At 46.2% G+C, this 54,931-nt stretch overlaps 14 protein-coding genes across 14 annotated transcripts; 6 read left to right on the forward strand and 8 right to left on the reverse strand.

Annotated features, from left to right (window-relative positions):
- Window positions 1-4,081: 4,081 nt before the first annotated feature.
- LOC134601335 (histone H2B-like) lies at window positions 4,082-4,513 on the reverse strand. The gene has a single exon (XM_063445808.1). The coding sequence runs from the start codon at window positions 4,511-4,513 to the stop codon at window positions 4,133-4,135; it is 381 nt and encodes a 126-aa protein (XP_063301878.1). The 3' UTR covers window positions 4,082-4,132.
- A 278-nt stretch (window positions 4,514-4,791) lies between these two features.
- On the forward strand, window positions 4,792-5,202 carry LOC134601336 (histone H2A type 2-C). The gene has a single exon (XM_063445809.1). The coding sequence runs from the start codon at window positions 4,798-4,800 to the stop codon at window positions 5,185-5,187; it is 390 nt and encodes a 129-aa protein (XP_063301879.1). The 5' UTR covers window positions 4,792-4,797; the 3' UTR covers window positions 5,188-5,202.
- Window positions 5,203-6,173: 971 nt separating this feature from the next.
- LOC134601337 (histone H3) lies at window positions 6,174-6,584 on the forward strand. Its single transcript, XM_063445810.1, has one exon. The coding sequence runs from the start codon at window positions 6,174-6,176 to the stop codon at window positions 6,582-6,584; it is 411 nt and encodes a 136-aa protein (XP_063301880.1).
- A 1,825-nt stretch (window positions 6,585-8,409) lies between these two features.
- On the reverse strand, window positions 8,410-9,094 carry LOC134601338 (histone H1B-like). Its single transcript, XM_063445812.1, has one exon. It carries the CDS (start codon window positions 9,092-9,094, stop codon window positions 8,453-8,455), a length of 642 nt encoding a protein of 213 aa, XP_063301882.1. The 3' UTR covers window positions 8,410-8,452.
- A 12,011-nt stretch (window positions 9,095-21,105) lies between these two features.
- Window positions 21,106-21,537, reverse strand: LOC134601339 (histone H2B-like). The gene has a single exon (XM_063445813.1). The coding sequence runs from the start codon at window positions 21,535-21,537 to the stop codon at window positions 21,157-21,159; it is 381 nt and encodes a 126-aa protein (XP_063301883.1). The 3' UTR covers window positions 21,106-21,156.
- A 278-nt stretch (window positions 21,538-21,815) lies between these two features.
- LOC134601340 (histone H2A type 2-C) lies at window positions 21,816-22,226 on the forward strand. Its single transcript, XM_063445814.1, has one exon. It carries the CDS (start codon window positions 21,822-21,824, stop codon window positions 22,209-22,211), a length of 390 nt encoding a protein of 129 aa, XP_063301884.1. The 5' UTR covers window positions 21,816-21,821; the 3' UTR covers window positions 22,212-22,226.
- A 969-nt stretch (window positions 22,227-23,195) lies between these two features.
- On the forward strand, window positions 23,196-23,606 carry LOC134601341 (histone H3). Its single transcript, XM_063445815.1, has one exon. The coding sequence runs from the start codon at window positions 23,196-23,198 to the stop codon at window positions 23,604-23,606; it is 411 nt and encodes a 136-aa protein (XP_063301885.1).
- Window positions 23,607-24,308: 702 nt separating this feature from the next.
- LOC134601343 (histone H4) lies at window positions 24,309-24,693 on the reverse strand. The gene has a single exon (XM_063445817.1). The coding sequence runs from the start codon at window positions 24,679-24,681 to the stop codon at window positions 24,370-24,372; it is 312 nt and encodes a 103-aa protein (XP_063301887.1). The 5' UTR covers window positions 24,682-24,693; the 3' UTR covers window positions 24,309-24,369.
- A 714-nt stretch (window positions 24,694-25,407) lies between these two features.
- On the reverse strand, window positions 25,408-26,092 carry LOC134601342 (histone H1B-like). The gene has a single exon (XM_063445816.1). It carries the CDS (start codon window positions 26,090-26,092, stop codon window positions 25,451-25,453), a length of 642 nt encoding a protein of 213 aa, XP_063301886.1. The 3' UTR covers window positions 25,408-25,450.
- Window positions 26,093-46,114: 20,022 nt separating this feature from the next.
- LOC134601344 (histone H2B-like) lies at window positions 46,115-46,546 on the reverse strand. The gene has a single exon (XM_063445818.1). The coding sequence runs from the start codon at window positions 46,544-46,546 to the stop codon at window positions 46,166-46,168; it is 381 nt and encodes a 126-aa protein (XP_063301888.1). The 3' UTR covers window positions 46,115-46,165.
- Window positions 46,547-46,822: 276 nt separating this feature from the next.
- LOC134601346 (histone H2A type 2-C) lies at window positions 46,823-47,235 on the forward strand. The gene has a single exon (XM_063445819.1). It carries the CDS (start codon window positions 46,831-46,833, stop codon window positions 47,218-47,220), a length of 390 nt encoding a protein of 129 aa, XP_063301889.1. The 5' UTR covers window positions 46,823-46,830; the 3' UTR covers window positions 47,221-47,235.
- Window positions 47,236-48,232: 997 nt separating this feature from the next.
- LOC134601347 (histone H3) lies at window positions 48,233-48,643 on the forward strand. Its single transcript, XM_063445820.1, has one exon. It carries the CDS (start codon window positions 48,233-48,235, stop codon window positions 48,641-48,643), a length of 411 nt encoding a protein of 136 aa, XP_063301890.1.
- Window positions 48,644-49,343: 700 nt separating this feature from the next.
- On the reverse strand, window positions 49,344-49,728 carry LOC134601348 (histone H4). The gene has a single exon (XM_063445821.1). It carries the CDS (start codon window positions 49,714-49,716, stop codon window positions 49,405-49,407), a length of 312 nt encoding a protein of 103 aa, XP_063301891.1. The 5' UTR covers window positions 49,717-49,728; the 3' UTR covers window positions 49,344-49,404.
- Window positions 49,729-50,409: 681 nt separating this feature from the next.
- LOC134601833 (histone H1B-like) lies at window positions 50,410-51,165 on the reverse strand. Its single transcript, XM_063446334.1, has one exon. It carries the CDS (start codon window positions 51,163-51,165, stop codon window positions 50,410-50,412), a length of 756 nt encoding a protein of 251 aa, XP_063302404.1.
- Window positions 51,166-54,931: the final 3,766 nt, after the last annotated feature.

Raw genomic sequence — 54,931 nt, forward strand, 5'->3', positions numbered from 1 at the left:
AAATCCATACGAATTGGAACCAGGGGCTGGAGGTTCAGTGGCGCCTGCACGTAAAAGTGTCTGATTTTTTGAGGGGGCGGGTCCTGACATCCGATGTGAACGGTCGCAAATACTGAGAGCTCCCGGCCGGCGGCAGTAAAACTGGCATAAACAACTGAAAATACCTACTTAATGGGCAACAAAAGGAAACAGACTCAGCCCTCATACACCCAAGAATCAGGCACGCCAAGAAACTCGAACGGTCTCGACAAATATTTCCGAGATACAGTGAAAGTGCTCGGAGGAGGCCTAACTGACAACATGGCGACGCCATCTTGCCCGCGCAAAACGCCCGACCCCAGCACGACAGGAGAAGAGATCTCCCCAACTACCAGCATTGCAGATGGGCTAGCAAACATAAGGGAAACCCTTGCACATTTACCTTCCAGGGACGAGCTGGCTAGCATGATAGCGAAGCTAGAATCCTCAGTACAAGACCAAGTCTCCGCCATTTCTGCAGACATCAGGCAAGTAAACACGAGGGTGGGAGACCTGGAAGAGGACAGAGACCAAATTTTTTTTTTTCAATTTAAGATTTTTATTTTTTTTTGAAATTGAAATATAGAACAATAAGATGTGTCACAGAATGCAATACCAAATATCGCATACATTACAGTAGAATACACAAAAATTGAGTTTCACAGTAAATACTTTCATGGAATGTATACAAAACAGTAGATAACACAATAATTAAGGTTCAAAACAGAGTAAGTGAGTAAGCCAACTGATAAACTGTCATGGCAAGGTAGTTACTCAACATATATTCAAGTTGGTCAACCAAAGAAAAAGAAAAAAAAAAAAAAAAAAAAAAAAAAAACAACAAATGAAACAATATTTAAAATTCAACCAGGTAGAATTAATAGGAAATAGCTTGACGGAGAGGGTAGGCGCAGTTGTTGCAGTGTTGCTAGTTATGGCAGGGAATAATTAAGTAATTCAATGAGACCGTTTGTACGAAATCACAGGTTAGATTCGAGCATTGCATTAAATGTGTGTGTAGTTTAACTGAGATAGTAGATTGACGTGAGGTTGTGTTTAAGGTGGGCATTCGAATGTTGAACGACATGAGTTACGTGGTGGGGAGGTTGTAGGGGGGGGGAGAGGATTGGGAGGTGAAAGATTCAAGCGGATTTAGGCTTAGAGTATTCGATGCCTTTAGTTGCCAGGAAGTGCAGCCAAGGCTTCCAGATTTTGGTAAAGGTTTGAAAATTTTTTGTTTGTGCATAGGTTATTTCTTCCATTTGTCTGACCTCGTCTACTTTACTAATCCACTCTCTGATAGAAGGGATTTGCGCTTGCTTCCAGTATATAGGAATGAGTTGTGACGCCGCCATTACTAAGTAATTGAACAGTGAGGCTTTGTTTTTTCCGATATCTGGAGGGGCTAAGGAGAATAAGTAATGTTGCGGTGTAAGCGGAATGGTAGCAGCAAGTATCAGCTGTGTTATGACCTGAATCCTCTTCCAGAATGTTGCAATCCGTGGACAAAGCCACCAAATGTGGGCATGATGTGCTAGGTCGTGATTGCATCTCCAGCATGTCTGTTGTGTCAGATTATGTATTTTTTTAAGTTTAGCTGGGGTGAAATGCCAACGGGTGATGCGTTTATAATTACTTTCTTGAGCAGCGGTGGATGAGGTGGATTTGTGTGCGATCATGAAATTTTTTTTCCAGTCAGAGTGAGGTATGTCTATTTGCAGTTCCTCCATCCAATGTTTTGTGCTAGCAGGTAAAGATATATCTCTAGATTTCCTTATTAGTCTATACATGATAGAAAGTGATTTCTTTGTGATTGTGTGTTCTGAACAAAGTTGTTCAAAGTCTGTCAGTGGTCTTTTCTCTGCAAGAAAGAGATTGGCACTTTTAAGGAAATGGATCAGTTGGGCATAGTGTAATCGTTGGTTGCCCGTTGGGGTGGTGTTGGGAATTAGATGAGTCAAGGATTTTATGTTATCGTTGGTGTCGGTGATATCTTTTAGTTGTAAGGCCTCGCCAGAATGGTAGAGGTCATACGTGCTCCCTGATTGCCCTCTTTGAAAATCTGGATTGTGCGTGAGAGGATATAGCGGGGAGGGGTGAGGGGCAATTGATGATGTTTTGGTTAGCTTCTGCCATATTTGAAGGGTAGGTCTAATCGTGGGATGGTTATCAATTGTGAGTTGACGCTGAGCTGGGTTTGTGAATAGCCATGGTCTTAAATGTAAAGGTATGGGCGAAGATACATTTTCAATCTGCACCCAGTGGAGGTTTGGGTTGGGTCGCGACCATTCGTAAATTCGGGCCAGGTGGGTTGCTTTGTGATATGTTTCAAGATCCGGGAGGTTAATTCCTCCCTGATCCCTAAGAGACCAAATTTTAGACAGACTCCTCACCCTAGAACATCAACAAAAAAACAGAGACAACAGAACCCACTACATTATGAGAAACACTGAAGACCTCGATAATAGAGGCAGACGAAACAACATTAGGATAAGAGGGATCCCAGAATCACAGGAAAACCCTGAAAATCTCCATAATACTCTACAATCTTTGTTTAACAAGATCCTACAGAGGCCAGAAGACACCCCAATTCTATTAGATAGAGCACACAGGGCTTTAAGACCCAAAGGCCTCCCACAAGACTCCCCCAGAGACATTATATGCAGAGTTCACTACTATACTGTAAAAGAAGACATTATGAGAAACGCCAGGGACTCTTCTGACATACTGGAGGGAAGGGTTGGGTGTGGGTGGCGGGGGGGGAGGAGGGGGGCGCCTGAGTTTTGTCCTGCCTAGGGCAGCACAAAACCAGGATACACCACTGCCTGGGAGTGAGAGCACTCTGTTCAAAGTTTTATCGGATCACGGTGGTTGCCCGATCCGATTAGGAGTTGCAGACAAGTTTTGTTGTAGCTCCCTGTCAAGTCACACCTCCCTGCATGTGACTTACACAGCCTTCCATAAACACTTCCTGTAAAGAGAGCCCTATTTAGGCTTTCTTTATTGCAAGTTCCGTTTAATTAAGATTTTCGTATCCCCTGCTATGTTAATAGCTTGCTAGACCCTGTGAGAGCCTCCTGTATGTGATTGAAGTTCAATTTAGAGATTGAGATACAATTATTTAAGGTAAATTACATCTGTTTGAAAGTGAAAACAGTTTTTTTTTTTGTTTTTTTGTTCCTTTCATGCAGGCTCTGTCAATCATAGCCAGTGGAGGCATGGCTAGGGCTGCATAAACAGAAACAAAGTGATTTAACTCCTAGATGACAGAGAATTGAGCAGTGAGACTGCAGGGGAATGATCTATACACTAAAACTGCTTTATTTAGCTAAAGTAATTTAGGCGACTATAGTGTTCCTTTAAGGGCTAATCGTAAAGCCAGAGCAATCTACATACAATCTATTTATCTGATATAGAATTGCCACACATAGAATCTCAACCCATAAAAATAAATAAAAAACAATATAGCAAGAAATGGATTGTCTTCTAAATATTGCTAGTAAATGGAAATTTCACTGGGTAATCACTATAAATGTATGTCACAAGACCGTACTAGCTGGTAGGATAACGTAATCCAAAATAGCTATCCAGAATGTATGAGCCCAAACTTAGATACTTTGTTATATTCATAAACAGAATTGAAGATTCATTCCAGATACGATCTGCTGTGTAACTCACTAGCCTGTTCAACAGTTAGTATTGTCATAGCGCTTAAGGTTTGATTGTTTTCAGGAGCAGTCCTTACATTTATCACTTATTTGGCACATAGTCTATGGAAAGCCAGTTTTAACTATTGTAGTGTATATATATATATTTTATATTGCTACCCGACGATCTAGGAATATTAAGTAAGGGGTCTATTTGGGCAGGTTTCCATGAATGGAGCAGGTTTTCTAAAGACGGATTTCAGTTTAAGATCCATCTAGCAGGGGAAGGCAATTCAGACCTAGTGGTACAAGACAATCTGAGCAATATGCGAGATTCACTAAACAGTGAATACCGAGAGCAGCAGAGATGATACTAGTGGGTTTATCACGAGGATTAGAGCTCTGACAGACAGTGTGGGTGGCTCTTATAAGAGCCTTTGGGTTTATAGTAAAGTAGAAGAATGCCATTACTTGGCGCTGGTGTACTTGGTGACAGCCTTGGTGCCCTCGGACACGGCGTGCTTTGCCAGCTCTCCGGGTAGCAGCAGGCGCACGGCGGTCTGGATCTCCCGGGAAGTGATGGTGGAGCGCTTGTTGTAGTGAGCCAGGCGAGAGGCTTCTCCTGCGATGCGCTCAAAGATATCATTGACAAAGGAGTTCATGATCCCCATGGCCTTGGAGGAGATACCGGTGTCGGGGTGGACCTGTTTCAGCACCTTGTACACGTAGATGGCATAGCTCTCCTTCCTGGTCTTCCTACGCTTCTTGCCATCTTTCTTCTGAGTCTTGGTCACGGCTTTCTTAGAGCCTTTCTTGGCGGCTGGTGCGGACTTGGCTGGATCAGGCATGATCTACGCTGTTTGCTGGAAATACAATGACTGTCTGCGCGCTCCGGCGGCTCTATTTATAGGCAGGCCATGCAAATTAAGCCCTTCCACTTTCTGTGATGGGATTGGTCAACACAGACAGGTGACGAAACGATGTCATAGTTTCAGCAATTGATTGGTATCCTATACAGCGCGTGTCTAATTGGCTGCTTGCAAAGCCATCCAATCACAGAGCAGAGTGTGTCTATAAATAGCCCGTGTAAAGGGGGGTGAGGTTTTATTATCAGCGAAATTCTAGAACCAACATGTCAGGCCGTGGAAAGCAAGGAGGAAAGACCCGTGCAAAGGCGAAGACTCGCTCATCCCGCGCTGGTCTTCAGTTCCCAGTCGGCAGAGTCCACCGTCTGCTGAGGAAGGGGAATTATGCAGAGCGTGTTGGAGCCGGTGCCCCCGTTTATCTGGCTGCAGTGCTGGAGTACCTGACTGCTGAGATCCTGGAGCTGGCAGGGAATGCCGCCAGAGATAACAAGAAAACCCGCATCATTCCCCGCCATCTCCAGCTCGCTGTCCGTAACGACGAAGAGCTCAACAAACTGCTGGGAGGAGTGACTATCGCCCAGGGAGGTGTCTTGCCCAACATCCAGGCTGTGCTGCTGCCCAAGAAAACCGAAAGTCATAAATCAAAGAGCAAGTAAAGCGGACAGCTGCTCCACCGGTCTAGACTAAAAACACAAAGGCTCTTCTAAGAGCCGCCCACAGTCTCCACAAAGAGCGCAACCATCTTCCTGTATCTACTCTCTCACACACACACACACACCCCATGAACGTGTAACAAGTCAAATAGGAAGCGTTCTCGTCCTGCACTCAGTCCCATTCTGTATACAACATTTCAACTCTAGAACGCGAGCTAGAATCAATGTATACCCATGATACGTGCAGCAGCATCGAGTTAAACATTGGGTCAAGTGTATATAGTGTGCCTGAGCCTCTATTGCTAAGGGGGGAGGGGGGGGGGAGAATCTCGCTTACTTACGGTTGTCCCCCTCCCTGTCTGAACATGCTGCGTGAAACTTTGGATAAGATTCAGCTCTACAGATCCGATCTCTGGCTGCTGGATGCGTTAGCTCTGCCTCAACAGCATGGACTCACGGCCGCACAAGGGGATTATTGTTTCAATGAGTGGCTGCCTGGTAACATTCCCTGCTCTGTCTCATGTAGCTCGGTTATAAGGCGGCTGGGCGTACTGTGAGTCCTTTATCAGACGTGATCACACTAAGAATCCCATGTAAAGAAGCGGGCTCTCTGCATGTGTTAGAGGTGTATGTCCCATCTCCCCTCGGTAAAGCCTACACACTAGTTAATAATTCTATTGGGAGTAATACGGCCATTACTGCCCACTGCCAATCCTATCAACTAGTAGCGTCTATAATAAATGCTGTCAGGACAGGAGGACTCACTGAAGGACTAGATCCCTTCTTTGAAGCAGATGATTTGAGCGGGTATTTTGAATGAGGGGGAGGGGATAAGCAGTTGATTTGAGCGGGTATTTTAAAATGAGTAACTATTTGTGTTCAGCCAATCAGAATACTCCACCCACCTGATGAACCAATGGAAACGCCGTGCCTGGCTATAAAAGCTCGGTCTTGTAAGCGCAGACTTCATTCGCGCTCGTTTTGTTACGATGGCCAGAACTAAGCAGACCGCCCGTAAATCCACCGGAGGCAAGGCTCCCCGCAAGCAGCTAGCCACCAAAGCTGCCAGGAAGAGCGCTCCAGCTACCGGGGGAGTGAAGAAGCCTCACCGTTACCGGCCGGGAACTGTGGCTCTCCGGGAAATCCGCCGTTATCAGAAATCCACCGAGCTGCTCATCCGCAAGCTGCCTTTCCAGCGCCTTGTCCGTGAGATCGCTCAGGATTTCAAGACTGATCTGCGCTTCCAGAGCTCTGCCGTCATGGCTCTGCAAGAGGCTAGCGAGGCTTACCTGGTGGGTCTCTTTGAGGATACAAACTTGTGTGCCATCCACGCCAAGAGGGTCACCATCATGCCCAAAGACATCCAGCTGGCCCGTAGGATCCGAGGAGAGAGAGCTTAAACTCTTGACTTGTTCACACAAACACCACAAAGGCTCTTTTAAGAGCCCCCAAATCTGCACTGGAATGAGTTTAAACACTTTTATATGCACGGTCTTTGTATCCTCTGCACATCACTAAATATCTAGACGTATTCAGTTTCTTTCTTTTCTAATTTATAAACAATGCCCCCCGGGTAGCTATAGTAGCTGCTTGGCTATTTTACCTTCACAGATTTTCAGTGAATAAACTCATCTAGTAGACAGTAGAAGCGGATTACTCTATTTACAAGCGATCATGTGAATTGGCAGCAGGTAAAGGAGTACTTTATATTTGCTACGGCTTGCTTAGAGGAAAAGAATACATGTGTATTTATATACAGCTAGTCATAATGTTTCTAATGAAATGGCTTTAAACTGCAAGCATGTTATAAAATGTAAGCAACAGTAACTATATTCAATACTTCTAAAATCTTGGTAGTCTGTCTAATCTAAATGCACTGCACTAGATCGCAATGTTGAGTGATATAGCGCTACAATTACTAGAAATCGAGTGCTAACTGTGCAGACAAATCGATGTGTAACTAGAGAATGACACGATCTCAATAACCATTGACTCTACATAGGAGAATGTTATAAACTCAGAACTCGATGTGTTTGAGCAGTAGAAGGCAGTTTGTCAGATATAGGGTTGAAGTGATTAGATTGACTCTTTCAGTGAAAAGGTGGGTGGCCCTAAAAAGGGCCTTTGGGTTAGTGGGGTATGCGGTAAGGCCGAGTCAGGGTTTTAACCTCCGAAGCCATAGAGAGTGCGGCCCTGGCGTTTAAGGGCATAGACTACGTCCATGGCGGTCACAGTCTTCCTCTTGGCATGCTCGGTGTAGGTGACGGCGTCCCGGATAACATTCTCCAGGAAGACCTTCAGCACCCCGCGAGTCTCTTCGTAGATGAGGCCGGAGATACGCTTCACTCCTCCTCTGCGAGCCAGGCGGCGGATTGCAGGCTTGGTAATGCCCTGGATGTTGTCACGCAGGACCTTTCTGTGCCGCTTAGCGCCGCCTTTCCCCCTTTACCTCTGCCAGACATGGTTCTGTTTTACTATCTGCCGCAATGATACGGGATACACTGCAACGCTCTCCTTATATACACCACGGGTGGACCGAATGGAGAACTGCAGCACATGGGGCGGAGTTAAGTCCCGCCCTCATTCACATTTTTTTTTTTTCCCCCTCTTTCCTGAAATGGTTCTGTCTCTTGAACATAAAGTTGTGTAAACACGAAGGATGAAACAAGATCGTGATTTTTTTTTAAATCATGTATTTAGTGTTGCTTTGAAAGTCGGCTTATTCACAGCACACGGTATCACTTATTTCATACGGTTTGATCATCTAAATAAGCGCCCGGTTCCCAAGTGAGAGAGGGCGATGGCAGTCCCTTTATTATCACCATGTAAATATTCAGCTCGACAACAGCCTTAATTAGTCTCTGCTTTATCATCTTACTGAACAGGAAATAAAGCCAGTATGGCTACTTTGGATGGTGATATTCTATAGATTATATGCGTTTCTCACTCAATTCTGACTAAAGTTGGCCTTTTGCAGTTTAATGAATCTCCCACAATATCTTGGCAAGGAGGGAATTTCAACTTCCCACAAAAAAAATAATAAAAACATTTTATAAAGAGTAGCACTGACAAGGTACTTTCTATTTACATCCCAACGAGGTATTTTCTAGCACTAGATCCTGCTTTACGAATGAGAAATGGTGTGTGTGACATTCTATAAAATAAACACGTGCCTATCACAAATATAGCTCTTAAAGGACAAGGTGGTGGCTCTTAGAAGAGCCGTTTGGACTTTTAAATATAAATTAAAACAAGATACGAGCAGGGCTTATTTTTTCTTGGGAGCTGCCTTTTTAGCCTTTGCTGGACTCTTAGCGGCTTTGGGCTTGGCTGCCTTTTTAGCCGGGCTCTTTGTTGCTTTTTTAGCCGGACTCTTCACTGCCTTCTTGGGCTTGGCGGCTTTGACTTTCTTGGGGCTCTTGGTGACTTTTTTAGCGGAGGCTGCCGGCTTCTTGGCCTTCTTCGGGCTCTTCGCGGCTACCTTCTTCACTTTAGCCGGAGACTTGGAGGCTTTCTTTGGGGCGGGCTTCTTGACTTTAGCCGGTGCCTTCTTGGGCTTTGCAGCCTTGTCTTTGCTCTCCGCCTGCTTCTTGTTGAGCTTGAAGGAGCCGGAGGCTCCGCTACCTTTGACCTGGACGAGAGTCTCTTTAGTCACCAAGCCCTTGAGAGCCAGCTTGAGGCGGCTGTTATTCTTCTCCACATCGTAACCAGCGGCGGTCAAAGCCTTCTTCAGGGCTGCCAGGGACACCCCGCTGCGCTCTTTAGAGGCGGACACAGCTTTAACAAGGAGCTCGGACACGCTGGGACCGGACGGCTTGGCAGCTTTCTTGGCGCTGGATGCCTTCTTCGGCTGCTTCTTCTTAGAATCGATTTCAACCGCAGGAGCGGCAGCAGGAGCAGTTTCAGCCATGATCACTATTCACTATACCGATCAGTCAATAATTCCGTTCACAGCCGGCTCTCATTTATAGATCTCAAGCTGGCATCCTATAGGCTGATCTAAGCGCGCTCTGATTGGATACAGTCTTATGACACACCCTTCACTTTCCCTTCTCCTGCTTTTCACACACTGCTCTCACTCTGTGTTTCCGAGTGGATACAACTAATAGATTTTACTGAAATAAGAGAACGGATGTCGATGTCATCCATCGTGAAATGTACTAAACTATCTTATCTAGAGTTTATTAGCAGTCTCATGGCTCCCGAGGGCTGTCACAATGTAGTAGAGCTGGGGAAAGCAGACACAACTCGTTTGTGATCAGCTTGATGTTCTCCAGAAACATTATTTCCAGAACTATTTAAATGATATATTTGAAGGCTTTCTTTCTCACTCTTATTCAGGGAAGGGAAGGGACCTGTGTTATCAAGGTGTGTTGTAGCTCATGTCATAAAGAAACAGAGAAGAGGGATGTTGCACCTCGTTTGTTCAGACAGTAAACTCAGGCAGTATGTAGTAAGATCATAGCATATAGTTGATATTTAATTTGCATAATCTTTATTCTATCTATTTATTCATTATCCTCTGAGTCTAACAGCAACTAAAACCAGTTATATATACTCTGGAAGGAAACTCTGCTCTGAGAATTTGCGTCCCTTGGTCATCTTGAGGTAGTGTGATGACCCCCTTGCCGACCTGCCAGTAGAGCGCTTTTTGGAGGGAAGGTTCAGACTTATTGGAGCAATTGCTTCCTGAGAGCCAGGGGGAGCTCCCTTCCATTTGACTGCAGGAACTCCCACTCTTTGATTGGCCCAAGACACAATTATGCTGGAACTATTTTGGGCTTGGCCCTCGTGTGCGGCCAGTCAAAATGTAACCCGGTGGCGATTCAACATTTTTTCATGGATCCTGGCACTATTTTACCAATTCGGATGAGAGCTATCCAGGGTTGTATGATATGTGGGGTGCCTGTGTGGTTTTATTGTATTATGGGGGTGTTTTTGTCTTAAGTACTTTGTATTTGGGAGATAATCAGTTTAGCGGTCAGGTGCTTGGATGGGCACTGTATGCACATGTGACGAAACCAATCTCGCCACATTGTATTGGAGGAGCCTGGTTGCCCGTGTTCTATCAAAAAACCCTACCCCGTGAAAATTCCCTACCCTCGTCACTTCCGGTGACGCAGCCGCACCGGAAGTGACCCTCATCCAATGGAGGAGGAGGGTGTGCGCCGCCGCGCAAGCGCACACCAAATAGGTAGGGATTTTTCACGGGGTAGGGGAAATGAATGCAACAGTGCGCACGCGCGACAAAGTACTCCTGTCGGGGGTACAGCGCGCGTGCGCACGAGTTGCAAGGGAGCGCTTCACAAACCGCGCATGCGCAGTATAGGGGTAGGGAAATTTGATGGCTATTAGCCCTGTGAAATCTCCCTACCCCTATACTGCGCATGCGCGGACTCATCATCAGATTAAAGCCTCTCCCTGCTCCCAACACTCTCAGCCATCCAAGATTGAGGGTGAATTATGGTGGGACGGTGGGTGTTTATGTGCATTATATTGGGGGGTCTGTGCAGACCCCCAATTCTGCACAGACCCCCCAATTCTGCGCAGACCCCCCCAATATAATGCACATAAACACCCACCGTCCCACCATAATTCACCCTCAATCTTGGATGGCTGAGAGTGTTGGGAGCAGGGAGAGGCTTTAATCCGACGATCAGAGTTCGCGCATGCGCAGTATAGGGGTAGGGAGATCTCACAGGGCTAATAGCCATCAAAATTCCCTACCCCTATACTGCGCACGCGCGAACTCTGATCGTCGGATTAAAGCCTCTCTCCCTTGCCACTAGTGCGCACGCGCGCTGTACCTCCGACGGGAGTACTTTGCCGCGCGTGCGCACTGTGGCGTTAATTTCCCCTACCCCGTGAAAAATCCCTACCTAGCCTAGTTGTTGTGCGCCTGCGCGGCGGCGCACACCCTCCTCCTCCATTGGATGAGGGTCACTTCCGGTGCGGCCGCGTCACCGGAAGTGACGAGGGTAGGGAATTTTCACGGGGTAGGGTTTTTTGATAGAACACCCGCCTACTGCCTTTGGATTATGGACCGGCAGCTAAAGGGTTAATTTTACTGTGCAGAAGGATTTATTTCTCCCTTTCTGCACAGCAGTTCGGTAGATTTCATATACCGAACAAACAGCCGTTCACCAACCTTCCCAGAGCCGTGGGAAGCCGGCCGGCGTTGTTAATTGGCCACCCAGGAGCTGGAGTGTGCCTCCTATTTACCTCCCTGAAGCTGCGGTTAACCGCAGCTTAATTGCTTGTTAACTTTGTGCCTGCTGTTACACTTTGCGGCCGCTAGGTGGCGGTGTTCTGGATCTCCCCGGGCAGCCAGCGATTTTCTGCCCGGCTTTCATGCACCAAAATCGGACACTTTTACGTGCAGGCACCGCTGAACCTCCAGCCCCTGGTTCTAATTCGTATGGATTTGGTGAATACAGGGAAATTCGGTGTTTTATGTTTTATGTGAATCCTTTAACCCAGATAGCAATGCCATGGAGCCTGTTCGTATAATTAAAGACTTTAGCTCCATGGCACTTAAACTGTATTTGGGTGGTCTGGGTGCCATTCACCTAATAATGTGCACCCAGACCTGAGCTATCTGGGGATATGTTACATGTCTGTGTTTTGTGTATAAAATGTGTCTTTATGTATTTTAAAGTGATAGTCTGTTTCTGTGTCACCACGTGCATAATGGAGTCTTGCCTTTGTCCTGGGAGATAATTTAATTACTTAATTAATTATCTCCAGGACAGAGAGGAGGAAACCAGGATGCATTGTGGGAAAGTATTGTGGCTGAGTGTACGAAAATTATACATGTCTGTCTGCTGTTACAGTCTTCCATCTGGTCCCCTAGGGGAGTGTCCACCAGGTGGGAGACCTGCATAAATACAGGGGCAGGTAGCCCTGAATAAACAGACCACTGCTTGACCCTCAACACGGAGCCTTGTCTCGTTCTTGGGGGGATTCACTGTATGCTGTTGGAGATTGATTGCTAGGAGTGTAAGCTGATATATGCTTTTCCTGTTCGTCTGCTAGCAACTATTCGTGAGGTTCCAGTTTGGAGTGCTACCTTATTCCCTTGTATGTAGTTCGGGAGTTTGATGCATTCACCTATATCCAATTTGTGAGGTTTGGTGATTTTACAGTAGCTGTGCCTGTCTCTCAGAAAGGGGCATATCGCCTAAACAGATTTTAACCCCTTGTCTGCTGAAACGGTCCGTTACAATTGGTGGCAAGCGGCGAGATCGTTTCTACAGCCAGAAGGACAGCTACAGGAGACACCATTGCTCTGGATTTTACAATTTGAGGGCAACGCATGTCTCAGTACAGCGACCCTGACAGCACCAGCATGGAACCAGCAGTGGAGTTCGATGAGGCTGACATGGATGACCGAGATGCAGTACGCAAAGGCATCTGGTACCAGGCACTGGGTATTGTGGAATACCAGCAGGACGGGAGATTCCCCAAGGAAGAGCAGCGGTTGCAGAAGCAAGTAGCCCTGCGGATGCCCTTCCTGGGAGAGCAGCCCCTGGAGGAATGGGTGAGAGAATTGGAACACCTAGTATGGCAGGAGATGTGGCTGGAGGATGCCTACCAGGCGCTTTGGTGGTATGTTGCACAGTACCTGCCCTGGACAGCCTGGAGTCCTGTTCTGGATCTCCCCGGGCAGCCAGCAATTTTCTGCCCGGCTTTCATGCACCAAAATCGGACACTTTTACGTGCAGGCACCGCTGAACCTCCAGCCCCTGGTTCTAATTCGTATGGATTTGGTGAATGCAGGGAAATTTGGTGTTTTATGCTTTATGTGAATCCTTTAACCCAGATAGCAATGCCATGGAGCCTGTTCGTATAATTAAAGACTTTAGCTCCATGGCACTTAAACTGTATTTGGGTGGTCTGGGTGCCATTCACCTAATAATGTGCACCCAGACCTGAGCTATCTGGGGATATGTTACATGTCTGTGTTTTGTGTATAAAATGTGTCTTTATGTATTTTAAAGTGATAGTCTGTTTCTGTGTCACCACGTGCATAATGGAGTCTTGCCTTTGTCCTGGGAGATAATTTAATTACTTAATTAATTATCTCCAGGACAGAGAGGAGGAAACCAGGATGCATTGTGGGAAAGTATTGTGGCTGAGTGTACGAAAATGATACATGTCTGTCTGCTGTTACAGTCTTCCATCTGGTCCCCTAGGGGAGTGTCCACCAAGTGGGAGACCTGCATAAATACAGGGGCAGGTAGCCCTGAATAAACAGACCACTGCTTGACCCTCAACACGGAGCCTTGTCTCGTTCTTTGGGGGATTCACTGTATGCTGTTGGAGATTGATTGCTAGGAGTGTAATCTGATATATGCTTTTCCTGTTCGTCTGCTAGCAACTATTCGTGAGGTTCCAGTTTGGAGTGCTACCTTATTCCCTTGTATGTAGTTCGGGAGTTTGATGCATTCACCTATATCCAATTTGTGAGGTTTGGTGATTTTACAGTAGCTGTGCCTGTCTCTCAGAAAGGGGCATATCGCCTAAACAGATTTTAACCCCTTGTCTGCTGAAACGGTCCGTTACAATTGGTGGCAAGCGGCGAGATCGTTTCTACAGCCAGAAGGACAGCTACAGGAGACACCATTGCTCTGGATTTTACAATTTGAGGGCAACGCATGTCTCAGTACAGCGACCCTGACAGCACCAGCATGGAACCAGCAGTGGAGTTCGATGAGGCTGACATGGATGACCGAGATGCAGTACGCAAAGGCATCTGGTACCAGGCACTGGGTATTGTGGAATACCAGCAGGACGGGAGATTCCCCAAGGAAGAGCAGCGGTTGCAGAAGCGAGTAGCCCTGCGGATGCCCTTCCTGGGAGAGCAGCCCCTGGAGGAATGGGTGAGAGAATTGGAACACCTAGTATGGCAGGAGATGTGGCTGGAGGATGCCTACCAGGCGCTTTGGTGGTATGTTGCACAGTACCTGCCCTGGACAGCCGAGCATGACAAGCCAGAGGGAGAGGAGTTTGATGGTCCTGGCTTGTTATGGGAGACTTTTGCAGAGCCTGAGTTTGGGAGCGCTACACAAGCCCAGTTCCAGGATCTCTTTGAGTGGAGGGAGAGCAGGTATGACTGGGACGACACTCATAAGATTGAGCAAGACCTGGTCCATCTGGTGACCCGGGAGATGGAGCTGGAACAGGGCTACCAAAATCTGTTCCACTCCAGTGAGAAGGCTCAGTAGGGAAGCGCAGACCCAGATCCAGACCCCTTCAGCTGGGAAGATATTGTACAGTTTTACTGTTTTACTATTGGTTGAAAAGGCAGTAACACGCCTTGTATGTTTTTTTTATTTTTATAACACATGCCTTAACTGCTTTGATCCAGATGTTTATTATTTGTTGGTTTAACTACCATAAAAATGCAGAATGTGACACGGCATACCGCCATATCTTGTTCTTAGGGTATAGTTAGTGAAGACCTGGTGTAACGGACCGTTTCGCTCAGAAGGGGATAAAAATTGTTTAGGCGATAATCCCCTTTTTCATAGACCAGCAACTACAGCAATCACCAATCTCCCGAATTCCAAACTGTACAAATTCACCAACTCCCGAACTGCAAAAACACGAACCCTGGAATCAGCCGAACAGGAAAAGCATACAATCTGCTTACACTCCTGGCAGTCAGCATACAATCCAATTCCCCCAAAGAACGAGACGACACATCGCTTTGAGGGTTAAGCAGGAACTGGTTTACTGAGGGCTACCTGCCCAGTATTTATGCGGGTCTCCCACTTGGTGGACACTCCCCTAAGGGACCAAATGGAAGACTGAAACAGCAGACAGGCATGTATCACTTTAGTACATACAGCCACAATACTTTCCCACAATGCATCCTGGCTTCCTCCTCTCTGTCCTGGAGATAATTAGTGAAGTAATTCAATTATCTCCCAGGACAAAGGCAAAACTCCATTATACATGTGGGGACACAAAACAGACTATCACTTTAAAATACATAAAGACACATTTTATACATAAAACACAGACATGTAACATATCCCCAGATAGCTCAGGTCTGAGTGCACATTATTAGGTGAATGGCACCCAGACCACCCAAATACAGTTTAATTGCCATGGAGCCAAAGTCTTTAATTATATGAACAGGCTCCATGGCAATGCTATCCAGGACCGGTGCTAGGATTTTTAGTTACACAGGCGAAGATGCATTTTGTTTAAAATAAGGTTCATACAAACACAGAAATAATCATACAGAGACATACACACACAGACAGAGACATACATGCAAGCATATAGACATACATACAGAGGCATACCATACATACATACATACATACATACATAGACATACAGAAACAAACATACAGAGACATCCAGGCATACAGACACATACATACATACAGGCATACAAAGACATACACGCATACAGAGACATACCGTCATACAGACACATACGTACAAAGACATACAGGCATACAGACACATACATTTGTACATACAGAGACATACAGGCATACGGACACATACATATGTACATACAGAGACATACACAATTACATACTTACATCAGTTAAATCTTGTCCCCTGGATGCATGCTGTCTGGCTCCTTGGAGTCCTGCCCTGCAGCCCAGCCCCATCACAGGGCGCCAGCCGCGCTGTGTGGTACACAGGGAGCAGGGATATGATGTCATCCATATCCTCGCCCCCTCCACACAGCCTGTGGCAGACACCAGGGTAGGTGCAGTGGCGTACACATGACCCATGGGGCCCCAGTGCGCAAATTGATCCGTGCCCCCCCCCCTCGCTCTTACTCTGCGCGGGCCGGGGCCGCAACTCATGGTGGCGGGCACCTGGTCGCAGGGGTTGCAGGGCTATGACCCCTGCGACCGTGGTCTGTACGCCAGTGCATGGAGATGCACACACAATTAAAGGACCACTACAGACACCCAGATCACATCAGCTCAATGAAGTGGTCTGGGTGTCAGGTCCCTCTAGTTTTAACCCTGCAGCTGAAAACATAGCAGTTTCAGAGAAACTGCTATGTTTCACCGAGGGTTAATCCAGCCTATAGTGGATGTCTCACTGACAGCCGCTAGAGGAGCTTCCGCTATTCTAAAACACTGAACGTCCATAGGAAAGCATTGAGTAATGCTTTCCTATGGGCGGTTTGAATGCGTGCGCTGCAAGAGCATTCAGAGCTGAGAGGCGGAGGGATCCCCAGTGCCAAGGGAGTCCGGTGCTAGAGAAAGGTAAGTGCTGAAGACACACACACACTCTCACGAACAGATGCATACACACCAGCTAACAGACACACACATTTACTGACAGACACACTCAGCGACAGACATACATACACACTCACTTACAAAACATACACTCTCACTGACAAACACACACTCACAAATACACACACAAACACACTCAGTAAGAGACACACAGTAACACACTTACTGACACTCACTAGCAGACACACTCACTGACACACTAGCAGACACACTCACTGACACTCACTAGCAGACACACACTTACACTCATTAGCAGACACACACTGACACTCACTAGCAGACACACACTGACACTCACTAGCAGACACACTCACTGAAACTAGCGGACACACTCACTGACATTAGCAGACACACTCACTGACACTAGCAGACACACACACTGACACTAGCAGACACACACACTGACACTCACTAGCAGAAACTCATTGACACTCACTAGCAGACACACACACTGACACTCACTAGCAGACACACTCACTGACACTCACTAGCAGACACACTCACTGACACTCACTGACACTCACTAGCAGACACACTCACTGACACACTAGCAGACACACACTGACACTCACTAGCAGACACACACTGACACTCACTAGCAGACACACACTGACACTCACTAGCACTCACTGACACTAGCATACACACTCACTGAAACTAGCAGACACACTCACTGACATTAGCAGACACACTCACTGACACTAGCAGACACACACACTGATACTAGCAGACACACTCACTGACACTCACTAGCAGACACTCACTGACACTCACTAGCAGAAACTCATTGACACTCACTAGCAGACACACACACTGACACTCACTAGCAGACACACTCACTGACACTCACTAGCAGACACACTCACTGACACTCACTGACACTCACTGACACTCACTAGCAGACACACTCACTGACACACTAGCAGACACACACTGACACTCACTAGCAGACACACACTGACACTCACTAGCAGACACACACTGACACTCACTAGCACTCACTGACACTAGCATACACACTCACTGAAACTAGCAGACACACTCACTGACATTAGCAGACACACTCACTGACACTAGCAGACACACACACTGATACTAGCAGACACACTCACTGACACTCACTAGCAGACACTCACTGACACTCACTAGCAGACACACTCACTGACACTCACTAGCAGACACACACACTGACACTCACTCTGACACTCACTAGCAGACACTCATTGACACTCACTAGCAGACACACTCACTGACACTCACTAGCAGACACACTCACTGACACTCACTAGCAGACACACACACTGACACTCACTCTGACACTCACTAGCAGACACTCATTGACACTCACTGACACTCACTAGCAGACACACACACACACTGACACTCACTAGCAGACACACTCACTGACACTCACTAGCAGACACACGCATTGACACTCACTGACACTCACTAGCAGACACACACATTGACACTCACTGACACTCACTAGCAGACACAAACACACACACTAAAACTCACACTAACACATGTTTTTTTTTATTAATTTAATCCCCCAGTCTCCTTACCTTTTTGGAGTGCTGAAGGGATTCCCTGGGGTCCAGTGGTGCTGCTGGGCTCCTGGGCTCCTTGGCTGGCTCCCTCCCTGGCTGGCTGGCTCCCTGGCTGGCTCCCTGGCTGGCTGGCTGGCTTGCTCCCTGGCTGGCTGGCTGGCTCCCTGGCTGGCTGACTCCCAGGCTGGCTGGCTCCCGGGCTGGCGGGCGGACGCGAGGGAGCACTCTCCCATGTGTGCTTCCTCTTCAGCTCCCTCGCGCACCGTGTAGGGATGCCGGCGCCGTAAGATGACATCATCTTCCGGCTCCGTTATCAGTATGCGGCGCGCGAGGGAGCTGAAGAGGAAGCACACATGGGAGAGTGCTCCCTCGCGCGCCCGCAGAACCGGGCGCTCGGCCACGCTACAATAGGTCGTCGGTTGGAGGGGAGCGCAGTGCGCTTCCCTCCTTCCGGTCAGCCTGATTTTGCGCCCCCAGGGCCGGTGCGCCCTAAGGCGGCCGCCTGGGCCGCCTTATGGTAGCGCCGGCCCTGTTGCTATCTGGGTTAAAACATTCACATAAAACATAAAATACAGAATTTCCCTGCATTCACCAAATCCATACGAATTGGAACCAGGGGCTGGAGGTTCAGTGGCGCCTGCACGTAAAAGTGTCCGATTTTGGTGCATGAAAGCTGGGCAGAAAAGCGTTGACTGCCCGGGGAGCTCCAGAACACCGCCCCCTAGCGGCCGCTAAGTGTAACAGTGGCCGCCCAGTAACATTCAATTAAGCTGCGGTTAACCGCAGCTTCAGGGAGGTAAATTGGAGGCACACTCCAGCTTCTGGGTGGCCCATTAACAACGCCGGCCGGCTTCCCACGGCTCTGGGGAGGTTGGTAAACGGCTGTTTGTTTGGTAGATGGAATCTACCGAACTGCTGTGCAGAAAGGGAGAAATCAATCCTTCTGCACATCAAAATTAACCCTTTAGCTGACGGTCCATAATCTAAAGGCAGCAGGCGAGCAACCAGGCTTCTCCAGTTCACAGTGGCGAAGTTGGTTTCACCACACCTGTTACCTGCTTTAGCATAGCTTAAACCTGACACACTTGGTTACCTATATGTTAACAATTGCATATCTTGCTACCCATACCAAATGTCTATGACGACCTAATCTGTCGAACGAGTCTTTGTTTATGCCTATAACTTACCTTGCACCTTCCTTCTTTGTCACTCCTCTGAATATTCCTACCTGACGTGTGCATCTTGTTAAATCTTGGTAAATCATTTAAACTAAACGAGAACCTAAGCTGTCAAAATATTGATCTCATTAATCTAAAAAAAGTGCCTTGACAAACGAATGCCACGACTTGTACTGCAAATGTCTATCAATTTTTCTTGATGTCGCTGTTGTGGCGCACCAAGGCTTTTTGTTACTTTTGTGCACAACAAAAATAAAGAATTTAAAAAAAAATAAAAATGTGTTAGTATGAGTGAGATGAGTGAGTGTGTGTCTGTCAGTGAGTGTGTATGTGTGTGTATGTCTGTTAGTGTGTGTGTGTGTGTTTGTATGTCTGTTAGTGTGTGTGTGTGTGTGTGTTAGCCTGTGAGTGTGTCTGTTAGTGTGTGTGTCTGACTGTGTGTGTGTCTGTTAGTGAGTGTGTGTGTCTGTTAGTGAGTGTGTGTGTGTGCTAGTTTGTGTCTGTTAGTGACTGTGTGTTTGTCTGTTTGTGAGTGTGTCTGTTAGTGTGTGTGTGTATATTTAGAATGCGGGGTGGAGGGAAGGGTTGGGTGTGGGTGGCGGGGGGGGAGGAGGGGGGCGCCTGAGTTTTGTCCTGCCTAGGGCAGCACAAAACCAGGATACACCACTGCCTGGGAGTGAGAGCACTCTGTTCAAAGTTTTATCGGATCACGGTGGTTGCCCGATTGGATTAGGAGTTGCAGACAAGTTTTGTTGTAGCTCCCTGTCAAGTCACACCTCCCTGCATGTGACTTACACAGCCTTCCATAAACACTTCCTGTAAAGAGAGCCCTATTTAGGCTTTCTTTATTGCAAGTTCCGTTTAATTAAGATTTTCGTATCCCCTGCTATGTTAATAGCTTGCTAGACCCTGTAAGAGCCTCCTGTATGTGATTAAAGTTCAATTTAGAGATTGAGATACAATTATTTAAGGTAAATTACATCTGTTTGAAAGTGAAAACAGTTTTTTTTTTTGTTTTTTTGTTCCTTTCATGCAGGCTCTGTCAATCATAGCCAGTGGAGGTATGGCTAGGGCTGCATAAACAGAAACAAAGTGATTTAACTCCTAGATGACAGAGAATTGAGCAGTGAGACTGCAGGGGAATGATCTATACACTAAAACTGCTTTATTTAGCTAAAGTAATTTAGGCGACTATAGTGTTCCTTTAAGGGCTAATCGTAAAGCCAGAGCAATCTACATACAATCTATTTATCTGATATAGAATTGCCACACATAGAATCTCAACCCATAAAAATAAATAAAAAACAATATAGCAAGAAATGGATTGTCTTCTAAATATTGCTAGTAAATGGAAATTTCACTGGGTAATCACTATAAATGTATGTCACAAGACCGTACTAGCTGGTAGGATAACGTAATCCAAAATAGCTATCCAGAATGTATGAGCCCAAACTTAGATACTTTGTTATATTCATAAACAGAATTGAAGATTCATTCCAGATACGATCTGCTGTGTAACTCACTAGCCTGTTCAACAGTTAGTATTGTCATAGCGCTTAAGGTTTGATTGTTTTCAGGAGCAGTCCTTACATTTATCACTTATTTGGCACATAGTCTATGGAAAGCCAGTTTTAACTATTGTAGTGTATATATATATATTTTATATTGCTACCCGACGATCTAGGAATATTAAGTAATGGGTCTATTTGGGCAGGTTTCCATGAATGGAGCAGGTTTTCTAAAGACGGATTTCAGTTTAAGATCCATCTAGCAGGGGAAGGCAATTCAGACCTAGTAGTACAAGACAATCTGAGCAATATGTGAGATTCACTAAACAGTGAATACCGAGAGCAGCAGAGATGATACTAGTGGGTTTATCACGAGGATTAGAGCTCTGACAGACAGTGTGGGTGGCTCTTATAAGAGCCTTTGGGTTTATAGTAAAGTAGAAGAATGCCATTACTTGGCGCTGGTGTACTTGGTGACAGCCTTGGTGCCCTCGGACACGGCGTGCTTTGCCAGCTCTCCGGGTAGCAGCAGGCGCACGGCGGTCTGGATCTCCCGGGAAGTGATGGTGGAGCGCTTGTTGTAGTGAGCCAGGCGAGAGGCTTCTCCTGCGATGCGCTCAAAGATATCATTGACAAAGGAGTTCATGATCCCCATGGCCTTGGAGGAGATACCGGTGTCGGGGTGGACCTGTTTCAGCACCTTGTACACGTAGATGGCATAGCTCTCCTTCCTGGTCTTCCTACGCTTCTTGCCATCTTTCTTTTGAGTCTTGGTCACGGCTTTCTTAGAGCCTTTCTTGGCGGCTGGTGTGGACTTGGCTGGATCAGGCATGATCTACGCTGTTTGCTGGAAATACAATGACGGTCTGCGCGCTCCGGCGGCTCTATTTATAGGCAGGCCATGCAAATTAAGCCCTTCCACTTTCTGTGATGGGATTGGTCAACACAGACAGGTGACGAAACGATGTCATAGTTTCAGCAATTGATTGGTATCCTATACAGCGCGTGTCTAATTGGCTGCTTGCAAAGCCATCCAATCACAGAGCAGAGTGTGTCTATAAATAGCCCGTGTAAAGGGGGGTGAGGTTTTATTATCAGCGAAATTCTAGAACCAACATGTCAGGCCGTGGAAAGCAAGGAGGAAAGACCCGTGCAAAGGCGAAGACTCGCTCATCCCGCGCTGGTCTTCAGTTCCCAGTCGGCAGAGTCCACCGTCTGCTGAGGAAGGGGAATTATGCAGAGCGTGTTGGAGCCGGTGCCCCCGTTTATCTGGCTGCAGTGCTGGAGTACCTGACTGCTGAGATCCTGGAGCTGGCAGGGAATGCCGCCAGAGATAACAAGAAAACCCGCATCATTCCCCGCCATCTCCAGCTCGCTGTCCGTAACGACGAAGAGCTCAACAAACTGCTGGGAGGAGTGACTATCGCCCAGGGAGGTGTCTTGCCCAACATCCAGGCTGTGCTGCTGCCCAAGAAAACCGAAAGTCATAAATCAAAGAGCAAGTAAAGCGGACAGCTGCTCCACCGGTCTAGACTAAAAACACAAAGGCTCTTCTAAGAGCCGCCCACAGTCTCCACAAAGAGCGCAACCATCTTCCTGTATCTACTCTCACACACACACACACACCCCATGAACGTGTAACAAGTCAAATAGGAAGCGTTCTCGTCCTGCACTCAGTCCCATTCTGTATACAACATTTCAACTCTAGAACGCGAGCTAGAATCAATGTATACCCATGATACGTGCAGCAGCATCGAGTTAAACATTGGGTCAAGTGTATATAGTGTGCCTGAGCCTCTATTGCTAAGGGGGGAGGGGGGGGGGAGAATCTCGCTTACTTACGGTTGTCCCCCTCCCTGTCTGAACATGCTGCGTGAAACTTTGGATAAGATTCAGCTCTACAGATCCGATCTCTGGCTGCTGGATGCGTTAGCTCTGCCTCAACAGCATGGACTCACGGCCGCACAAGGGGATTATTGTTTCAATGAGTGGCTGCCTGGTAACATTCCCTGCTCTGTCTCATGTAGCTCGGTTATAAGGCGGCTGGGCGTACTGTGAGTCCTTTATCAGACGTGATCACACTAAGAATCCCATGTAAAGAAGCGGGCTCTCTGCATGTGTTAGAGGTGTATGTCCCATCTCCCCTCGGTAAAGCCTACACACTAGTTAATAATTCTATTGGGAGTAATACGGCCATTACTGCCCACTGCCAATCCTATCAACTAGTAGCGTCTATAATAAATGCTGTCAGGACAGGAGGACTCACTGAAGGACTAGATCCCTTCTTTGAAGCAGATGATTTGAGCGGGTATTTTGAATGAGGGGGAGGGGATAAGCAGTTGATTTGAGCGGGTATTTTAAAATGAGTAACTATTTGTGTTCAGCCAATCAGAATACTCCACCCACCTGATGAACCAATGGAAACGCCGTGCCTGGCTATAAAAGCTCGGTCTTGTAAGCGCAGACTTCATTCGCGCTCGTTTTGTTACGATGGCCAGAACTAAGCAGACCGCCCGTAAATCCACCGGAGGCAAGGCTCCCCGCAAGCAGCTAGCCACCAAAGCTGCCAGGAAGAGCGCTCCAGCTACCGGGGGAGTGAAGAAGCCTCACCGTTACCGGCCGGGAACTGTGGCTCTCCGGGAAATCCGCCGTTATCAGAAATCCACCGAGCTGCTCATCCGCAAGCTGCCTTTCCAGCGCCTTGTCCGTGAGATCGCTCAGGATTTCAAGACTGATCTGCGCTTCCAGAGCTCTGCCGTCATGGCTCTGCAAGAGGCTAGCGAGGCTTACCTGGTGGGTCTCTTTGAGGATACAAACTTGTGTGCCATCCACGCCAAGAGGGTCACCATCATGCCCAAAGACATCCAGCTGGCCCGTAGGATCCGAGGAGAGAGAGCTTAAACTCTTGACTTGTTCACACAAACACCACAAAGGCTCTTTTAAGAGCCCCCAAATCTGCACTGGAATGAGTTTAAACACTTTTATATGCACGGTCTTTGTATCCTCTGCACATCACTAAATATCTAGACGTATTCAGTTTCTTTCTTTTCTAATTTATAAACAATGCCCCCCGGGTAGCTATAGTAGCTGCTTGGCTATTTTACCTTCACAGATTTTCAGTGAATAAACTCATCTAGTAGACAGTAGAAGCGAATTACTCTATTTACAAGCGATCATGTGAATTGGCAGCAGGTAAAGGAGTACTTTATATTTGCTACGGCTTGCTTAGAGGAAAAGAATACATGTGTATTTATATACAGCTAGTCATAATGTTTCTAATGAAATGGCTTTAAACTGCAAGCATGTTATAAAATGTAAGCAACAGTAACTATATTCAATACTTCTAAAATCTTGGTAGTCTGTCTAATCTAAATGCACTGCACTAGATCGCAATGTTGAGTGGTATAGCGCTACAATTACTAGAAATCGAGTGCTAACTGTGCAGACAAATCGATGTGTAACTAGAGAATGACACGATCTCAATAACCATTGACTCTACATAGGAGAATGTTATAAACTCAGAACTCGATGTGTTTGAGCAGTAGAAGGCAGTTTGTCAGATATAGGGTTGAAGTGATTAGATTGACTCTTTCAGTGAAAAGGTGGGTGGCCCTAAAAAGGGCCTTTGGGTTAGTGGGGTATGCGGTAAGGCCGAGTCAGGGTTTTAACCTCCGAAGCCATAGAGAGTGCGGCCCTGGCGTTTAAGGGCATAGACTACGTCCATGGCGGTCACAGTCTTCCTCTTGGCATGCTCGGTGTAGGTGACGGCGTCCCGGATAACATTCTCCAGGAAGACCTTCAGCACCCCGCGAGTCTCTTCGTAGATGAGGCCGGAGATACGCTTCACTCCTCCTCTGCGAGCCAGGCGGCGGATTGCAGGCTTGGTAATGCCCTGGATGTTGTCACGCAGGACCTTTCTGTGCCGCTTAGCGCCGCCTTTCCCGAGACCCTTTCCGCCTTTACCTCTGCCAGACATGGTTCTGTTTTACTATCTGCCGCAATGATACGGGATACACTGCAACGCTCTCCTTATATACACCACGGGTGGACCGAATGGAGAACTGCAGCACATGGGGCGGAGTTAAGTCCCGCCCTCATTCACATTTTTTTTTTTTCCCCCTCTTTCCTGAAATGGTTCTGTCTCTTGAACATAAAGTTGTGTAAACACGAAGGATGAAACAAGATCGTGATTTTTTTTTAAATCATGTATTTAGTGTTGCTTTGAAAGTCGGCTTATTCACAGCACACGGTATCACTTATTTGATCATCTAAATAAGCGCCCGGTTCCCAAGTGAGAGAGGGCGATGGCAGTCCCTTTATTATCACCATGTAAATATTCAGCTCGACAACAGCCTTAATTAGTCTCTGCTTTATCATCTTACTGAACAGGAAATAAAGCCAGTATGGCTACTTTGGATGGTGATATTCTATAGATTATATGCGTTTCTCACTCAATTCTGACTAAAGTTGGCCTTTTGCAGTTTAATGAATCTCCCACAATATCTTGGCAAGGAGGGAATTTCAACTTCCCACAAAAAAATAATAAAAACATTTTATAAAGAGTAGCACTGACAAGGTACTTTCTAGCACTAGATCCTGCTTTACGAATGAGAAATGGTGTGTGTGACATTCTATAAAATAAACACGTGCCTATCACAAATATAGCTCTTAAAGGACAAGGTGGTGGCTCTTAGAAGAGCCGTTTGGACTTTTAAATATAAATTAAAACAAGATACGAGCAGGGCTTATTTTTTCTTGGGAGCTGCCTTTTTAGCCTTTGCTGGACTCTTAGCGGCTTTGGGCTTGGCTGCCTTTTTAGCCGGGCTCTTTGTTGCTTTTTTAGCCGGACTCTTCACTGCCTTCTTGGGCTTGGCGGCTTTGACTTTCTTGGGGCTCTTGGTGACTTTTTTAGCGGAGGCTGCCGGCTTCTTGGCCTTCTTCGGGCTCTTCGCGGCTACCTTCTTCACTTTAGCCGGAGACTTGGAGGCTTTCTTTGGGGCGGGCTTCTTGACTTTAGCCGGTGCCTTCTTGGGCTTTGCAGCCTTGTCTTTGCTCTCCGCCTGCTTCTTGTTGAGCTTGAAGGAGCCGGAGGCTCCGCTACCTTTGACCTGGACGAGAGTCTCTTTAGTCACCAAGCCCTTGAGAGCCAGCTTGAGGCGGCTGTTATTCTTCTCCACATCGTAACCAGCGGCGGTCAAAGCCTTCTTCAGGGCTGCCAGGGACACCCCGCTGCGCTCTTTAGAGGCGGACACAGCTTTAACAAGGAGCTCGGACACGTTGGGACCGGACGGCTTGGCAGCTTTCTTGGCGCTGGATGCCTTCTTCGGCTGCTTCTTCTTAGAATCGATTTCAACCGCAGGAGCGGCAGCAGGAGCAGTTTCAGCCATGATCACTATTCACTATACCGATCAGTCAATAATTCCGTTCACAGCCGGCTCTCATTTATAGATCTCAAGCTGGCATCCTATAGGCTGATCTAAGCGCGCTCTGATTGGATACAGTCTTATGACACACCCTTCACTTTCCCTTCTCCTGCTTTTCACACACTGCTCTCACTCTGTGTTTCCGAGTGGATACAACTAATAGATTTTACTGAAATAAGAGAACGGATGTCGATGTCATCCATCGTGAAATGTACTAAACTATCTTATCTAGAGTTTATTAGCAGTCTCATGGCTCCCGAGGGCTGTCACAATGTAGTAGAGCTGGGGAAAGCAGACACAACTCGTTTGTGATCAGCTTGATGTTCTCCAGAAACATTATTTCCAGAACTATTTAAATGATATATTTGAAGGCTTTCTTTCTCACTCTTATTCAGGGAAGGGAAGGGACCTGTGTTATCAAGGTGTGTTGTAGCTCATGTCATAAAGAAACAGAGAAGAGGGATGTTGCACCTCGTTTGTTCAGACAGTAAACTCAGGCAGTATGTAGTAAGATCATAGCATATAGTTGATATTTAATTTGCATAATCTTTATTCTATCTATTTATTCATTATCCTCTGAGTCTAACAGCAACTAAAACCAGTTATATATACTCTGGAAGGAAACTCTGCTCTGTGAATTTGCGTCCCTTGGTCATCTTGAGGTAGTGTGATGACCCCCTTGCCGACCTGCCAGTAGAGCGCTTTTTGGAGGGAAGGTTCAGACTTATTGGAGCAATTGCTTCCTGAGAGCCAGGGGGAGCTCCCTTCCATTTGACTGCAGGAACTCCCACTCTTTGATTGGCCCAAGACACAATTATGCTGGAACTATTTTGGGCTTGGCCCTCGTGTGCGGCCAGTCAAAATGTAACCCGGTGGCGATTCAACATTTTTTCATGGATCCTGGCACTATTTTACCAATTCGGATGAGAGCTATCCAGGGTTGTATGATATGTGGGGTGCCTGTGTGGTTTTATTGTATTATGGGGGTGTTTTTGTCTTAAGTACTTTGTATTTGGGAGATAATCAGTTTAGCGGTCAGGTGCTTGGATGGGCACTGTATGCACATGTGACGAAACCAATCTCGCCACATTGTATTGGAGGAGCCTGGTTGCCCGTGTTCTATCAAAAAACCCTACCCCGTGAAAATTCCCTACCCTCGTCACTTCCGGTGACGCAGCCGCACCGGAAGTGACCCTCATCCAATGGAGGAGGAGGGTGTGCGCCGCCGCGCAAGCGCACACCAAATAGGTTGGGATTTTTCACGGGGTAGGGGAAATGAATGCAACAGTGCGCACGCGCGACAAAGTACTCCCGTCGGAGGTACAGCGCGCGTGCGCACAAGTTGCAAGGGAGCGCTTCACAAACCGCGCATGCGCAGTATAGGGGTAGGGAAATTTGATGGCTATTAGCCCTGTGAAATCTCCCTACCCCTATACTGCGCATGCGCGGACTCATCATCAGATTAAAGCCTCTCCCTGCTCCCAACACTCTCAGCCATCCAAGATTGAGGGTGAATTATGGTGGGACGGTGGGTGTTTATGTGCATTATATTGGGGGGTCTGTGCAGACCCCCAATTCTGCACAGACCCCCCAATTCTGCGCAGACCCCCCCAATATAATGCACATAAACACCCACCGTCCCACCATAATTCACCCTCAATCTTGGATGGCTGAGAGTGTTGGGAGCAGGGAGAGGCTTTAATCCGACGATCAGAGTTCGCGCATGCGCAGTATAGGGGTAGGGAGATCTCACAGGGCTAATAGCCATCAAAATTCCCTACCCCTATACTGCGCACGCGCGAACTCTGATCGTCGGATTAAAGCCTCTCTCCCTTGCCACTAGTGCGCACGCGCACTGTACCTCCGACGGGAGTACTTTGCCGCGCGTGCGCACTGTGGCGTTAATTTCCCCTACCCCGTGAAAAATCCCTACCTAGCCTAGTTGTTGTGCGCCTGCGCGGCGGCGCACACCCTCCTCCTCCATTGGATGAGGGTCACTTCCGGTGCGGCCGCGTCACCGGAAGTGACGAGGGTAGGGAATTTTCACGGGGTAGGGTTTTTTGATAGAACACCCGCCTGCTGCCTTTGGATTATGGACAGGCAGCTAAAGGGTTAATTTTACTGTGCAGAAGGATTTATTTCTCCCTTTCTGCACAGCAGTTCGGTAGATTTCATATACCGAACAAACAGCCGTTCACCAACCTTCCCAGAGCCGTGGGAAGCCGGCCGGCGTTGTTAATTGGCCACCCAGGAGCTGGAGTGTGCCTCCTATTTACCTCCCTGAAGCTGCGGTTAACCGCAGCTTAATTGCTTGTTAACTTTGTGCCTGCTGTTACACTTTGCGGCCGCTAGGTGGCGGTGTTCTGGATCTCCCCGGGCAGCCAGCGATTTTCTGCCCGGCTTTCATGCACCAAAATCGGACACTTTTACGTGCAGGCACCGCTGAACCTCCAGCCCCTGGTTCTAATTCGTATGGATTTGGTGAATACAGGGAAATTCGGTGTTTTATGTTTTATGTGAATCCTTTAACCCAGATAGCAATGCCATGGAGCCTGTTCGTATAATTAAAGACTTTAGCTCCATGGCACTTAAACTGTATTTGGGTGGTCTGGGTGCCATTCACCTAATAATGTGCACCCAGACCTGAGCTATCTGGGGAGTTTGATGCATTCACCTATATCCAATTTGTGAGGTTTGGTGATTTTACAGTAGCTGTGCCTGTCTCTCAGAAAGGGGCATATCGCCTAAACAGATTTTAACCCCTTGTCTGCTGAAACGGTCCGTTACAATTGGTGGCAAGCGGCGAGATCGTTTCTACAGCCAGAAGGACAGCTACAGGAGACACCATTGCTCTGGATTTTACAATTTGAGGGCAACGCATGTCTCAGTACAGCGACCCTGACAGCACCAGCATGGAACCAGCAGTGTAGTTCGATGAGGCTGACATGGATGACCGAGATGCAGTATGCAAAGGCATCTGGTACCAGGCACTGGGTATTGTGGAATACCAGCAGGACGGGAGATTCCCCAAGGAAGAGCAGCGGTTGCAGAAGCAAGTAGCCCTGCGGATGCCCTTCCTGGGAGAGCAGCCCCTGGAGGAATGGGTGAGAGAATTGGAACACCTAGTATGGCAGGAGATGTGGCTGGAGGATGCCTACCAGGCGCTTTGGTGGTATGTTGCACAGTACCTGCCCTGGACAGCCTGGAGTCCTGTTCTGGATCTCCCCGGGCAGCCAGCAATTTTCTGCCCGGCTTTCATGCACCAAAATCGGACACTTTTACGTGCACTCACCGCTGAACCTCCAGCCCCTGGTTCTAATTCGTATGGATTTGGTGAATGCAGGGAAATTCGGTGTTTTATGTTTTATGTGAATCCTTTAACCCAGATAGCAATGCCATGGAGCCTGTTCGTATAATTAAAGACTTTAGCTCCATGGCACTTAAACTGTATTTGGGTGGTCTGGGTGCCATTCACCTAATAATGTGCACCCAGACCTGAGCTATCTGGGGATATGTTACATGTCTGTGTTTTGTGTATAAAATGTGTCTTTATGGGGCGTGGCTGACCGGCGAACCTAATGGACGCACACTAAGCCTCCAGCTCCGGACTCAATTACAATCCAAAGCAATCGGAGAAAACTAAGAAGAATGGGTAACCATAAAAAGAATAATAGTAATCTGGGACAACCAGGGAAGACTCCAACCACAAAATCGGGCTCCCTAACCCGTTACTTTAAAGAGAATCCAGACAGATCCCACGAGGCCGCGGCCGCGACCTCGAGTATCATGGAAACTGAATCTCCATCGGATTCACAACCTCGAAGCCCCTGCCTCTCTGACAGCTCCCAAAATGTTGACATACAAGAGGATCTGGATTTAAAACAAATTATTAAAAATTTACCATCGAAAGCCGATATCCAGCAAATGCTTAACAAAATGGAGTCGTCCTTCCAATCCAGAATGGAGAAAATGGACACAGGCATCCAGCAACTGAACCTCCGAATCACGGACCTGGAAGAAGAAAAAGATTTAATGCAAACACAAATAACTAACATCTCGACAACGTTAGACTCACAAATTATAAACTGGTCATCCACTCAACGCCATATAGATGATCTAGACAATAGGAGCCGAAGGAACAATCTGAGGATCAGAGGTATGCCAGAATCTCAAGGGGAAAATATAACAGGGCTGCTCACGGAGCTTTTTAATTTAATTCTGGGGAACGCCATAGATGATCCAATTTTAATGGATAGAGCTCAAAGATCAATACGACCAAGAGGTCTAACTCAAGAATCCCCAAGAGATATAATCTGCAGGCTCCACTACTTTAATATAAAAGACAACATAGTGAAAATACTAAGAGAAACAAGCCAACCTCTCTTATTCCATGGCACACCTATTCAAATATACCCTGATCTCTCCTGGTATACTCTCCAAGCGAGAAGAGCGCTGAAGCCCATTACTGAACTTCTACGCCAAATAAATATTAGATACCGTTGGGGATTCCCCTTTGCTCTAATAGTAGCAGCAAAAACCACAATTTACTCCATCACGACATTCATGGATGTAATTCCTTTTCTTCGTGCTTTGGATCTCCCAAATACACCAGTCGTGGACTGGAACACCCCTCCATCAAACCAGGAACTAATACAACCTTCACATAGGCCTAGATGGCTCACACCTGCGAGGAAAAGACGTCAAGACAGAAGATTCCAATCTCCAGATCAGAGACTAAACAAGCCTCCCATGGAAGTTACTCCACAAAGACAAAATCTGAAAGACAACCTCCCAGCATAAACATCAAACCCGTTACTCCAAGACATCAACTAATCCTCCATACCGGTGAGATCGACTGATACCTGACATCACACAAGTGACTTTTGTTGTCCTCTTAAATTTTCCGGGACTTATGTGCACAATTATCTATTTCTTCTACAAACAGAGACATACGCGTCCTTTCCATTCAGGTCGTATAATTAATTTTTGCAATGTGTTACTTGTGCATATTTAAATATTGTATATCCGGAATTAGTTATCTCATATGCTGTGTTAATATGTGAATTCGCATTTAGAAAAGTTAAATACTTTAGTTCATAAGTGAAAGGCTGCTTAGACAGGGCCAGCGACCGAATCATTTTTCTATCCCTTTTTCTTCTATCTCTTTGCGTGTATCATACCTTTCAAAATTAAGCTGCGCCCACAAACAATATGAGAAATGTAAACGAATATATGACTTTAAGCCTATAATATTATTACATATTTACTTTATCTCTATAGCAATTTACCTCCAAATCGCTAAACTTTCACAGCAACAGTTCACATTCTCAAAGGGGACAATAATTGTTAAACAAATTTCTGTCACCATATAGACATGGCTTTGAAGAATTTAAACGACCCAAAGCAGGCACTCTCTAAAAATCATACCCAAATCTCTTAGAAGGGTAATTACAATATATTCCCGACTAAAAACCTAGTAACTTACATAATTAACAAACAAGCAATAGTTAACTAGGGAATATACACTTTACGAATCTCACCGGACAAAGGAGAAAACTCACAAACTATCTCTTCTCCACTAAAAAACCCCAAAATATAGGATTGTACTTTGAGCTCCCAGCCCAAGTCTGAGCTCACGACCCCAATAATTTTTAGGTTCTAGCTTCAACGTCAAGTTAGAATCAAAAGTTCCCTCAAGGGATTAATTCCTTTCCTTTGCTCCCTTTTAACTCCAACAACACCTCAACCTTAACCTGCCCCACCTCCATCCCTGCTTCCCCTAGACTTCTGTCTTCTCTCCTCATCTTCTCCTTCCACCCCCTCTCCCTCTTCAACTCCCTACCCCCTTCCCACCTTCTATTTCTAAAGTACGGGTTTCCCCGAAACCTAGATTAGCGAGCAATCTAACTATATTCTTAACGCTACTCAAAACATTTAAACTTTGTAACCGGAAGAAACTGTAGTATTGATTCACCAGCAACTAATAGACCCTCTGGTTACGGTTTTCTTTTTTCTATTGCTAATTGTATATCATTAATTATTTATTACTGTTCTGTTCCATTATTGATTACTGCTTAATTTACGTAAATTATCTTAGTACTGACTGTGCTAAACTGTTAGCAACGCTACATCTTACACCTTAGATTCCTAACTTAGGAATTGGAGGATCAGGGACTTTTTTACTTGGCAGCAGGTAAACAAAACCCTATAAAACAAAACGTACCAATTATACCTCACAAAAACACTCCTACCTTAAAGCTTTCCTCAATTATCCTACGGAAGAAACTTAATATTCCACAGGTCGACTTCATAATCTTACCCAGATAAACTCACTGACTTAATACAGGATCTACACTTACCACGGCATTCCCACATCCAAATAGATCATTCACCATACACACGAATTGACAAATATGACTACGATCAATATCCTCACTCAAAACGCAAGGGGATTAAACTCTCCAGAAAAAAGATCTATAGCCCTAAATGACTTTAAAAGGCATAAAGCACACATAATATATATTCAAGAAACACACTTTAGAAAAAATTATGCCCCCAAACTCCGTAATAAAGATTACCCTCTTGGCTACTTCAGTCATTACTCAGAAACAAAATCTAGAGGAGTAGCAATTCTCCTAAGTCAACATATACAATTCACATTCCAGGAACAACTGGTAGACGACTCAGGGAGATTTATATTTGTTAAAGGCAAAATTTGTAATACTCAAGTTACTCTAGCCAATATATACCTGCCAAATAAGAAACAAAATCTCTCTCTCAAAAAAATACTTAGCAAACTTTCCATATTCAGGGAAGGCATCCTCATTGTGGGGGGAGATATGAACATAACTCTAGATGAAACATTAGACTCTACATCTCAATCTAGAGATTATCAGTCCCTAACACGTTCTCAAATTAAAAACTCCCTCTATGAGGCTCAACTATACGACAGTTGGAGATCCATCAACCCTACCAAACGAGACTATTCTTTTTACTCCGCCCCTGCAGGCACTTACTCTCGAATCGATACAATTTTTTTACAACATAGATATCTCTCGCTAATTAAAGGCGCAACATAGGGTCCTATTACCTGGTCAGACCATGCCCCTATGACATTGTCAATCTCACTGCCAGCCTCCCCTAATCCATTCTCACAATGGAAACTTAATGATTTAATTCTAAATGACAAAACTACATTGCACAGGATAAAAGAGGCAACCACTCAATACTTCTCAGAAAACACGAATCCCGACACTTCCTCCATCATGACCTGGGAAGCTCATAAAGCAGTTATAAGAGGGGAACTTATCAAAGCAGCAGCAACACTCAAAAAAAATAGAGAAAAACAAGTAAACCAACTAACCAAAGACATTGTATCCCTAGAAAGTAAACATAAAACCTCTCTATCATGGGATGACCACAAAACGCTATCTAGTAAACGCACAGAATTATCGACCATTTTACATCTACATGCTAGGAAAAAAATATCGCTAACGAAAAACCTATACTACACTCAAAGCGGAAAAGAGGGCAAACTTCTAGCAAAATCGATACAAACAGAAAGACAATCCTCTTTCATATCCGAGATTAAGAAAAAAGATGGAAATCTAACGTGTCGCATGCCGGAAATACTATCTTCCTTCCATGAATTCTACACTCAGCTTTACAACCTCACAAACACGAAACCTACTTCAGAGGAAATAATGGAATTCCTTCAAACTAGAATTAAACGCTCTATCCCCACAAACGAAATTAAATTCTTAGACAATCCCTTAACTACAGAAGAATTCATAAACACAGTCAAATCTTTGCCCATCGGCAAGAGCCCAGGCCCTGATGGCTACACTGGGAAATATTATAAGGAATTAGCTAACATCTTGGCACAACCCTTCATCGAAGCTTACAATATGAAGAAACTTTCATCCTCCATACCTAGTTCAGCTCTTGAGGCAATAATCGCTATTATACCTAAACCAGGTAAAGACGCAACTCAATGCGGGAATTACAGACCTATCTCACTAATCAATATCGACTTAAAAATTCTGACCAAGATAATGGCTACTAGGCTCAAACCATTCATGCCTTCACTAATCCATTCAGACCAAGCTGGTTTTGTTCCTGGCAGAGAATCTAAAAACAACACAACGAAAATTCTAAATATTATCCATTGGGCCCAAATACACAAAACACAGAGCGCCCTGCTTGCCATTGATGCCGAAAAGGCTTTTGACAGAGTTAATTGGACACTACTAAAACATACCTTACAATACCTCAACTTTGGTCCTAGATGGATCGAATGGATTGATACCATATACTCGAAACCAACTGCGAAACTAAGAATCAATGGTCAACTATCAGACCCAGTAATGATCTCGAACGGCACAAGACAAGGATGCCCTTTATCGCCACTCCTCTTCATACTAGTGTTGGAGCCCTTCCTGCAAGGCATCCGCGACAACAACTCAATTAAGGGAATTCAAATCAAAAACCAAACCTACAAAATTACTGCTTTCGCAGACGATCTCCTTTTCACAATATCAGACCCACACAAAACTATACCAAACATCATCACAGAAATGCAATATTACGGAAAAATTTCATTTTTTCAAGCCAACCTCACAAAATGTGACTTGATGCCAATCTATCTCCCTGACTCCATTTGTCAAAAAATTAAATCCAACTTTGCATTCCAATGGACTACAACTTCTATTAAATATCTGGGAATACACATACCACACAAATTAAACTCCATATACTCGATGAATTTCCCACCTCTGATTGAGTCAATAACTAAAGACCTATCCAGATGGCATAAACCCTGCTTTGGGTTACTTTGTCGTGTAAACATTATTAAAATGAATATCCTCCCTCGTATCCTCTACCTATTACAAACAATCCCGCTATTAATTCCATCAAAATTTTTCTCTACTATCAAGTCATTACTCTCGGAATTCATATGGGCGCGCAAACCTCCACGCCTAGCCTACCAGACGCTGATTAAAACTCGAGAACAGGGAGGTTTAAATCTACCAGATTTACACGATTTCTATAAAGCGACCCATCTACAGAGGATTTATGAATGGTCGAATACTTCTAGCAAGCTCCAATGGGTAAAGTTGGAAAATAGCTTCTCAGAAGTTCCACTCCACATACTCCCTTGGATTCAAATCGACAATCAACTTATGAGAAAACTCAACAAACACCCAACGATTTCGGTTTCCTTACATATTTGGCTCAAAATGAGATCCCAAACAGAGGTAGCTCCATATCCGTCACCAATATACCCTTTAACATCAAATCCCCACTTACTTAACGGAACTCATGGGAAACAATGGGGTCTACAATACGAAGGCCCCTTCCTGAAACTATGCGAAGCAACGATAAAGAACAAACTAAAGCCCATAAAAGAACTTATAGACACAGACGAACACTCTGGGATTCAATTGTTTTTCTATAACCAACTGAAACATTTCATAAACTCTAATGATCTCTTGCCGAGGGGTACAAGATCTCTTACCAAATTCGAAGGCCTTTGCATCGAGCACCCGCCAAAACTCAAAACACTCTCAGCCATGAATTCAATCATTAAAGAAGCGCAATCACAAAACCTTCCCGCTTTCACACAAAGATGGAAAGAGGAGCTCAAACTTACCCTGAACAACACACAATGGAAACAAGTCTTTACATTAATCCACAAAACATCGATCTCCACTCACGCACAAGAATGTAACTACAAAAAATTGACCCGCTGGCACAACTCGCCAGTTAACTTACACAAATATTATCACGACTCCATAGACCTGTGCTGGAGATGCAATGCCCCAGGAGCACACCACTCTCACATATGGTGGCAATGTCCAATAATACACAAATACTGGGTAAGAATCCACAAGATTATTATACTTATATTCCGAAAAACATTCCAATGCACACCTGAACACTATATCTTTCTTATCAAACCGAAAGAATTTACCAAACTAGAACACGCACTTTTCTGTCATCTAGCAATGGCGGCATCGCAGCTCCTACCTAAATATTGGAAACAAATTCAACCCCCTACAATTCGGGAGTGGGTGTTAAGAGTCGAAGATATCAAATTGATGGAAAAAATCACATCAGCTAAACTAGGCAGACTATCCAAATTTCACTCTATTTGGAATCAATGGAATACATACAACTCCATTAAACTTCAGGCTACCGAATAAAAAGCTTCCAACATACTAAAAAACTACTCCTAGGTCACTACCAACTGATGATATAAACCATTAGCATAAAACATATACCAAATTACTTGCACCCTTTTATATAAGTCATAACTACCCCTATATTCTCTTGATCTTCCGATTCCTATTTATACACACATAATACACGTTGTTATATAGATGTACAATGACAATGTTTTTCATAATTTTACTTTTACTATTAATATGTGTTACTTGGGATGATATTTATCATATACAGAGTGTTGTTAACCTAAAGTTCTATTCCAATTGTCACGGGATTGATAACTGGACAAACTGTAAGTTTAGAAATGTTGACTACCCTCAGTTTAACGAGATAATTACATTATTGCTTTATTATTATTTAAGCATCACTGTTTAGTTACATATTTTATCATAATATCCTCAAGCTTTCATTCTAACATTATGTATTAGTGTTATGTAAAAAGTACTATGACATTATTTCTTCTCTATTATAACCATCATACTGTTTTTCTAGGAACATGTTAAATAAGCGTACAATTTTCTGTTATTTCGCTATATCTAAATGTAAACTTGTTATGTATAAAATACAAAACAATAAAACATTAAACATTAAAAAAAAAAAAAAAAATAGTGAAGTAATTCAATTATCTCCCAGGACAAAGGCAAAACTCCATTATACATGTGGGGACACAAAACAGACTATCACTTTAAAATACATAAAGACACATTTTATACATAAAACACAGACATGTAACATATCCCCAGATAGCTCAGGTCTGAGTGCACATTATTAGGTGAATGGCACCCAGACCACCCAAATACAGTTTAATTGCCATGGAGCCAAAGTCTTTAATTATACGAACAGGCTCCATGGCAATGCTATCCAGGACCGGTGCTAGGATTTTTAGTTACACAGGCGAAGATGCATTTTATTTAAAATAAGGTTCATACAAACACAGAAATAATCATACAGAGACATACACACACAGACAGAGACATACATGCAAGCATATAGACATACATACAGAGGCATACCGTACATACATACATACATACATACATACAGAAACAAACATACAGAGACATCCAGGCATACAGACACATACATACATACAGGCATACAAAGACATACACGCATACAGAGACATACCGTCATACAGACACATACGTACAAAGACATACAGGCATACAGACACATACATTTGTACATACAGAGACATACAGGCATACGGACACATACATATGTACATACAGAGACATACACAATTACATACTTACATCAGTTAAATCTTGTCCCCGGGATGCATGCTGTCTGGTTCCTTGGAGTCCTGCCCTGCAGCCCAGCCCCATCACAGGGCGCCAGCCGCGCTGTGTGGTACACAGGGAGCAGGGATATGATGTCATCCATATCCTCGCCCCCTCCACACAGCCTGTGGCAGACACCAGGGTAGGTGCAGTGGCGTACACATGACCCATGGGGCCCCAGTGCGCAAATTGATCCGTGCCCCCCCCCCCTCGCTCTTACTCTGCGCGGGCCGGGGCCGCAACTCATGGTGGCGGGCACCTGGTCGCAGGGGTTGCAGGGCTATGACCCCTGCGACCGTGGTATGTACGCCAGTGCATGGAGATGCACACACAATTAAAGGACCACTACAGACACCCAGATCACATCAGCTCAATGAAGTGGTCTGGGTGTCAGGTCCCTCTAGTTTTAACCCTGCAGCTGAAAACATAGCAGTTTCAGAGAAACTGCTATGTTTCACCGAGGGTTAATCCAGCCTATAGTGGATGTCTCACTGACAGCCGCTAGAGGAGCTTCCGCTATTCTAAAACACTGAACGTCCATAGGAAAGCATTGAGTAATGCTTTCCTATGGGCGGTTTGAATGCGTGCGCTGCAAGAGCATTCAGAGCTGAGAGGCGGAGGGATCCCCAGTGCCAAGGGAGTCCGGTGCTAGAGAAAGGTAAGTGCTGAAGACACACACACTCTCACGAACAGATGCATACACACCAGCTAACAGACACACACATTTACTGACAGACACACTCAGCGACAGACATACATACACACTCACTTACAAAACATACACTCTCACTGACAAACACACACTCACAAATACACACACAAACACACTCAGTAAGAGACACACAGTAACACACTTACTGACACTCACTAGCAGACACACTCACTGACACACTAGCAGACACACTCACTGACACTCACTAGCAGACACACACTTACACTCATTAGCAGACACACACTGACACTCACTAGCAGACACACACTGACACTCACTAGCAGACACACTCACTGACACTAGCAGACACACTCACTGAAACTAGCGGACACACTCACTGACATTAGCAGACACACTCACTGACACTAGCAGACACACACACTGACACTAGCAGACACACACACTGACACTCACTAGCAGAAACTCATTGACACTCACTAGCAGACACACACACTGACACTCACTAGCAGACACACTCACTGACACTCACTAGCAGACACACTCACTGACACTCACTAGCAGACACACTCACTGACACACTAGCAGACACACACTGACACTCACTAGCAGACACACACTGACACTCACTAGCAGACACACACTGACACTCACTAGCACTCACTGACACTAGCATACACACTCACTGAAACTAGCAGACACACTCACTGACATTAGCAGACACACTCACTGACACTAGCAGACACACACACTGATACTAGCAGACACACTCACTGACACTCACTAGCAGACACTCACTGACACTCACTAGCAGACACACTCACTGACACTCACTAGCAGACACACACACTGACACTCACTCTGACACTCACTAGCAGACACTCATTGACACTCACTAGCAGACACACTCACTGACACTCACTAGCAGACACACTCACTGACACTCACTAGCAGACACACACACTGACACTCACTCTGACACTCACTAGCAGACACTCATTGACACTCACTGACACTCACTAGCAGACACACACACACACTGACACTCACTAGCAGACACACTCACTGACACTCACTAGCAGACACACGCATTGACACTCACTGACACTCACTAGCAGACACACACATTGACACTCACTGACACTCACTAGCAGACACAAACACACACACTAAAACTCACACTAACACATGTTTTTTTTTATTAATTTAATCCCCCAGTCTCCTTACCTTTTTGGAGTGCTGAAGGGATTCCCTGGGGTCCAGTGGTGCTGCTGGGCTCCTGGGCTCCTTGGCTGGCTCCCTCCCTGGCTGGCTGGCTCCCTGGCTGGCTCCCTGGCTGGCTGGCTGGCTCCCTGGCTGGCTGACTCCCAGGCTGGCTGGCTCCCGGGCTGGCGGGCGGACGCGAGGGAGCACTCTCCCATGTGTGCTTCCTCTTCAGCTCCCTCGCGCACCGTGTAGGGATGCCGGCGCCGTAAGATGACATCATCTTCCGGCTCCGTTATCAGTATGCGGCGCGCGAGGGAGCTGAAGAGGAAGCACACATGGGAGAGTGCTCCCTCGCGCGCCCGCAGAACCGGGCGCTCGGCCACGCTACAATAGGTCGTCGGTTGGAGGGGAGCGCAGTGCGCTTCCCTCCTTCCGGTCAGCCTGATTTTGCGCCCCCAGGGCCGGTGCGCCCTAAGGCGGCCGCCTGGGCCGCCTTATGGTAGCGCCGGCCCTGTTGCTATCTGGGTTAAAACATTCACATAAAACATAAAATACAGAATTTCCCTGCATTCACCAAATCCATACGAATTGGAACCAGGGGCTGGAGGTTCAGTGGCGCCTGCACGTAAAAGTGTCCGATTTTGGTGCATGAAAGCTGGGCAGAAAAGCGTTGACTGCCCGGGGAGCTCCAGAACACCGCCCCCTAGCGGCCGCTAAGTGTAACAGTGGCCGCCCAGTAACATTCAATTAAGCTGCGGTTAACCGCAGCTTCAGGGAGGTAAATTGGAGGCACACTCCAGCTTCTGGGTGGCCCATTAACAACGCCGGCCGGCTTCCCACGGCTCTGGGGAGGTTGGTAAACGGCTGTTTGTTTGGTAGATGGAATCTACCGAACTGCTGTGCAGAAAGGGAGAAATCAATCCTTCTGCACATCAAAATTAACCCTTTAGCTGACGGTCCATAATCTAAAGGCAGCAGGCGAGCAACCAGGCTTCTCCAGTTCACAGTGGCGAAGTTGGTTTCACCACACCTGTTACCTGCTTTAGCATAGCTTAAACCTGACACACTTGGTTACCTATATGTTAACAATTGCATATCTTGCTGCCCATACCAAATGTCTATGACGACCTAATCTGTCGAACGAGTCTTTGTTTATGCCTATAACTTACCTTGCACCTTCCTTCTTTGTCACTCCTCTGAATATTCCTACCTGACGTGTGCATCTTGTTAAATCTTGGTAAATCATTTAAACTAAACGAGAACCTAAGCTGTCAAAATATTGATCGCATTAATCTAAAAAAAGTGCCTTGACAAACGAATGCCACGACTTGTACTGCAAATGTCTATCAATTTTTCTTGATGTCGCTGTTGTGGCGCACCAAGGCTTTTTGTTACTTTTGTGCACAACAAAAATAAAGAATTTAAAAAAAAATAAAAATGTGTTAGTATGAGTGAGATGAGTGAGTGTGTGTCTGTCAGTGAGTGTGTATGTGTGTGTATGTCTGTTAGTGTGTGTGTGTGTGTTTGTATGTCTGTTAGTGTGTGTGTGTGTGTGTGTTAGCCTGTGAGTGTGTCTGTTAGTGTGTGTGTCTGACTGTGTGTGTGTCTGTTAGTGAGTGTGTGTGTCTGTTAGTGAGTGTGTGTGTGTGTGCTAGTTTGTGTCTGTTAGTGACTGTGTGTTTGTCTGTTTGTGAGTGTGTCTGTTAGTGTGTGTGTGTGTGTGTGTGTATATTTAGAATGCGGGGTGGAGGGAAGGGTTGGGTGTGGGTGGCGGGGGGGGGAGGAGGGGGGCGCCTGAGTTTTGTCCTGCCTAGGGCAGCACAAAACCAGGATACACCACTGCCTGGGAGTGAGAGCACTCTGTTCAAAGTTTTATCGGATCACGGTGGTTGCCCGATCCGATTAGGAGTTGCAGACAAGTTTTGTTGTAGCTCCCTGTCAAGTCACACCTCCCTGCATGTGACTTGCACAGCCTTCCATAAACACTTCCTGTAAAGAGAGCCCTATTTAGGCTTTCTTTATTGCAAGTTCCGTTTAATTAAGATTTTCGTATCCCCTGCTATGTTAATAGCTTGCTAGACCCTGTAAGAGCCTCCTGTATGTGATTAAAGTTCAATTTAGAGATTGAGATACAATTATTTAAGGTAAATTACATCTGTTTGAAAGTGAAAACAGTTTTTTTTTTTGTTTTTTTGTTCCTTTCATGCAGGCTCTGTCAATCATAGCCAGTGGAGGTATGGCTAGGGCTGCATAAACAGAAACAAAGTGATTTAACTCCTAGATGACAGAGAATTGAGCAGTGAGACTGCAGGGGAATGATCTATACACTAAAACTGCTTTATTTAGCTAAAGTAATTTAGGCGACTATAGTGTTCCTTTAAGGGCTAATCGTAAAGCCAGAGCAATCTACATACAATCTATTTATCTGATATAGAATTGCCACACATAGAATCTCAACCCATAAAAATAAATAAAAAACAATATAGCAAGAAATGGATTGTCTTCTAAATATTGCTAGTAAATGGAAATTTCACTGGGTAATCACTATAAATGTATGTCACAAGACCGTACTAGCTGGTAGGATAACGTAATCCAAAATAGCTATCCAGAATGTATGAGCCCAAACTTAGATACTTTGTTATATTCATAAACAGAATTGAAGATTCATTCCAGATACGATCTGCTGTGTAACTCACTAGCCTGTTCAACAGTTAGTATTGTCATAGCGCTTAAGGTTTGATTGTTTTCAGGAGCAGTCCTTACATTTATCACTTATTTGGCACATAGTCTATGGAAAGCCAGTTTTAACTATTGTAGTGTATATATATATATTTTATATTGCTACCCGACGATCTAGGAATATTAAGTAAGGGGTCTATTTGGGCAGGTTTCCATGAATGGAGCAGGTTTTCTAAAGACGGATTTCAGTTTAAGATCCATCTAGCAGGGGAAGGCAATTCAGACCTAGTGGTACATGACAATCTGAGCAATATGTGAGATTCACTAAACAGTGAATACCGAGAGCAGCAGAGATGATACTAGTGGGTTTATCACGAGGATTAGAGCTCTGACAGACAGTGTGGGTGGCTCTTATAAGAGCCTTTGGGTTTATAGTAAAGTAGAAGAATGCCATTACTTGGCGCTGGTGTACTTGGTGACAGCCTGGGTGCCCTCGGACACGGCGTGCTTTGCCAGCTCTCCGGGTAGCAACAGGCGCACGGCGGTCTGGATCTCCCGGGAAGTGATGGTGGAGCGCTTGTTGTAGTGAGCCAGGCGAGAGGCTTCTCCTGCGATGTGCTCAAAGATATCATTGACAAAGGAGTTCATGATCCCAGACACACACACACACACTGACACTCACTAGCAGACACACTCACTGACACTCACTAGCAGACACACGCATTGACACTCACTGACACTCACTAGCAGACACACACATTGACACTCACTGACACTCACTAGCAGACACAAACACACACACTAAAACTCACACTAACACATGTTTTTTTTTATTAATTTAATCCCCCAGTCTCCTTACCTTTTTGGAGTGCTGAAGGGATTCCCTGGGGTCCAGTGGTGCTGCTGGGCTCCTGGGCTCCTTGGCTGGCTCCCTCCCTGGCTGGCTGGCTCCCTGGCTGGCTCCCTGGCTGGCTGGCTGGCTCCCTGGCTGGCTGACTCCCAGGCTGGCTGGCTCCCGGGCTGGCGGGCGGACGCGAGGGAGCACTCTCCCATGTGTGCTTCCTCTTCAGCTCCCTCGCGCACCGTGTAGGGATGCCGGCGCCGTAAGATGACATCATCTTCCGGCTCCGTTATCAGTATGCGGCGCGCGAGGGAGCTGAAGAGGAAGCACACATGGGAGAGTGCTCCCTCGCGCGCCCGCAGAACCGGGCGCTCGGCCACGCTACAATAGGTCGTCGGTTGGAGGGGAGCGCAGTGCGCTTCCCTCCTTCCGGTCAGCCTGATTTTGCGCCCCCAGGGCCGGTGCGCCCTAAGGCGGCCGCCTGGGCCGCCTTATGGTAGCGCCGGCCCTGTTGCTATCTGGGTTAAAACATTCACATAAAACATAAAATACAGAATTTCCCTGCATTCACCAAATCCATACGAATTGGAACCAGGGGCTGGAGGTTCAGTGGCGCCTGCACGTAAAAGTGTCCGATTTTGGTGCATGAAAGCTGGGCAGAAAAGCGTTGACTGCCCGGGGAGCTCCAGAACACCGCCCCCTAGCGGCCGCTAAGTGTAACAGTGGCCGCCCAGTAACATTCAATTAAGCTGCGGTTAACCGCAGCTTCAGGGAGGTAAATTGGAGGCACACTCCAGCTTCTGGGTGGCCCATTAACAACGCCGGCCGGCTTCCCACGGCTCTGGGGAGGTTGGTAAACGGCTGTTTGTTTGGTAGATGGAATCTACCGAACTGCTGTGCAGAAAGGGAGAAATCAATCCTTCTGCACATCAAAATTAACCCTTTAGCTGACGGTCCATAATCTAAAGGCAGCAGGCGAGCAACCAGGCTTCTCCAGTTCACAGTGGCGAAGTTGGTTTCACCACACCTGTTACCTGCTTTAGCATAGCTTAAACCTGACACACTTGGTTACCTATATGTTAACAATTGCATATCTTGCTGCCCATACCAAATGTCTATGACGACCTAATCTGTCGAACGAGTCTTTGTTTATGCCTATAACTTACCTTGCACCTTCCTTCTTTGTCACTCCTCTGAATATTCCTACCTGACGTGTGCATCTTGTTAAATCTTGGTAAATCATTTAAACTAAACGAGAACCTAAGCTGTCAAAATATTGATCTCATTAATCTAAAAAAAGTGCCTTGACAAACGAATGCCACGACTTGTACTGCAAATGTCTATCAATTTTTCTTGATGTCGCTGTTGTGGCGCACCAAGGCTTTTTGTTACTTTTGTGCACAACAAAAATAAAGAATTTAAAAAAAAATAAAAATGTGTTAGTATGAGTGAGATGAGTGAGTGTGTGTCTGTCAGTGAGTGTGTATGTGTGTGTATGTCTGTTAGTGTGTGTGTGTGTGTTTGTATGTCTGTTAGTGTGTGTGTGTGTGTGTGTTAGCCTGTGAGTGTGTCTGTTAGTGTGTGTGTCTGACTGTGTGTGTGTCTGTTAGTGAGTGTGTGTGTCTGTTAGTGAGTGTGTGTGTGTGTGCTAGTTTGTGTCTGTTAGTGACTGTGTGTTTGTCTGTTTGTGAGTGTGTCTGTTAGTGTGTGTGTGTGTGTGTGTGTGTATATTTAGAATGCGGGGTGGAGGGAAGGGTTGGGTGTGGGTGGCGGGGGGGGGAGGAGGGGGGCGCCTGAGTTTTGTCCTGCCTAGGGCAGCACAAAACCAGGATACACCACTGCCTGGGAGTGAGAGCACTCTGTTCAAAGTTTTATCGGATCACGGTGGTTGCCCGATCCGATTAGGAGTTGCAGACAAGTTTTGTTGTAGCTCCCTGTCAAGTCACACCTCCCTGCATGTGACTTGCACAGCCTTCCATAAACACTTCCTGTAAAGAGAGCCCTATTTAGGCTTTCTTTATTGCAAGTTCCGTTTAATTAAGATTTTCGTATCCCCTGCTATGTTAATAGCTTGCTAGACCCTGTAAGAGCCTCCTGTATGTGATTAAAGTTCAATTTAGAGATTGAGATACAATTATTTAAGGTAAATTACATCTGTTTGAAAGTGAAAACAGTTTTTTTTTTTGTTTTTTTGTTCCTTTCATGCAGGCTCTGTCAATCATAGCCAGTGGAGGTATGGCTAGGGCTGCATAAACAGAAACAAAGTGATTTAACTCCTAGATGACAGAGAATTGAGCAGTGAGACTGCAGGGGAATGATCTATACACTAAAACTGCTTTATTTAGCTAAAGTAATTTAGGCGACTATAGTGTTCCTTTAAGGGCTAATCGTAAAGCCAGAGCAATCTACATACAATCTATTTATCTGATATAGAATTGCCACACATAGAATCTCAACCCATAAAAATAAATAAAAAACAATATAGCAAGAAATGGATTGTCTTCTAAATATTGCTAGTAAATGGAAATTTCACTGGGTAATCACTATAAATGTATGTCACAAGACCGTACTAGCTGGTAGGATAACGTAATCCAAAATAGCTATCCAGAATGTATGAGCCCAAACTTAGATACTTTGTTATATTCATAAACAGAATTGAAGATTCATTCCAGATACGATCTGCTGTGTAACTCACTAGCCTGTTCAACAGTTAGTATTGTCATAGCGCTTAAGGTTTGATTGTTTTCAGGAGCAGTCCTTACATTTATCACTTATTTGGCACATAGTCTATGGAAAGCCAGTTTTAACTATTGTAGTGTATATATATATATTTTATATTGCTACCCGACGATCTAGGAATATTAAGTAAGGGGTCTATTTGGGCAGGTTTCCATGAATGGAGCAGGTTTTCTAAAGACGGATTTCAGTTTAAGATCCATCTAGCAGGGGAAGGCAATTCAGACCTAGTGGTACATGACAATCTGAGCAATATGTGAGATTCACTAAACAGTGAATACCGAGAGCAGCAGAGATGATACTAGTGGGTTTATCACGAGGATTAGAGCTCTGACAGACAGTGTGGGTGGCTCTTATAAGAGCCTTTGGGTTTATAGTAAAGTAGAAGAATGCCATTACTTGGCGCTGGTGTACTTGGTGACAGCCTTGGTGCCCTCGGACACGGCGTGCTTTGCCAGCTCTCCGGGTAGCAGCAGGCGCACGGCGGTCTGGATCTCCCGGGAAGTGATGGTGGAGCGCTTGTTGTAGTGAGCCAGGCGAGAGGCTTCTCCTGCGATGCGCTCAAAGATATCATTGACAAAGGAGTTCATGATCCCCATACCCTTGGAGGAGATACCGGTGTCGGGGTGGACCTGTTTCAGCACCTTGTACACGTAGATGGCATAGCTCTCCTTCCTGGTCTTCCTACGCTTCTTGCCATCTTTCTTTTGAGTCTTGGTCACGGCTTTCTTAGAGCCTTTCTTGGCGGCTGGTGTGGACTTGGCTGGATCAGGCATGATCTACGCTGTTTGCTGGAAATACAATGACGGTCTGCGCGCTCCGGCGGCTCTATTTATAGGCAGGCCATGCAAATTAAGCCCTTCCACTTTCTGTGATGGGATTGGTCAACACAGACAGGTGACGAAACGATGTCATAGTTTCAGCAATTGATTGGTATCCTATACAGCGCGTGTCTAATTGGCTGCTTGCAAAGCCATCCAATCACAGAGCAGAGTGTGTCTATAAATAGCCCGTGTAAAGGGGGGTGAGGTTTTATTATCAGCGAAATTCTAGAACCAATATGTCAGGCCGTGGAAAGCAAGGAGGAAAGACCCGTGCAAAGGCGAAGACTCGCTCATCCCGCGCTGGTCTTCAGTTCCCAGTCGGCAGAGTCCACCGTCTGCTGAGGAAGGGGAATTATGCAGAGCGTGTTGGAGCCGGTGCCCCCGTTTATCTGGCTGCAGTGCTGGAGTACCTGACTGCTGAGATCCTGGAGCTGGCAGGGAATGCCGCCAGAGATAACAAGAAAACCCGCATCATTCCCCGCCATCTCCAGCTCGCTGTCCGTAACGACGAAGAGCTCAACAAACTGCTGGGAGGAGTGACTATCGCCCAGGGAGGTGTCTTGCCCAACATCCAGGCTGTGCTGCTGCCCAAGAAAACCGAAAGTCATAAATCAAAGAGCAAGTAAAGCGGACAGCTGCTCCACCGGTCTAGACTAAAAACACAAAGGCTCTTCTAAGAGCCGCCCACAGTCTCCACAAAGAGCGCAACCATCTTCCTGTATCTACTCTCTCTCACACACACACACACACACACACACACACACACACACACACACCATGAACGTGTAACAAGTCAAATAGGAAGCGTTCTCGTCCTGCACTCAGTCCCATTCTGTATACAACATTTCAACTCTAGAACGCGAGCTAGAATCAATGTATACCCATGATACGTGCAGCAGCATCGAGTTAAACATTGGGTCAAGTGTATATAGTGTGCCTGAGCCTCTATTGCTAAGGGGGGAGGGGGGGGGGAGAATCTCGCTTACTTACGGTTGTCCCCCTCCCTGTCTGAACATGCTGCGTGAAACTTTGGATAAGATTCAGCTCTACAGATCCGATCTCTGGCTGCTGGATGCGTTAGCTCTGCCTCAACAGCATGGACTCACGGCCGCACAAGGGGATTATTGTTTCAATGAGTGGCTGCCTGGTAACATTCCCTGCTCTGTCTCATGTAGCTCGGTTATAAGGCGGCTGGGCGTACTGTGAGTCCTTTATCAGACGTGATCACACTAAGAATCCCATGTAAAGAAGCGGGCTCTCTGCATGTGTTAGAGGTGTATGTCCCATCTCCCCTCGGTAAAGCCTACACACTAGTTAATAATTCTATTGGGAGTAATACGGCCATTACTGCCCACTGCCAATCCTATCAACTAGTAGCGTCTATAATAAATGCTGTCAGGACAGGAGGACTCACTGAAGGACTAGATCCCTTCTTTGAAGCAGATGATTTGAGCGGGTATTTTGAATGAGGGGGAGGGGATAAGCAGTTGATTTGAGCGGGTATTTTAAAATGAGTAACTATTTGTGTTCAGCCAATCAGAATACTCCACCCACCTGATGAACCAATGGAAACGCCGTGCCTGGCTATAAAAGCTCGGTCTTGTAAGCGCAGACTTCATTCGCGCTCGTTTTGTTACGATGGCCAGAACTAAGCAGACCGCCCGTAAATCCACCGGAGGCAAGGCTCCCCGCAAGCAGCTAGCCACCAAAGCTGCCAGGAAGAGCGCTCCAGCTACCGGGGGAGTGAAGAAGCCTCACCGTTACCGGCCGGGAACTGTGGCTCTCCGGGAAATCCGCCGTTATCAGAAATCCACCGAGCTGCTCATCCGCAAGCTGCCTTTCCAGCGCCTTGTCCGTGAGATCGCTCAGGATTTCAAGACTGATCTGCGCTTCCAGAGCTCTGCCGTCATGGCTCTGCAAGAGGCTAGCGAGGCTTACCTGGTGGGTCTCTTTGAGGATACAAACTTGTGTGCCATCCACGCCAAGAGGGTCACCATCATGCCCAAAGACATCCAGCTGGCCCGTAGGATCCGAGGAGAGAGAGCTTAAACTCTTGACTTGTTCACACAAACACCACAAAGGCTCTTTTAAGAGCCCCCAAATCTGCACTGGAATGAGTTTAAACACTTTTATATGCACGGTCTTTGTATCCTCTGCACATCACTAAATATCTAGACGTATTCAGTTTTTCTTTTCTAATTTATAAACAATTCCCCCCGGGTAGCTATAGTAGCTGCTTGGCTATTTTACCTTCACAGATTTTCAGTGAATAAACTCATCTAGTAGACAGTAGAAGCGAATTACTCTATTTACAAGCGATCATGTGAATTGGCAGCAGGTAAAGGAGTACTTTATATTTGCTACGGCTTGCTTAGAGGAAAAGAATACATGTGTATTTATATACAGCTAGTCATAATGTTTCTAATGAAATGGCTTTAAACTGCAAGCATGTTATAAAATGTAAGCAACAGTAACTATATTCAATACTTCTAAAATCTTGGTAGTCTGTCTAATCTAAATGCACTGCACTAGATCGCAATGTTGAGTGATATAGCGCTACAATTACTAGAAATCGAGTGCTAACTGTGCAGACAAATCGATGTGTAACTAGAGAATGACACGATCTCAATAACCATTGACTCTACATAGGAGAATGTTATAAACTCAGAACTCGATGTGTTTGAGCAGTAGAAGGCAGTTTGTCAGATATAGGGTTGAAGTGATTAGATTGACTCTTTCAGTGAAAAGGTGGGTGGCCCTAAAAAGGGCCTTTGGGTTAGTGGGGTATGCGGTAAGGCCGAGTCAGGGTTTTAACCTCCGAAGCCATAGAGAGTGCGGCCCTGGCGTTTAAGGGCATAGACTACGTCCATGGCGGTCACAGTCTTCCTCTTGGCATGCTCGGTGTAGGTGACGGCGTCCCGGATAACATTCTCCAGGAAGACCTTCAGCACCCCGCGAGTCTCTTCGTAGATGAGGCCGGAGATACGCTTCACTCCTCCTCTGCGAGCCAGGCGGCGGATTGCAGGCTTGGTAATGCCCTGGATGTTGTCACGCAGGACCTTTCTGTGCCGCTTAGCGCCGCCTTTCCCGAGACCCTTTCCGCCTTTACCTCTGCCAGACATGGTTCTGTTTTACTATCTGCCGCAATGATACGGGATACACTGCAACGCTCTCCTTATATACACCACGGGTGGACCGAATGGAGAACTGCAGCACATGGGGCGGAGTTAAGTCCCGCCCTCATTCACATTTTTTTTTTTTCCCCCTCTTTCCTGAAATGGTTCTGTCTCTTGAACATAAAGTTGTGTAAACACGAAGGATGAAACAAGATCGTGATTTTTTTTTTTAAATCATGTATTTAGTGTTGCTTTGAAAGTCGGCTTATTCACAGCACACGGTATCACTTATTTCCTACGGTTTGATCATCTAAATAAGCGCCCGGTTCCCAAGTGAGAGAGGGCGATGGCAGTCCCTTTATTATCACCATGTAAATATTCAGCTCGACAACAGCCTTAATTAGTCTCTGCTTTATCATCTTACTGAACAGGAAATAAAGCCAGTATGGCTACTTTGGATGGTGATATTCTATAGATTATATGCGTTTCTCACTCAATTCTGACTAAAGTTGGCCTTTTGCAGTTTAATGAATCTCCCACAATATCTTGGCAAGGAGGGAATTTCAACTTCCCACAAAAAAATAATAAAAACATTTTATAAAGAGTAGCACTGACAAGGTACTTTCTATTTACATCCCAACGAGGTATTTTCTAGCACTAGATCCTGCTTTACGAATGAGAAATGGTGTGTGTGACATTCTATAAAATAAACACGTGCCTATCACAAATATAGCTCTTAAAGGACAAGGTGGTGGCTCTTAGAAGAGCCGTTTGGACTTTTAAATATAAATTAAAACAAGATACGAGCAGGGCTTCTTTTTTCTTGGGAGCTGCCTTTTTAGCCTTTGCTGGACTCTTAGCGGCTTTGGGCTTGGCTGCCTTTTTAGCCGGGCTCTTTGTTGCTTTTTTAGCCGGACTCTTCACTGCCTTCTTGGGCTTGGCGGCTTTGACTTTCTTGGGGCTCTTGGTGACTTTTTTAGCGGAGGCTGCCGGCTTCTTGGCCTTCTTCGGGCTCTTCGCGGCTACCTTCTTCACTTTAGCCGGAGACTTGGAGGCTTTCTTTGGGGCGGGCTTCTTGACTTTAGCCGGTGCCTTCTTGGGCTTTGCAGCCTTGTCTTTGCTCTCCGCCTGCTTCTTGTTGAGCTTGAAGGAGCCGGAGGCTCCGCTACCTTTGACCTGGACGAGAGTCTCTTTAGTCACCAAGCCCTTGAGAGCCAGCTTGAGGCGGCTGTTATTCTTCTCCACATCGTAACCAGCGGCGGTCAAAGCCTTCTTCAGGGCTGCCAGGGACACCCCGCTGCGCTCTTTAGAGGCGGACACAGCTTTAACAAGGAGCTCGGACACGTTGGGACCGGACGGCTTGGCAGCTTTCTTGGCGCTGGATGCCTTCTTCGGCTGCTTCTTCTTAGAATCGATTTCAACCGCAGGAGCGGCAGCAGGAGCAGTTTCAGCCATGATCACTATTCACTATACCGATCAGTCAATAATTCCGTTCACAGCCGGCTCTCATTTATAGATCTCAAGCTGGCATCCTATAGGCTGATCTAAGCGCGCTCTGATTGGATACAGTCTTATGACACACCCTTCACTTTCCCTTCTCCTGCTTTTCACACACTGCTCTCACTCTGTGTTTCCGAGTGGATACAACTAATAGATTTTACTGAAATAAGAGAACGGATGTCGATGTCATCCATCGTGAAATGTACTAAACTATCTTATCTAGAGTTTATTAGCAGTCTCATGGCTCCCGAGGGCTGTCACAATGTAGTAGAGCTGGGGAAAGCAGACACAACTCGTTTGTGATCAGCTTGATGTTCTCCAGAAACATTATTTCCAGAACTATTTAAATGATATATTTGAAGGCTTTCTTTCTCACTCTTATTCAGGGAAGGGAAGGGACCTGTGTTATCAAGGTGTGTTGTAGCTCATGTCATAAAGAAACAGAGAAGAGGGATGTTGCACCTCGTTTGTTCAGACAGTAAACTCAGGCAGTATGTAGTAAGATCATAGCATATAGTTGATATTTAATTTGCATAATCTTTATTCTATCTATTTATTCATTATCCTCTGAGTCTAACAGCAACTAAAACCAGTTATATATACTCTGGAAGGAAACTCTGCTCTGTGAATTTGCGTCCCTTGGTCATCTTGAGGTAGTGTGATGACCCCCTTGCCGACCTGCCAGTAGAGCGCTTTTTGGAGGGAAGGTTCAGACTTATTGGAGCAATTGCTTCCTGAGAGCCAGGGGGAGCTCCCTTCCATTTGACTGCAGGAACTCCCACTCTTTGATTGGCCCAAGACACAATTATGCTGGAACTATTTTGGGCTTGGCCCTCGTGTGCGGCCAGTCAAAATGTAACCCGGTGGCGATTCAACATTTTTTCATGGATCCTGGCACTATTTTACCAATTCGGATGAGAGCTATCCAGGGTTGTATGATATGTGGGGTGCCTGTGTGGTTTTATTGTATTATGGGGGTGTTTTTGTCTTAAGTACTTTGTATTTGGGAGATAATCAGTTTAGCGGTCAGGTGCTTGGATGGGCACTGTATGCACATGTGACGAAACCAATCTCGCCACATTGTATTGGAGGAGCCTGGTTGCCCGTGTTCTATCAAAAAACCCTACCCCGTGAAAATTCCCTACCCTCGTCACTTCCGGTGACGCAGCCGCACCGGAAGTGACCCTCATCCAATGGAGGAGGAGGGTGTGCGCCGCCGCGCAAGCGCACACCAAATAGGTAGGGATTTTTCACGGGGTAGGGGAAATGAATGCAACAGTGCGCACGCGCGACAAAGTACTCCCGTCGGAGGTACAGCGCGCGTGCGCACAAGTTGCAAGGGAGCGCTTCACAAACCGCGCATGCGCAGTATAGGGGTAGGGAAATTTGATGGCTATTAGCCCTGTGAAATCTCCCTACCCCTATACTGCGCATGCGCGGACTCATCATCAGATTAAAGCCTCTCCCTGCTCCCAACACTCTCAGCCATCCAAGATTGAGGGTGAATTATGGTGGGACGGTGGGTGTTTATGTGCATTATATTGGGGGGTCTGTGCAGACCCCCAATTCTGCACAGACCCCCCAATTCTGCGCAGACCCCCCCAATATAATGCACATAAACACCCACCGTCCCACCATAATTCACCCTCAATCTTGGATGGCTGAGAGTGTTGGGAGCAGGGAGAGGCTTTAATCCGACGATCAGAGTTCGCGCATGCGCAGTATAGGGGTAGGGAGATCTCACAGGGCTAATAGCCATCAAAATTCCCTACCCCTATACTGCGCACGCGCGAACTCTGATCGTCGGATTAAAGCCTCTCTCCCTTGCCACTAGTGCGCACGCGCACTGTACCTCCGACGGGAGTACTTTGCCGCGCGTGCGCACTGTGGCGTTAATTTCCCCTACCCCGTGAAAAATCCCTACCTAGCCTAGTTGTTGTGCGCCTGCGCGGCGGCGCACACCCTCCTCCTCCATTGGATGAGGGTCACTTCCGGTGCGGCCGCGTCACCGGAAGTGACGAGGGTAGGGAATTTTCACGGGGTAGGGTTTTTTGATAGAACACCCGCCTGCTGCCTTTGGATTATGGACCGGCAGCTAAAGGGTTAATTTTACTGTGCAGAAGGATTTATTTCTCCCTTTCTGCACAGCAGTTCGGTAGATTTCATATACCGAACAAACAGCCGTTCACCAACCTTCCCAGAGCCGTGGGAAGCCGGCCGGCGTTGTTAATTGGCCACCCAGGAGCTGGAGTGTGCCTCCTATTTACCTCCCTGAAGCTGCGGTTAACCGCAGCTTAATTGCTTGTTAACTTTGTGCCTGCTGTTACACTTTGCGGCCGCTAGGTGGCGGTGTTCTGGATCTCCCCGGGCAGCCAGCGATTTTCTGCCCGGCTTTCATGCACCAAAATCGGACACTTTTACGTGCAGGCACCGCTGAACCTCCAGCCCCTGGTTCTAATTCGTATGGATTTGGTGAATACAGGGAAATTCGGTGTTTTATGTTTTATGTGAATCCTTTAACCCAGATAGCAATGCCATGGAGCCTGTTCGTATAATTAAAGACTTTAGCTCCATGGCACTTAAACTGTATTTGGGTGGTCTGGGTGCCATTCACCTAATAATGTGCACCCAGACCTGAGCTATCTGGGGAGTTTGATGCATTCACCTATATCCAATTTGTGAGGTTTGGTGATTTTACAGTAGCTGTGCCTGTCTCTCAGAAAGGGGCATATCGCCTAAACAGATTTTAACCCCTTGTCTGCTGAAACGGTCCGTTACAATTGGTGGCAAGCGGCGAGATCGTTTCTACAGCCAGAAGGACAGCTACAGGAGACACCATTGCTCTGGATTTTACAATTTGAGGGCAACGCATGTCTCAGTACAGCGACCCTGACAGCACCAGCATGGAACCAGCAGTGTAGTTCGATGAGGCTGACATGGATGACCGAGATGCAGTATGCAAAGGCATCTGGTACCAGGCACTGGGTATTGTGGAATACCAGCAGGACGGGAGATTCCCCAAGGAAGAGCAGCGGTTGCAGAAGCAAGTAGCCCTGCGGATGCCCTTCCTGGGAGAGCAGCCCCTGGAGGAATGGGTGAGAGAATTGGAACACCTAGTATGGCAGGAGATGTGGCTGGAGGATGCCTACCAGGCGCTTTGGTGGTATGTTGCACAGTACCTGCCCTGGACAGCCTGGAGTCCTGTTCTGGATCTCCCCGGGCAGCCAGCAATTTTCTGCCCGGCTTTCATGCACCAAAATCGGACACTTTTACGTGCACTCACCGCTGAACCTCCAGCCCCTGGTTCTAATTCGTATGGATTTGGTGAATGCAGGGAAATTCGGTGTTTTATGTTTTATGTGAATCCTTTAACCCAGATAGCAATGCCATGGAGCCTGTTCGTATAATTAAAGACTTTAGCTCCATGGCACTTAAACTGTATTTGGGTGGTCTGGGTGCCATTCACCTAATAATGTGCACCCAGACCTGAGCTATCTGGGGAGTTTGATGCATTCACCTATATCCAATTTGTGAGGTTTGGTGATTTTACAGTAGCTGTGCCTGTCTCTCAGAAAGGGGCATATCGCCTAAACAGATTTTAACCCCTTGTCTGCTGAAACGGTCCGTTACAATTGGTGGCAAGCGGCGAGATCGTTTCTACAGCCAGAAGGACAGCTACAGGAGACACCATTGCTCTGGATTTTACAATTTGAGGGCAACG

This window comes from Pelobates fuscus, chromosome 3 (genome assembly GCF_036172605.1).
Source record: "Pelobates fuscus isolate aPelFus1 chromosome 3, aPelFus1.pri, whole genome shotgun sequence".
NCBI lineage: Eukaryota > Metazoa > Chordata > Amphibia > Anura > Pelobatidae > Pelobates > Pelobates fuscus.

Coding starts and splice junctions, on each gene's coding strand:
- LOC134601335 (XM_063445808.1), bottom strand. CDS start 4,513: ATGCCTGATCCAGCCAAGTCCGCACCAGCCGCCAAGAAAGGCTCTAAG.
- LOC134601336 (XM_063445809.1), top strand. CDS start 4,798: ATGTCAGGCCGTGGAAAGCAAGGAGGAAAGACCCGTGCAAAGGCGAAG.
- LOC134601337 (XM_063445810.1), top strand. CDS start 6,174: ATGGCCAGAACTAAGCAGACCGCCCGTAAATCCACCGGAGGCAAGGCT.
- LOC134601338 (XM_063445812.1), bottom strand. CDS start 9,094: ATGGCTGAAACTGCTCCTGCTGCCGCTCCTGCGGTTGAAATCGATTCT.
- LOC134601339 (XM_063445813.1), bottom strand. CDS start 21,537: ATGCCTGATCCAGCCAAGTCCACACCAGCCGCCAAGAAAGGCTCTAAG.
- LOC134601340 (XM_063445814.1), top strand. CDS start 21,822: ATGTCAGGCCGTGGAAAGCAAGGAGGAAAGACCCGTGCAAAGGCGAAG.
- LOC134601341 (XM_063445815.1), top strand. CDS start 23,196: ATGGCCAGAACTAAGCAGACCGCCCGTAAATCCACCGGAGGCAAGGCT.
- LOC134601343 (XM_063445817.1), bottom strand. CDS start 24,681: ATGTCTGGCAGAGGTAAAGGCGGAAAGGGTCTCGGGAAAGGCGGCGCT.
- LOC134601342 (XM_063445816.1), bottom strand. CDS start 26,092: ATGGCTGAAACTGCTCCTGCTGCCGCTCCTGCGGTTGAAATCGATTCT.
- LOC134601344 (XM_063445818.1), bottom strand. CDS start 46,546: ATGCCTGATCCAGCCAAGTCCACACCAGCCGCCAAGAAAGGCTCTAAG.
- LOC134601346 (XM_063445819.1), top strand. CDS start 46,831: ATGTCAGGCCGTGGAAAGCAAGGAGGAAAGACCCGTGCAAAGGCGAAG.
- LOC134601347 (XM_063445820.1), top strand. CDS start 48,233: ATGGCCAGAACTAAGCAGACCGCCCGTAAATCCACCGGAGGCAAGGCT.
- LOC134601348 (XM_063445821.1), bottom strand. CDS start 49,716: ATGTCTGGCAGAGGTAAAGGCGGAAAGGGTCTCGGGAAAGGCGGCGCT.
- LOC134601833 (XM_063446334.1), bottom strand. CDS start 51,165: ATGGCTGAAACTGCTCCTGCTGCCGCTCCTGCGGTTGAAATCGATTCT.